The 64,834-nt window shown below is 67.3% G+C and overlaps 2 protein-coding genes and 2 long non-coding RNA genes across 8 annotated transcripts; 3 read left to right on the top strand and 1 right to left on the bottom strand.

Annotated features, from left to right (window-relative positions):
• The first annotated feature begins 19,502 nt into the window (after nt 1-19,502).
• Nucleotides 19,503-21,090, top strand: LOC138845639 (uncharacterized). Its single transcript, XR_011382854.1, has 3 exons — nt 19,503-19,822; nt 20,397-20,564; nt 20,685-21,090. It is a non-coding gene; the product is annotated as an uncharacterized lncRNA (long non-coding RNA).
• A 3,018-nt stretch (nt 21,091-24,108) lies between these two features.
• Nucleotides 24,109-35,465, bottom strand: LOC138847559 (uncharacterized). The gene is made up of 3 exons (XR_011385426.1): nt 35,270-35,465; nt 33,719-34,710; nt 24,109-26,216 (listed from the first exon to the last, which is right to left on the bottom strand). It is a non-coding gene; the product is annotated as an uncharacterized lncRNA (long non-coding RNA).
• A 7,225-nt stretch (nt 35,466-42,690) lies between these two features.
• On the top strand, nt 42,691-49,038 carry LOC138847553 (uncharacterized). Of its 2 annotated transcripts, none has more exons than XM_070066693.1 (3): nt 42,691-43,735; nt 44,416-44,964; nt 45,574-49,038. In XM_070066693.1, the coding sequence occupies exon 3, from the start codon at nt 46,692-46,694 to the stop codon at nt 47,595-47,597; it is 906 nt and encodes a 301-aa protein (XP_069922794.1). In that variant the 5' UTR covers nt 42,691-43,735; nt 44,416-44,964; nt 45,574-46,691; the 3' UTR covers nt 47,598-49,038. The 2 variants fall into 2 exon arrangements, with proteins under 2 accessions (XP_069922794.1, XP_069922791.1); XM_070066690.1 differs by having other exon boundaries at nt 42,692-43,739.
• A 1,156-nt stretch (nt 49,039-50,194) lies between these two features.
• On the top strand, nt 50,195-56,440 carry LOC138847548 (ficolin-2-like). Of its 4 annotated transcripts, XM_070066684.1 has the most exons (9): nt 50,195-50,347; nt 50,628-50,741; nt 51,264-51,317; nt 51,593-51,628; nt 52,167-52,199; nt 52,537-52,664; nt 52,872-53,001; nt 53,411-53,545; nt 56,036-56,440. In XM_070066684.1, the coding sequence occupies exons 1-9, from the start codon at nt 50,263-50,265 to the stop codon at nt 56,281-56,283; spliced, it is 963 nt and encodes a 320-aa protein (XP_069922785.1). In that variant the 5' UTR covers nt 50,195-50,262; the 3' UTR covers nt 56,284-56,440. The 4 variants fall into 4 exon arrangements, with proteins under 4 accessions (XP_069922785.1, XP_069922787.1, XP_069922786.1 ...); XM_070066686.1 differs by lacking the exon at nt 51,593-51,628; XM_070066685.1 differs by lacking the exon at nt 52,167-52,199.
• The last annotated feature ends 8,394 nt before the right edge of the window (nt 56,441-64,834 follow it).

Raw genomic sequence — 64,834 nt, 5'->3', positions numbered from 1 at the left:
GCCGGCGGAGGGGCCGGGGAAGGCGCCCCAGGGCGGCGCTGGGGTCCGAAGGCCGGGGACCCCAGGAGGGCCGGAAGGCGTCCTTGTCCGCACCGGTTAGGGAGGTCAGTGGAGGCGCAGAGCCGGGAAGGGGGAGCAGGGAGTCGCGCCAGGGCGTCTGTCCACAGCCCACGTGCCCTCAGCTAGGGCCGAGAGAGAGCAGGCAGCAGGTGCCCCCCCCAGAACCCCAGGGAGGCGATGGATGAGGGTCTGTGCGTGCACCTGGGCCATATGGCTACCGCTGCTTGTCCGTCTGCTCCTGGCTGTGGCACAGCTGTGCCAGCCCCAGGTGCCCTGCCTGTACCGGGGGTCCTGGGAGAGGACTCCCAGCAGGGCTGTGGGCTTCGGAGGCTGGCCTCCAGGACCACGTGTCCCGCCTGCAGTCTCCATTTTGGGGGTCAGGCTCCTGGCCTGGTCTCTGGGAGGGCCGGTGTGCAGTGGAGGCTTGGGGGCTCTCTGCCTGTTTCCTCTCGCTTTCTCCTTCAGAAAATCAACTCTGTCCCAGCGTCCGACAGCAGGCGGCTGCAGGCCCAGCCACGAGGGCAGAGCGGCCAGCAAGGCCACGGCCGGCTCTCCTGTGTCACCACAAGCGGCACTGGAGGTCGGGCCGTGGAGGACGGGGATGCCTTTCCCAGGCCACCCAGGCCGGTCCAGGGCACGTGCCAACTCCTGCCCCTCCCCCCGGACCTCCCGGGCCCTCGTGCAGGAGCTGGGTGTCGCACCTCCAGAAAAGATGGAGATGGGGTCCTGGCCTTTGTTCTCTGAGACGTCAGAGGGCAGAGCTACGGGCTGGGTCAGGGTGCGCTCCCGCCCTCACCCCCGCGGGCGCTGGGCAGAGAAGGTTCCGGAGTGTCTGAGATGAGGGGGAGATTGAGGGTCTTGTTCGCCCCGCCCCTTCCCCGTGTTCTGTTGACCTGGGAGCTTCCGGCTTGGTCTAAGAATCAACAGCTGACACTGGAGGGCGGCCAGGGCCTGGGGAGACCCCTGCATTTGGAGCGGGGGGCTGAGTCGTGTCCCCACTCCCAGGCAGCGGCCTCCTGGCCTCAGTTTCCGTCCGTGCAGTGGGAGCGAATGGGGCTGCATCACGGAGACCACGCAGGGGTAGGAGGCGGCCCCCGGAGGGCAGCGGCGCCCAGCCCGGATTCCCGTCCAGAAGGGGTCACAGCAGGTGGTCAGGGGCAGGCTGCGCCCCGGACTCGGCGGCTTTGTTTCTGTGGCCCGGGGAAGGCGGCGCTGGGCTCCTCAGTGGACTGGCGTCCGGGATCCACTTTTAGCAAGAATTGTTTTTATTTTTAAGATTATGTAACCACATGACCCAGAAAGTCCCCTTCGGGTGTCTGCTCTGGGCTGTGGCGGACAGCGACAGCACAGCAGCCCGGTTCACAGCATCGCCGGCCGGGGGCGGCGGGGGGCGGCCGGGTGCCTCCGTGCTCTGTGCGGGGGCTGGCAGCCCAGGACAGCCGGGCGCCTGAGACCTCTCTCCGGGGCGGGCCCCAGGGGCCTGGTGCTCAGTGGAACAAGCCAGGCGCAGAAGCACAAAACGCACTTGCCGGGGCCGGGCTGTGCCGTCGCCGGGAAAGCCACCGCCTGCAGTGCCGGCATCCCATATGGGCACCAGTTCGAGTCCCGGCTGCTCCTCTTCTGATCCAGCTCTCTGCTGTGGCCTGGGAAAGCAGTAGAGGATGGCCCAGGTCCTTGGGCCCCTGCACTCATGTGGGAGACCTGGAAGAAGCCCCTGGCTCCTGGCTGTGGATCAGCCCAGCTCCAGCCACTGTGGCCATTTGGGGAGTGAACCAGCGGATGGAAGACCTCTCTCTCTCTCTCTCTCTCTCTCTCTGTCTCCCTCTCTTTCTGTAGCTCTGTTCCTCAAGTGAATAATACATTTTTTAAAAAATGCAGCTACAGGAGAGACCGGAGGAGTCAGACTCACAGAGACGGGGTGGGAGAGGTTATCGGGGTCTCCGAGGCAGGGCCGGGGTTGCGCGTGGGGTGCAGGTTTGTGTCGGAGTCCTGCAAAGCTTTGGAAACAGTGGCGATGGTTGTAGAAGGCAATGAGTGTCGCTAATGCCACGGACTGTGTGCGTCAAGTGGTTGAAATGGCCAAGTTCCTGTGGTTTACGCTGGGTTCCGCCCGCAAGTTAAAGTTGCTGTCCCGACGCCGTTGAATCGTGCCCTCGGAATGGGTGACTTGTGTGCGATGTGAATTGCATCCCAATAAAGCTGCTTTTTAAAGACTTACAGATTCTGGGGTGGGCAGAGCACCTGGGGTCTGACGCCGGCTGTGGCTCCCAGCTCCGGCTTCCTGGGAGGCAGCAGGTGACGGCTCCGGGACTGGGTTCCTGGCTCCTGGCTTCAGCCCAGCCCCAGCCAGGGCGGGCCTCTGCGGAGGTGAGCAGAGGAAAGGAGTGTGTGTCTGTGTCACATAGAAACCGGTTTTAAATGCCAGACTCACTGCTGTGTCTCTTTACAAAAACGAAACCTGGAGATGGCGAAGAGAACAGGAAGAGCGCTCTGGGAGCGGCCGGGTGGACCCTGGTGGTCGGCTCGTGGCCGTTCGTGCCCGAGGTCAGGGGAAGCAGGGTGGCCGAGGCAGGATGGGGGCCCCGAGGAGATGGCTGGGCTGGGTCCGGCGCTGCCTCGGGCAAGTCCCCCTCGCTGCGCCCCACCCAGCTCCGGAAAGGCCCAGGACGGGGCTCAGCGAGGGGGGGGGCCCTTGGAGGCTGAGCCCCCAGCATCTTGCGGGGCGCGGCGCTGGCGGGAAACAAACGGGAAAGCGGAGCGAACACCCGCGGCCAGGCTGAGCTCGCGCCGCCCCGCCGCCCCCGCCGCCCCCAGGACGCCCTGCGGGGTGGGGGGCTGCTGTGCCGTGTGGCTCCGGGAAAGCCGGTCTATGTTCTGCACAGACGCAGGGCCCCGCCCCCTCCCCGTGTTTCCCACCGTGGACGCGTGGGCTCTGCGATGCCAGCTTGTGCGTCCAGGGCCGACTCTCTGAGGGGCTCCGAGCTCTCCTCTGCCCGCCGGGGCTGTGACCGCCGGCTTCACGCTGTCTGCTGGACCTGTTGGCAGCCCAGGTGCCCGGCTCTGACCGCGTGGGCTTCCTCCTCCTCGCGGCCCCTTCCTCTGGGTTCCCGTTGCTGGCGTTAACGTCACCTTCTCCCGAGTCCACCGGGCTGGTGTCCACTCGACCTCTGGCCTCGGCAGAGCGGAGCCCACCTGCGGGCTCCTCCCCGCCCCTCCCTGCGCTGACGGGTGACGGCCCTGGGTGGGCTGAGCCCCCCCCCCCCCGGCACCAGCAGCCTCACTGCCCCCTCCCCACCCCGCCAGCTTCCGCGCCTTCCTGGGGCTCCGCGCAGAGCTGCCCGAGCCAGCAGGTGCCACCGTGTGTGCGGCTGGCACAGCGGGGCCAGACGTGCGCCCCCGCCCCGCGCCCCGCCACGCCGTCTTCCAGGTGGAACCGAGGCCGGCGCACCTGGAGGCAGCCGCTCTCCCGCCGAGGCCTCTCCCCGGGACGCCGGAAATCGATGAGCTCGGCGCTCCTCGCTTCTGCCGCTGGGCCTCACTGGAGTGTGACAGAGCGTTGCCACGGCGACGGCACCACCGCTCCCCATCCTCTGCGAATTTCCCAGCAAATGGGGCCCGAAGCCCACACGTGTGCCGTGCGCAGCGCCTTCAGGAGCCAGCCACGCCCCTCCCCCACCCGGCCCGTCCCCGCTTCCTTCTCAGGGCCCCCCCTCATTCTCCTTCCCCCCACCCGGGCGGGGGTCGTCCCCGCTGACCTGGATGTGGGGCGTGACGGGGGTTGCTGGGAGCAGCAGGGCTGTGCTGGGCCTGGACAGAGCAGGCAGGGCCTTGACAGCTGGGAGACACCTGCTGATTTGGGGGGCCAAGTAGGGAAGTGAGGCTCTGGGGCCTTGGCGGGGGTCACGTGAGTGAGCACACAGCTTGGGCCTGGTGGGCTGGGTGCCTGGAGCCAGGGCACAAATGGAAGGGGCTGTGAGAGAGCAGGAGCCGGATGTGCTGACGGGTGGGGAGGGGCATCGAGGCAGCTCCAGACACACTGGTTTGAGGCTCCAGGGAGGATGGGAGCCTCAGGGGGGGTCCCGGCAGGGGGCCTGCCAGGGCCTGTGCCGGCCAAGGCAGGGCCGCAGGTGGAGGGGGCCCGTGGGCTCCCCTGCAGGGATGCCTTCCTGAGATGCGGGGTGGCCCCGGCCGTGGGCTGCCCACCCTCCCAGGTGAGAAGCAGGACCGCAGATGGGAGCCCGGCCCGAGCCAGGGCCCTGGGGCAGCTCTTAGAAAGGGAGGATCACTGCTGACGTCCCTCGGGGGGGCCAGGAGGGGGCTCTAGGTCCCAGGCAGCGGCCTGGACTTTGTTATCCAGAGCCAGCCTGGACCCCGTGGAGCCTCCCTGGCAGATGGGCTCCCACTCAGCCCCTGAGCCTTGCCCCAAGTCCCCCGAGACCTCCACCAAAGGCTGGGGGATCCTGGGGTGGGATGCCATTGTCAGCCTGCCGGGTTCCAGCCTCCCTCCCGCAGGGGTGGGGAAGGGGCCCTGGGCTGACACTGGGGACACTCACACGCGCGTGCCTGACGTGCACCCCCGTGTGGATGTTTCCCCCGCGCTGTGTCTTGTCTGCCCGGGGTGGGCCCTGCTGGCCCGGGCTTGCCTGGAGGTGGCAGGGGCTGCCTTAAGGCCCGGCACCTCCCCTACCCAGGCTGCCCTGCCTCTGCTCCAAAGCGGGGGTCTCGCTGAGCCCCCCACGGTGCACCTCTGCGGAGAGCGGCTCAGCGGCCTGAAGCGTCCCCAGGGTGCCGCTCAAGACAGAAGCCGAAAGCAAACGGAAGGGCTGCGCGCTCCAGCCACGGTGCTTGCTCTGGGAAGAAAGGGCACAGCAAAATAAGACGTCCCAGCGTCCTCGCCTCTGCCCGGGAGACGTCCCCGGGGGTCCTCTCCGGGCTGCTGCCCTCCCGGTTTGTCTCTAAGTCTCTGTTCTGCTGGATGGGCTCAGCGCCCACCGGAGTGGCAGGAAGTTAGGCGAACGCGGGGCTCGGGGAGCCTGAGCTCATCTCCTGCCCCCTCTGTGGGTGCTTAGAGGGCACAGGGGCCAGACTGGAGTGGGACACCGGCGTCTTGTCACTGGCCGCTTGTTCCCGCCCCCGCCCCCATCCCGAAAAGGCCTCTGGCATTGCTGGGGACCCCAGGGGCTTGGCTCGCCAGAGCCTAACTCACCAGCTGGATGCACGGACGTCTGGAGGCAAAGGCCTGACCCGCCCACCACCTGGTCTCCGTCTCCCATGAGGGGGCTTCCTGGGCCCACCCCGTGGAGCAACAGGGAGGGATGCAGGGAGCCACAGTCCTCCTCCTCGTGAGGGTCTCCTGGGCGGGCTCTCAGCATCATGGGTCACGCAGGTGTCCTGGGGGAGGGGTGGTGCAGGGGTGCTGGCGGGTGTGGGGGGTCTCCCATCTAAGCCCCCAGCCCCTGGCCAGCCTCACCCTGGGCTTGCAGCCTCACTCAGCTGGGGAGCCCCCAGCCACTGGGGTTGGAGTCAGGGTTCATTTCCCCGGGGCCAGGGGAGTCCCTTTCCCTGTAAGCGTGGCCCCGGGGCAGACACAGCCGCAGCCCTGCAGCCTCCATCTGGACGCCCCGTGGCCCCACCCCGCCGGTCTCCCTGGCCCACGCGCCCCACGGCCCCTGCTGCTGACCAGTGCTCTGGCACGCATGGCCACGGCTGCCTGTCCCGAGCGTCCGCCCGTTTTCAAAGCCAGTGCTGTGCGTGCCGGCCGAGTTGCGGAAGCTCTCGGCGTTTACAATGCTTGCTTCTGCCCCGTCTCCTTCTCTGGACCGGGTGCCCCCCGAGCGAGCAGCGTCCGCCCAGTCCTGCTCGCCCAGGCACAGCCTGAGAGCCGGGCCCTTTGCCGCCGGCCCAGGCCGCCTCGGCCGTGTCGCCGGGGCCCAGGCTAGGAGCCGGGCTCTGGGCTGGGGCTGCAGGGTGCTGGCGGGGGGGGGACGCGTGTGTGAGGCTCTGGTGGTGGCTCCTGCAGCGCCCCTGCAAAGTCCCCTCCTTTCCCGTGGAGTTAGCGCTGCGCTCCTGTGAAACCCGTGCTACTGGGCGTGTGTGCACGCAGGCGTGTCTCTGTGTGCATGTCTGTGGGCCCATGTGGACACACGTGTGCCTGTGTGTACACATGTGTGTCCGTGTACACGCACAGTGCCCGTACGCCCATGTGTGCTGGTGTGCACGCGTGTGTGGTGTATGTGCATGTGTGTCCATGCGTGTGCACGTGTGTGGCACCCGTGTGCATGTCGGGGTGTCCCCGGCCTCTCTGGGACCTCTCTGTGTGTCTGCTCCCAGGCCGGCTGACTGGATCCCCGCGCACTCGCAGGAAATGCTGGGGCACCAGGTGTGCCTGTGTGTCCGCGTGCATGCGTGTGCGCATGTGTGTCCATGTGCACACACGTGCAGGAAATGCTGAGGCGCCGTGAGGCTTCTTCAGCCCTGGCTGTGCTGCGGCTTTCACACCCGTCTGAGACCAGCCTGGCCGTGTCTCCTGCCTCGCGTGGGGACGGACCGGTCAGGGTGAGCAGTCTCAGGGGCCCCCGGGGAGGCCCTGGGCCCGGCGACCCCACCCCCACCGCAGCTGCCAGCCGTGCTCCGGGCTTCCCGGGAGGGGGCGTGGCCGTGGCTGTTTCGCTGCGTTTGTTCCTTTCGGGGAGTCTTGCATGCTCGTGGGAAGCGGGCCTGGGAGGCGGCGTTCTAACCGCTCGCTGACACGCAAGCACGCGGCGGCGTCCGTGTCCTCCGGCCGCAGCCACGCAGAGTTCTCTGGGCGTCGTCTTGTGGCGTCCTGGTGTTTTCTTAGTGCGAGCGATCATTCTGTTCACACAGACTGGCCGCCACTTCCCGGACCGGTCAGCCCGGACCCTGAAAGACCGAGAGAGACCGAGAGAGAGAGGGAGAGACCAAGAGAGACTGAGAGAGACCGAGAGAGACCGAGAGAGAGAGGGAGAAGGAGAGAGGAAGAGAGGGAGAGAGGGAGAGGGAGAGAGGAAGAGAGACTGAGAGAGAGAGGGAGAGACCAAGAGAGACCGAGAGAGAGAGGGAGAAGGAGAGAGGAGGAGGAGGAGGAGGAGGAGGAGGAGAGAGATATCTTTGAGATCTTCCACTCAAATAGTTGCAACAGCCGGAGCTGCGCTGATCCAGAGCCAGGAGCCAGGAGCTTCGTCCGGGTCTCCCCCGCGGGTGCAGGGCCCAAGCACTTGGGCATCTTCCACTGCTTTCCCAGGTGCATTAAAAAGGAGCTGGATCGGAAGTGGAGCAGCCAGGACTCCAACCAGCGCCCATGTGGGATGCCCGCGCTGCAGGCGGCGCCGGCCCCTGCCTGTGGTTCTTCATCCATTTATTTCCAAACGTAGTTCATACCTCGGCGCTTCTCCCGCGCAGTGTGTGGTCTCGCTCCGTAACCCTTCATTCCCGAGCCTCGTGCTCTCAGGTGGGGCCTGTGTCCTGTGTCTGGTTAATCTCCGAGCGTATTTCTCATTTTGCTTTTGCCCTTTCCGGCTTGGCTGGGCGTCCCCGTGCCGTTGCGCTCTGGTTAGGGCCGGGGCTGCACGTCCGCTGGTCCCTCATTTCTCAGCCGGCCGAGAGTCCGCGTGGTTCCACCTGCGATTGCGGGGGACTGTTCCCGCCCGCCGTGAGGTCCTGCCGGGCGACGTCCTCAGCGTCTCCTGCACAGGGCGGGGACAGCGCCCCTGCGCCTGGGGAGGCCTCTGTTCTCCGCTGCTGATGCAGTCCTTTTGTTCTTTTAAGATTTATTTATGTATTTGTGAGGCAGAGAGAGGGGGAGAAACAGAGAGAGAGAGGGAGAGAGGGAGAGGGAGAGAGGTAGAGAGGGAGAGAGGTAGAGGGAGAGAGGTAGAGAGAGAGAGAGGTCTTCCACCTGCTGGTTCACTCCCTAAATAGCCACAACGGCTAGAGCTGAGCTGATCCAAAGCCAGGAGCCAGGAGCTTCCTCCGGGTCTCCCACGCGGGTGCAGGGCCCAAGCACTTGGTCATCCTCCACTGCTTTCCCAGGCCACAGCAGAGAGCTGGATCGGAAGTGGAGCAGCCGGGACAAGAACCGGGATGCGGCACCGCAGGTGGAGGTTTTTCCTGCTGCACCGCAGCGCCGGCCCCTCTTGGATATATATATATATATATATTTACAGTTTCTGTTTCCCTGCCGTCGGATTTTTTTTTGTTTTTGCGTTCATCATGCAAACGTTCTCCCCTCTCACTTCTCGCCGGGGTTCCCGACCCTTGGCTCACCCGGGCAAGGGCAAGTTCGCCTTGGTTCTTTCCCTCTCGCGTGATGGAGACACTGCTGCCGCGCTGGGTTCCCGGAGCTGCCCCAGAGAGGGCGGTGTTTCCGCTGTAGCTGCCAGTCATGCCAGGTCTCAGCGGGAAACTCGGTCCTGCTGTCGCTGGTGGGGGCGTCCGGCAGGGCCGGAGAGGCTGAGCCAGGAGGAGGTCGGAGTGAAGAGGCTTGTCCTAAAAACTGGCTCGGGGCCGGCGCTGCGGCGTAGCGGGTAAAGCCACCTCCTGCAGTGCCGGCATCCCATACGGGCGCCAGTTCGAGTCCCGGCTGCTTCTCCTCTGATCCAGCTCTCTGCTATGGCCTGGGAAAGCAGTGGAAGATGGCCCAAGCGTATGGGAGACCCAGATGGAGCTCCAGGCTCCTGGCTACAGCCTGGCCAGCTCGGGGTGTTGCAGGTATTTGGGGTATGAACTGGCAGATGGAAGACTCCTCTCCCCCTCCCCTCCCCTCCCCCTCCCCCTCCCCACCTTTCCCTCCCTCCCTCCGTCCATCCATTTCTATACCTCTGTGTTCTAAATAAACAAACGCATCTTTAATAATAAAAATAGAGAACCGGCTCAGGAGACAGCAGGGCTGAGGGGTCCCACGCCTGCCCCCTGCCGGCTGCAGCGTTGGTGGCGTGAGCTCAGGTTTGCGGGCAAGGGGCGAGATCTGGGGAGCAGAGGAGGCCCAGGCCACGGGCAGGGAGGACCCACGGCCCAGTTCACGCAGGCGAGGACGGCATCCCCCCGCATCCTCCTGTGCGTGGCTCGTGCTGCGGATCCCAATGGCAGTGTCGGCGGGAGTGCGGACCCAGACGTGTCACAGGTCACGCGTGGCTGCCTGCCGGCACCCCCTACCCAGGCCCGTTGACCACGCCCTTCCCCACCCCAATGGGGGCCCAGGTCCGCTGGTTGGCCCCACGTCTGTGTGCTCCAGGGCCCTGCCCAGGGGGTCTCCTACCCTCAGTGGGCCCCCCCCCGGCTTCTCCAGCAGGCCCACGGCCTCCCACGGGGGATTTCCCACCACGGCGCCAGCTCCCGGGCACCGGCCTGTGCGTGGCTGTGGCAGGTGACTTGCCACGGGCCGGCCACGTGAAGCCGGCGTCCACCCCCCCACACCCGCCTGCGGTTTCGTCTTTGGGGCGCGTGGGTTGTGGGGTTTATCTGTCGGCGCTGGGAAACCGTTTCTTATTTTTGGAGCTGCAGGCCATCTGGAGAGACAGCTTCGTGTGCAGCACGGCGAGAGCTGGTCCCTGTGTGCGGGGTCAGCCCGGAGCCCCTCCCCCACCTGCGCGCACAGGGTCAGCCCGGAGCCCCTCCCCCACCTGCACGCACAGGGTCAGCCCGGAGCCCCTCCCCCACCTGCACGCACAGGGTCAGCCCGGAGCCCCTCCCCGACCTGCGCGCACAGGGTCAGCCCGGAGCCCTGACCCCACCTGCGCGCACAGGGTCAGCCCGGAGCCCCTCCCCCACCTGCACGCACAGGGTCAGCCCGGAGCCCCTCCCCCACCTGCACGCACAGGGTCAGCCCGGAGCCCCTCCCCCACCTGCGCGCACAGGGTCAGCCCGGAGCCCCTCCCCCACCTGCACGCACAGGGTCAGCCCGGAGCCCCTCCCCCACCTGCGCGCACAGGGTCAGCCCGGAGCCCCTCCCCCACCTGCGCGCACAGGGTCAGCCTGGAGCCCCTCCCCGACCTGCACGCACAGGGTCAGCCCGGAGCCCCTCCCCGACCTGCACACACAGGGTCAGCCCGGAGCCCCTCCCTCGCCGTTCCCTGTCGACCCCAGGGGGCAGCCGGGGGTACTGGAGCCCTCCGTGGGGCTTCAAGTCTGTTTCTAATTTCCCGTGACACAGAGGTCCCAGTGGCACTGGGCCTCTGCCGTGACATCGCGAGGCTCCCGCGGTGTCCCAGGCTCGCCTTCGCCCCCCCCCCCCCCATCTTCCTTTCTTGCAAGACTACTCATCTGAAAGGCAGTCACACACGCACAGGTCCTGTATCCACAGTCCACTCCCCAGACGGCCCCATCGGCCCGGGCTGCGCCAGGCTGGAGCTAGGAGCCAGGAGCTCCATCCGGGTCTCCCACACGGGTGCAGGGCCCAGGCACTTGGACCATCATTTTTGTTTTAAAGATCTATTTATTTATTTGAGAGGCAGAGTTAGGGCAAGGAGAAGAGAGAGAGAGAGAGAGAGAGAGAGAGAGAGAGAGAGAGGTCTTCCATCCACTGGTTTAGTCTGCAAAGGGCTGCAATGGCCAGAGCTGGGCCGATCTGAAGCCAGGAGCCAGGAGCTTCTTCCTGGTCTCCCACGCGGGTGCAGGGCCCAAGCACTTGGTCATCTTCCACTGCTTTCCCAGGCCACAGCAGAGAGCTGGGTCAGAAGTGGAGCAGCCGGGACTTGAACCAGCGCCCACATGGGATGCCGGCACTGCAGGCGGTGGCTTTACCCGCTATGCCACAGCACCAGCTTCTTGCGCCACCATTTGCTGTGTCCAGGGCACAGCCGCGGGGAGCCTCGGCCCGGCCTCGCAGGCTGCACCGGCAGGCGGCTGGGCGAGGGCCTTGCCTGGTTCCCTCCAGCAGCAGCCGGTCGGGTGGGGGACATTCAGGGGCCGGCTCAGGGCACCTGTCCCATTTCGGGGTGGGGCGTCTCCTGCTCTCCAGCCTCTGGAGAGCCCGGCCCTGGACCTCGGTCCGTGTGTCCGGGGTGCAGAGTGGCCTCTGGGATGGATGCGCCGGGAGAGGGGACACCGTGTCTCCGTGGCTGAGTGCTGGGGCAGGTGTTTGGGAGGACCGTGTTGTAAATCAGCAGTGCCGACTTCTCCAGTTTTATGTAACAAGACGCGGTCGGCTCTGTCCGCCCGCCGTAGCCTGGCTGATGGGGGTAGGAGACAGAATTTTAAACGAGTGCCTGCTCCAATTCCCCTCCTTGATTTTTTTTTAAAATCCTACTTAAAATAAACTCCGTGCCAGCAGCAGGAAGATGAAAGCCCGGCTTCTCTGTGGAGCGGCAGCACCAGGCCGCACGTGCCAGCTGTGCCCGTCCCCCTGCGCCTCCTGGCACGACGCCCGCGGGGAGCAGGTGCCAAGACTCACCCAGAGACCCCGACCTCACACGGCCTGGCAAGCTCCCTGCCTTACTGTGAGGGGATTTTCAAGGGAGACGCAGCCCAGGAGGGAGCAGGGGAGCCGGTGGGGGCATGGGCTCCCCTTTGTGGGTGCTGGCCAGCCCGGGGTCTGATGTAGTGATGCGTGGCCGGGAGCCTTCGGAGCCTGGCACCAGGGGAGGGACTTCAAATGGAGGGCGTCCCCTGCTGCCCTGGCTGCGACCTGGCCCCGGCCCCGGCGGTGACCGCCTCGTGGTGCCCTGCTGTCCGAGGCTTGGTCCAGCGTCTGTGTCCAGTGCCTTCCGGGCATGGGGGGCCAGCAGCGGCCCTCACTGGCATGGAAGCCTTTTGGATTCACCTGGAAGTGGTCAATGTGTGGAAACTGGCTGCCGGCAGTTTGGTTGCCCCCCTGCAGGGTGGGAGCCGTGCCGGGATGGCCGCCTGCCCACCCGCCCGCCGAGTTTGGAGCGCGGGCACCAAGGTGGGCTCTTCTCGTCCCCTCGCCTCTCCAGGATCCCGGCCCCTCAGGGGTCTGTGGCTGTGGCTCCCTTTGTTATCCCGGGACCTGTGGGGCTTGGGATGTGGGCGTGTCCGGCCTTGGAACACCCTCCTCTGCTGCCATTCAGGGTGCTGAGGGCGGGACATCCTTGGGCAGCGGCCAGCGTGGTCCCCTGGAGGCCCCGCCTTGTGCAGTTGGTGGGCAGCTCTGCCTCGGAGCCTCGCCCACCCTCTGCTGGGGCGCAGGAGGCGGCGGGGGTGGGGCAGGGCACGAGCGTCATGGCCGATACTGTGGCTGCTCCTGCGAGGGCCTGGAGTTTCTCCGAGACGAGGAGCAGCCGGGTGGGCGCTGGCTGCCCCGGGGGTGCCCCGAGCTCCCCCAGCCCCCCGAGCTCCCCCAGCCCCAGGAGCCCCTGGAGGCCCCCCCCCGAGACAGCCAGGGCCCCATCCTCACGGGCTCAGCCCTCGGACTGTGCTGCCGACCACGTCACCCACACCCCGAGGCCACGTGTGGAGGAGGAGCAGGCCGCGGACGCCAGCAGGGGCGGGAGCTGTGCGGAGGGCGACGCAGCCGTGGTGACCAGGAGGCTGCTTCATCAGTGAGGGAGCCAGGAGGAGGTTTTTTTTTTTGGAAAACAAAGCAATTTTCCAAGGACACAGCTTGCAGACTCCCACCCGTCAGCGCTGGGGCTCTGGCTGTGAGAGTGACGGCTGCGGCCGATCGGACCCAGGGCGCGGACAGTGCACGCAGGCAGGGGCTGCTCCTGGGTGGGGGACCCCAGCCCGGAGCCACATGGGGGGCCGGCCGTGCTGGGTGGCTGCTGTGCCCCCCATGGGGGCTGGGGGGTTCGAGGTGGAGATGGGAGGCGGGCAGCCCCAGCCTTCGTGGGAGCAGCCGCCCCCACCAGCTCTGCCTGAACCCCCCCGGTCCGCTCCTCAGCGAGCCTCCAGGCCTCGGGGCACCACAGGGGACGCGGTGGGGGGGCAGAGGGCCGGCCGCTGACCACAGCCGGGCGGTCAGCAGCTCCTGCCTGCGGGGCCGAGATCCCTCCCTACTGCAAGGACGGAGGGCGCCCAAGCCGGGGCGGGCAGGCAGGCGGGCGCCCAGGCCCCAGCGCCCAGGGCTGCCCTGAGATGACCGTGGCCTACGCGGCTCAGCCAGCCTCACGATGGCTCCCTCGGGACGGCTGGCCCTTCCCGGCCCCTCCGCGGTGCCCTCGTCTGCGCGGGGCGGCGCTGGTCTCTCCTCCAAAGGACTCGGCTCCCGTGGCCTCATGGGAACGCGGTCGCCGGCCCAGGCTCCTGCCCCTGTCACCCTGGGGTGGGGTCCAGCCTCTGAGCTGCAGGACCCCCGCTGGGCGCAGCCGGGAGCTGGCGCCTCTGTTGGAGTCTCGCTGGCGCTGGCCGTGGCATTGCGAGTTGGGCTTGAGCGCTGTGTGTCAGGGAAACTTCTAGAAACTGCACCCATGGGAGACGTGCGGCTGGGACCTGCTCTCCTGGTCTGGCGTGTCGGTGGGCGGCAGCGTCGGTGTGGTGGGGCTGGTCCTGGGCCGTTGGCTCCCGGTGCCTTCCCAAGTCTTGCCTTCGTTACGTTTGAAAGTTCCAAGGCTTTGTTCATTGACTTTTAAAATGAAGAAATATTGATCTGGACTTAATTGATTCCTTGTGTTTTTTTCCATCTTCTGGTCGGGCGCCTGGACGTGGTCCTGGCCTCCCCTGCGTGTGGCCATGGGTGGGACTCTGGAGGCTGCCCTCCCGGGAGCGAGGGCCACACACGGGGGTCCCCAGAGGCCACTCCCCCGCCCACACGGCCCAGAATGCCCGAGTGTGGGTCCCAGCACTGCTGTCCTGTGGGCTTGGGTGACGACGCCACCCTGAACCTCAACGTCCTTGTTGGCGCAAGGGACAAGGCCGGGACACTTGGAGTCCACGCAGTGAGCACGGATGGCGTGCCCGGAGGAGCCGTGTGCATGACTGTGCCTATGGGCACACACGTGTGTCGTCTGCATGTGTGCAGTACATGTGTGTGGCCTGCGCGTGTACACCTGTATGGTCCGTGCCTGTGTGCATGTAGTCTCCGTGTGCATACACGTGTGTCCGTGTGCACGTGTGTGGTCTGCGTGCATGTGTGCAGTACATGTGTGTGCATGTGTCCCGTGCTCCCTCTCTGACCCACTGGCCACAGCAGGCGCCATCCACGCGGTATCTCGGGTGGGAGGGCACTTGCTGGGTTCCTCCTGGTGCGCCCATGGAGGAAGGTGGATGAGAACCCCGGGCTACGGGACCTGGCCCTGCCCCGCTGTGGAGTTCCCGCCACGGCTTCCAGCGTCCACCGTGGGAGAGCGCCCTGAAGGGGACCCGGCGCTGCTCGGCCCCGAGGCCCCCGGCAGGGACTCACTGGGGAGCGCTGGGTGCGAGGCTTTGATAGGCAGGGCCAGGAGCTTCTCCCGGGTCTCCCACGCGGGTGCAGGGGCCCAGGGACTTGGGCATCTTCCACTGCTTTCCCAGGCCACAGCAGAGAGCTGGACTGGAAGTGGAGCAGCTGGGACTCGAACTGGCACCCGTGTGGGATGCCGGCGCTGCAGGTGGAGGCGTAGCCCACTGCACCACAGCGCCAGCCCCCCCCAGTGGACTATTACTGAGCCTTGTAAGAGAAGGCGTCCTGACACCCACTACAACATGGACGACCGCGAGGCGGCCACAGGGCAGGTCCTGTGTGGGTGCGCTCACAGGAGACGGGAAGTAGAATGGGGGCGACAGGGGCTGGGGTAGGGGCCAGGAGTCAGTGTTGGCTGGGGACGTTCCAGTTCAGGGACATGAGTCAGGAGGGCTGCACACGGTGTGCGTGTGCTCGGCATGCTGGAAGGCAGGCGTGGGGGGTGGCCCGCGCCCCCCCCCCGAAGCTCAGCTCCCACCTCCGGCCCCAGCCCCAGCTCCCTGCCGGTGCAGACCCCGGGGCCCGGTGACGGCGCAGGTGGCTGTATTCCTGCCCCCCTGCAGAGGCCTGGCTGAGTTCCCGGCTCCGGCTCTTGCGGCCCCTCGAGTGCGCCAGCCGAGGTCTGAGTGCGAGGCTGCTGGCCCAGCGGGCGGCTGTCCCCCGGGGCCTCAGGCACGGAGGTCGTGGGGCTGGTGCCCAGAGCGGGCTCCCAGAGACCCCAAGTGAGGCCTCAGATTTAGGTGCAGATGGAAGAGCAGCCCTGTGGGGGAAGGGACGAGTCTGGCCCGTGTCTGGGGAACCTTGGAGGCGGCCCCTTTCCTGGGCCGCAGCTTCCTGTCTGCGTGGACGCCCAGCGTGGCCGCCTGCTGCGTGCGTGTGGCACAGGCCCCGTCTGCTCTTGGCTGCTTTGTCAGCAGTTGCAGGGCAGAGGCCGCGGGCAGGACGGGGATGCACCTGTGCTGGGGGCGGGGCGCTGGCCGTGCTGTCTGTCACACCTCCTGGAGAGGCCACTGCCCACTGCGGCCCTCGTGGCAACGCTGGGCAGCCCCCAGGAGCCCGCCCTTGGCTGCTGGGACCCTAGCCCTTCAGGGAGCCCGTTTCACCCCAGGATACGCCCTCCGCCCTCGCCTTCCTCACTCGTCCCCACAGCCGGCCTGGGAGGGCGTGGCTTAGTGCGTGATCCACCGGCAGCTTCTGGCCTCTGCAGGACACGGGCGAGGGGGCACAGGGCGGCCGCCTTGGGGGCTGGGGCTCCTCCTGAGCACGGGGGGTGGGCACTGACTCTCAAGCCCCGCCCCTGCCGTGTCTGCGCTCCCGGGACTCTCAGAGGTTTGGCGTCTCCAGTCTGCCCCACGCATGGCTGCTGGGCAGGGCGGGAGGCCCTCAGGTCAGAGCCACGCGGCGGGGACCCCTGGCTCTGTGCACCTGCGGGAGAGGAGTTCCTGGTGCGCAGTGATGGGGGTGCAGCCGAGCACTGATCTGATGTCTCTGGGGGGCCCTCGCCTCCCTCATTCTTGAAGCTGCCCTGGACCAACGCCAGCGCCCGCCCAGCTCTGCAGGGACCTGATGGCTGGCGAGGGGGACAGGAGACGAGGAACCTCAACCCACAGGCCATGTGCCTGGATGTGAGTCATGGGGCCCTCGCCCTCCAGAGGCAGGGACGCGCTGGGCCAGGCCAGCCTTGCTCCCCACTGCCCTGCCAAGATGGCCGCTGAGAAGGGTCCCTGGGTGCCCTGGGCAACAAAGCCTGCCCATTTGTGAGGTCCCGGGGCTGGCTCCTGGCTGTAGCATTTCCTTCTCAGCCAGCTGCCCACCCGGCAGGACCCCAGAGATGGGGGCAGTGGCGCCTGGCCGCGGCCTCTGGGGGCTCCTTCTGGCACCCGGGGGTGTCTGGGCCGGGCCGGGGCATCATGGGTGACTGCAGGCTGCAGCTGTGCCTCACATGTTCCAGTATCCCCAGGCCAGCGTGTGAAACGCAGGGCGCAGAGAAGCGACCGTGTCCCGGGCACCCTGCAGCCTGTGCCATCACCAGCTGCCGCCGCCAACACAGAGCAAGATGCCAGGGCCCCCAGGCCTCCCTCCCAGGCATCCCGGGCTCTGGCCTCTCTTAAAACTTTCCTGAGGCACCCAGCCCCCTCCTGCGCTCTCCCTGCCGGCCCAGGCCAAGGCCACCCTGCTGTCAAGAGATGTGCTTGTCCCAAACAGCTCAGAAACGCGCCAGCCCCCGCCTGTCCTACGGCGGGCCCTCAGTTCACGGGGGGCCACTTCCCAGTTGGAGAGACCGAGGCGCAGAGACCTCGAGACACGGAGCTGGGCGGTGGACGGTCTGGCTCAGGACCCAGTGTTCTGTTCAAACCTCTTGAGCCGCATTGCGTGGAGGCGGAGGTGAGGGGACCGGTGTGCTGGGCAGGGGACAGCCACGTCCTCTGGGGCCCTCTCTGCCCACAGAAGCATCCCGAGGAGCACAGGCGAAGCTGGTCAGCCCCCTCCCCCATGGAGGGGCAACCAGAGGCGAGGCACCACAGGCTGGACGCCCGGGAAGCACCATGGACAGCGGCTCAGACAGCAGAGTGGCTCCTGGCACCTGCGGGGGCCACAGGTGCTCACACGGCAGAGAGCTCGGGTCCCTCCTGCCTGTGCCTCGCTCCCGGCTCCTGGTGGCGGCTGGGGCCCTCGGAGCCAGGCCTGCGCCGTTCCACGGCCGCCTCGCTGTGTCGTGGAGGGACAGCAGCCGCTGGATGAGCTGCGTCTGTAGTGGCTTCTCTGGGCTGATCCCACTCCCAGGCGAGGTCTCGGCTGCGGGCACCAGAGCTGAGGGCGTGCGCACACCTGTTGGGGGGACACTGCTGAACCCCAGTATCACGGGGTCATGTCAGAGCCTTGCGCCTGCTGGGAGGTCCCAGCCTCCAGCCAAGAAACCCCGTCTGTTCTCTTCCCTCCTGTCTGGCTGCAGCCCCGGGCTGGCTCCAGAGGTCCTGGCTCACCTGCGGGCTGCAGGAGGGCGGGGTCCTGGCTGGGCGCCCTGACGCCTCTGCCCCCCGTGCACGCAGGGTCACATGGCACAGAAGCCCACCCTGGTCGCCACGCTTCTCCCCTGGTGTTCCAAGGCCCCGTCTCCATGGTACTCTCACAAATCCCTGGGCTTAGGGGAGGCTATTTCCAGTCAAGCTAGACACACCCTCATGAGAAGGGCTTTGGAGGACCCCGAAGGCGGGTAATAATTGCTCGCTGCACCTGCTGTTGCGACTGCTTTCGGGTGTTTCCTGGGGCTGCTGGCCCCACCTCGGCCATCAGCTAGAGGAGCTGACACCTGGCTGTGCCCGCTCAGGTGGAAGCTTGAGGATCGTGGTCTGATTTACCCACTCGGGGCCAGCGGCTCGCCAGCGTCGGGTTCTCCCGCCATCGCCTACAGCTCAGCATTAAGTCTGGGAACAGGGAGGGCAGAGTGAGACCCACGCGGACAGTGACAGCTGCCCTCAGCCTATGAGTGCTGGGGATGGTGGCTGCAGCCAGGGCCTGGGCTGCCCGGAGTGGGGGTCGCCTCGATGGCCCAGGCTTGTGCTGGGCACAGCCAAGGGCAGGCTGGAGGCTTAGCGAGGATGGTGGGTGGGTCTCGGGGGTCCTTACCCTCGTGTCACATTGGAATCCGGGAAGGGGGCCTTGCGTCTGGCCAGCGCCGGGTCCTACTCCAGACCAAGGTGTGCCGGCACAGGACTCTCCCAGAGCTCCCCAGGTGACTTACCCGTGGCCAGGCTGACTGTCAGAGAGGTCCTGTGCTGCCCCAGACCCTCTGTGACCTGTCTGGATGCCTGTTGTCCAGGCCGGGCTCCTAGACACCCAGCCCCACGGGGCAGCCCCTCCTGCTGCTGCCCAGCCCAGCCTCCTGGGTCACCTGCAGGCTGGGGCGTTCTCTCCCAGAGCTCCCTGCAGCCTGCTGTAGCCACGCCCCTCACCCCCCGTTGCCCCGCCTCCTTTAGGTCCTGGCCTAGAAGCACCCTCCTTGGGGGAGCCCCCCGGGGTCTCTAATGCGCAGCCCCGACTCCACACTAGGTGCTTTGCCGTACAACTCCTGGCACAGAGAGGGGCCTCTGTGGCATCACTAAGCAGGGGGGACTCTAACAAGGCTGTGGTCCCCAAAATCCCAGGTCTGCCAGTGGGGACATATGGTGTCAGGTGCCAGCCCGGAGCACTTGCAGAGGGGACACCCAGCTGGGGCCGTCTGCCTCTGTCCCGTTGGTGAGAGCCCTGGGTCCCTGCTGGCCTGCGCCGTGTGTGCGGCAGGCGGCCACCGCCCGGCCAAGCTGAGGCTGTGCCCCGCGTCGCTCAGCCTCCAGCTGGGACTCCCGGCAGGGCCAATGCTGACGACTTCTCCAAAGCTTTCTCTGTTGCTTTCCCGGTGCTGAAAATCCACAGGCAAACGCGGATCGGCAGGGGCTTCTTGCTGTCGTCTCAAACAGCGCTGGGACGCCAGCCACGGCTCTGGAGCAGCCCCGGAAGCCACACACACTGGTCCCCTTGTCCACACAGCGGCCTTGGAACGAGGAGAGACAGGGGTTGGGCTCGGGTGGGACAGGGCAGGCAGGACGTGGGACCTCCCTGCTCGGGCTCTGCCGCCTGGGCCAGTGGCTTCTCCTGCCCGTTCCCCAGACCGCGGGCTGCAACCCGGGACCCCGGGAGCTTGCCCGCCGGCAGCTCCGCCACCGTGGGTGAGAACCTCACACAGCGCCTCCACGAGGGGAACCCGGGCACCTTCCACCCCTCCTCCCTCTCAGAGCTCCGCGTAGGGCTGCCCGACCGCAGCCGAGACGCAGGGAGGCGACGCAGATCCGCAGCACCGAAGCCACACTTACACAAGAAATCACAGGAATTCAGATCCACCTCGGAAGCCTGTGTGTCACCTGCCAACTCTCCTACAGCATCCACAGGTTCCCTAGGGCGGCCACGGAGCCACCTGCACAGGGCAGTCAGGAGCCCCCACGCGGAAACAAGCCCTCGCCCTCCGAGGACCAGGCGCTCAGGCGGGGACGCCGTCTCTGGGAGCCGGGCTGGCCGTGCAAGAGTCGTTCAGCCGCCCACGGTGGACGGAAGCCTGACTCACTCACGCGCTCTGTCCTCGGTTTCTCTGTCAGTGCATCCACCTATGCACCCACCCACCCACTTACCCATCCTTCCACCTCTCCAGCGCTCCACCCACCCATCCGCCCGCTGATGCAGCCATCCGCTCACCCCTCCGCTAGCCAGAGATCAAACATTCACCGAGAAGCAGCCAGGCTCTGCTGGCTGAACCAGAAACAGAAACGCGAACAGGTGGCATCTGCCTCTCTGTGGGCTTCGCGAGCCCCTGGGGGAGCAGACTGTGGCCACCAGTAACGCAACCAGCGAGAGTCCAGGCCCAAACGCAAGGAGACGGTGGGTGGTGGGTGTGGCGCCCTGGGAGCCCAGGAGGGAGCAGGGGTGGGGGTGTGAGGTGGGGGTGGGGAGTGGGAGGTGGGAGGTGCAGACTCGGGGGTGGGGCAGGCTGTCCCTGAGGGTGGGGCTGAGCCTGTGAGGAGGGGGCGAGGGGCACTCGCTGCGCTGAGCGGGAGGGAAGAGGGGAGGTTCCTCCAGGCCCCAGAGCCGCAGGTGTGAGAAGCGGGGACCTGGGAGCTACAGGCCTTGGGTTTGCCGGGTGCCAGACGCTCGCCGGGGCAGGTGTCTTGCCTCGGCACCGGTGATGTTTCCGGAGCAGAGGGTCCTTGCTCTGTGGCATCCGTGGCCTCTGACCCGGGCGCAGGCAGGGGCCCTGAGCCAGCCCCGGCCGCGGACGTTCCCTGGGCGACATCCCGGCAGCTGGGCCCCCACCGGCGCCGCAGAGGCCAGGACCTGGGCCGCCGGGTCAGTGAGAGGCTGTGGCAGTTTCTCCCCGGAAACTCAGGGCTGCCGGGGGTGGGGCTGGAGGAGCGGGAGGAAAACCTCTAAAGAGATTTGTTTGTTTATTTGACAGGCAAAGGGGCACCGAGAGGAACAGAGAAGAGGGAAGGGAGGTCTTCCGTCGCTGGTTCACTCTCCAAACACCTGGGCCAGGCCGAAGCCGGGAGCCGGGAGCTCCATCCGGGACCCCCACAGGGGTGCAGGGATCCAAGCACTTGGGCCATCCCTGCCGCCTCCCAGGGTGAGCACCCGGGAGCTGGGTGGGAAGTGGCGCGGTCAGGGTTCACAGCGGCGCTCTGGTGCGGGAGGTGGGTGACCTGCTGCTGCTCCTGACAGCAATTAAAGTTTTGTCTTTATTTAGAGGAACAGCCAGAGAGATCATCAGGGAGATCTCCCGCTTGCTGGCTCATTCGCCAAATGCCTTGCACAGCCCGGGCTGGGCTGGGCGCTCCTCCAGGTCTCCCACCCCGGGAGCAGGGACCCAAGTGCTTGAGCCGTCACTGCTGCCCCCGGGGATTCCAGGAAGTCGGCGTGCGGAGCAGGGCTGGGACCCAAACCCGGCACTTAGGAACGGGTGCTGGTCCCACGTGGCGTCTCGGGCACCCAGCCACGGGCAGGCACACTGACCACGCAAAACGATTCCACGAAGGGTTAGCAAAGGGACCCAGGGTGCTACCTTTAAATAAATAGCAATAATGTACAGCGCATACTGAATCCGTTACATTGTTCATCCAGCGTCATTTGCGGTTGGCCTGTGTTTGATTAAACACCAGCATATTTCATGTACGAGTTACACAAGTAAACAGAAAAATCACTTACAGTCCACCGCCCCATGAAAAATGTATCTCTGCTCTGTCCTGCACGCTGCCGGGCACCCGTGGCTAATTGTGGGGGGAGGGGAGGGCCGCATCGGAGGGGGGCTGAGAGCCTCATTTTTCCGATTTAATAAGATGGAAGCTGCAGAAGTTTTCTGCAAACGCGCAGATTAAAAACTATCGTCGATGGTTATTTAATCAAATAAATCTCGCACGCGATGCAAAGTAACAAATCAGGCAGACAGGCAGCGTCTCTGGGGAAATCACTCCCACAGCCGGAGCCTTCCCAGCCTCCCAGAGCAGCTCCTGCGCCGACCCGGCCACGGCTGTGCACGGGCTCCGCCCCGCCCTGGGCTCGGGAGTCGGGAGCGAGGGGACGGCCCCTTGCCCCCGAGCCCAGCTCTCAGTCCAGGAGTGTCCTCGGCGCCCAGGTCCCTGTGCCCTGCACGGCGGGAAGCCCTCCGCCTGGCTGGCGCACCCTCAGTCCTGCCCAGAGCCCCGTGGTGGAGGCAGCGGCTCGGGGGCCAGGGCAGGTGGCGCACCCGGATCCCAGGAAAGTCCTGAAGGCGCCGGTGCCGTGCTGTGGCCGGCTTCCGCCTTCTGAGCACGCGGTGTGGGGGTGGAGGTGGGGAGGGGGCTCTCTGTCCCCTGTGAGGCTCCCCGGGGCTGCCGAGACGGCCCTCACACACCGGTGACGTCCTCCTGATGGCCATGCCCAGGCCCAGAGGCCACAGTGCTGAGATCCAAGTGTGGGTGGGTGGGGCTCCCCCTGGAGGGCGGGTCCTCTTTTTTTGTTTATTTGAAAGGCAGAGAGAGAAAGGGAGAGAGAGAGAGAGGGGTCATCCATCCACTGGTTCACTCCCCAAATGGCTGAAACGGCCGGAGCTGCACCCATCCGAAGCCAGGAGCCAGGAGCTTCTTCCAGGTCTCCCACGCAGGTGCAGGGGCCCAGGCACTTGGGCCATCTTCCACTGCTTCTCCAGGCCATAGCAGAGAGCTGGATTGGAAGTGGAGCAGCCGGGATGTGAACCGGCGCCCATGTGGGATGCCGGCACTGCAGGCTGTGGCTTCTCCCGCTGCACCACAGCGCCGGTCCCGGGCACTCCTGGGCGTGAGGCCGCAGGGCTCCTCCTCTCCTCGGTCTGCAGGATGCCGGCTCCTCTCCCTGTCAGTCTCAGCATCTCCCCGGAGGACAGCTGTCACTCAGCCTCAACGTCCCCCAGGAGGACCCCGTCACGGGGCTCAGGCCCCGCCCCTGCATAAGCCAGGGTGCTCAGGCCCCGCCCCTGCATAAGCTAGGGTGCTCAGGCCCCGCCCCTGCATAAGCCAGGGTGCTCAGGCCCCGCCCCTGCATAAGCTAGGGTGCTCAGGCCCCGCCCCTGCATAAGCCAGGGTGCTCAGGCCCCGCCCCTGCATAAGCTAGGGTGCTCAGGCCCCGCCCCTGCATAAGCCAGGGTGCTCAGGCCCCGCCCCTGCATAAGCTAGGGTGCTTTCGTTTTCAGAGCCTCGATGACATTCGCAAAGGACCAAAGAGGCCACAGCGGCAGGTTCCGGGTGGACAGCCCGTGGCGGCCCTGTGGGCACTGCGGCCCCCTGGCCCTCCCTCCGTGTCCCGCGGGGCCGTGCGGCCTGGCTGTGCTCCTGGGTCTCAGAGGACCCTGCACGCTCTCCCGTTCTCCCTTCACTCACACGGGGGGATCAGCAGCCCCCAAGGACCGGCACTGGGCACCTGGCACAGACCCACCCCGCTCCTCCCGGGCTCTGCCGGTGATTGGCGGCCACTCTGCTAATGGGTGTGGCCATGTGGGTCACGTGCTCTGCCCAAGCGGGTCCTTCAGGTCCCTGCAAGGCCAGGGTCTCTGTGCTGGGGGTCCAGGTCTAGGTGGCAGGGGGGGCCCCGCCCACCTGGTGAGAGAGATGCAGGCACGGGCATCATTCACGCTTGTGGGGGTTCTTGGGGGCCAGAAGCCGCCGCGGGGTACCCGTGCCCCCACCGCCCGGGGACCGCCCTCCCGCAGGCCCCTCTGCGCTGCGTGCCCAGCCCACTTGCTCCTGGCTGTTTGTCCTGAGTCTCCCTCTCACCACCAGGGCTGCTCCCTGCTCTCCCTCCCCACCCTGGCCCTGGGTGCCCATGCACACGGGGTCTGCGGGCCAACGCCCCGAGGAGCTGGGGGTGAGCTCAGGTGTTCTCCCCCATAGTACCCTGCTCCTGGACGCCCCCAGGGCCCCAGGTTCCTCACAGCTCTGCCTCCCACTGACTCTTTCCCTCCCCACTGCCCCCATCCAGCTCATGCCGGCCAGGCACCCTAGGCCGTTCCTGACACCCATCCTGCGTCCTGCCAGCACTGCCCACTCCACTGACGCCCACCTGACCCCCCCAGGCTGTGCTCAGAGGGCGTGCCCAGCCCCGCCTCTAGCCACTCCCCCCCCAGTCCCCACCTTGGACAGAAGCAGAATTCTGACAGCACCGCTCGCCCCAGCAGCCCTGCCCGACAGTGCCCCCCCAAGGTGTCGCAGCCTCCATCCTGCCCTGTCCCCCAGCCCAGCCCCCCTCCCTCCTGCCCCCCAACATCCCTCCCTCTTTCCCCCCAACATCCCTCCCTCTTTCCCCCAGCCTCCCTCCCTCCTGCCCCCAGACTCCCTCCCTCCCACCCACCCCCAGCCTCCCTCCCTCCTGCCCACCCCCCAGCCTCCCTCCCTTCTGCCCCCCAACCTCTGTCCCACCACCCCATCCCCCCTCCTTCCTGCCCCCCCAACATCCCTCCCTCTTTCCCCCAGCCTCCCTCCCTCCTGCCCCCCAACATCCCTCCCTCTTTCCCCCAGCCTCTCTCCCTCTGTCCTCCAGCCCCCCTCCCTCTCCCCCAGCCTCCCTCCCTTCTGCCCCCAGCCCGGCCCCCACCCCAGGAGCCCCCAGGCACTCTTCTTCACCTGCCCCTTTGTTCTGACTATCCCCGCCCCCGGCTGCGGTGCTATGGGAGGGTCTCCCGCCTGACGGCAGTAGGGATACAGGGAATGCCTGTCACTGGATGGCACAGATTTTGGGGTCAATTAGGAACAGAAAGTGAGCGCATGAGGAGCTGAGCGCCAGGGTGGGTCCCAGGGCCGGGACGCCCGCTGAGCTGCTTGGCGAGGCGGCCCAGCCCCGACCCACCGGGCCAGCGCACCTGCTCCATCTGTCCCCGCACAAGGAACAGGCTGTAATTCGCTGTAAAAGCTCTGATTTGGCTTTGTTCATTGCAGCATGCATCATTTTAATGAGCTCCGTCCAACAGTGTGGGGCAAATTCTGCACGTGTTAGCCGCTCCGTTTTCTTCTCTCTCCAACGTTATCGCAATAGTTACACGGGGAGGCCCGGTGAGACCCCCAGGCTGCGCCAGCCGGCTGACTCTGGCTGGGCTGGGGGGACGGGACTGCACGGTGACGGGAGCCTCCGTCCCTGACCGCGGCCTCATCACAAGGCCAGACCCCCGCAGGAGGCCTGAGCCCCTCCGCTCCCGCCGGGTAACAGCACAGCAGGGACAGCGGCCCTGGGGTCTGGTGGCCCCTTCTCCCCCTGGGTGCCGGGGCAGGTGGGTGCGTGTTGACAGGCGTGGCCGGGTCAGTGGGCTCGCCTCCGATGCCCGTTCCGTCCTGCAGGCTTGCTTTGGGGCTGGACGCCCTGTGGCCCCTCCCAGCACACACCCAACTCTGCTCGGCCCGGGTGCCACTGTGCAGCCCCACAGGATTCGGCCGGGGAGCAGGGCCGTGGCTCTGTGGCCGACTGGCTGGGGCCCGTGGGGAGATACAGGCCGCCCCGCGCTGCTGCGCTCAGAGCTGGGCCCCCAGGACTCCTCCCTCCCTGTGCCTGCTCCCCGGGTAGCCGGAGGCCTAGGCTCCACTTGGCTGTGCTTACCACGGGGATCGGATCGGGCCACCCGCATCCTTGTCGTCTGTGACGTGGCCAGGCCCCAGCCACTGCTCATAACAAAGGAATCCCCCTCTCTGGTCCAGAGATGCCGGCAGACTCGTGGCAGTGGCGGGGGCTCCCTGGGGCGCGTGCACCTGCCCAGGGTCACACAGCCTGGAGCCCTGTGCTCCCAGAGCCCCGGCCGCACCCTCTCACCCTCCTGACGGGGGGCACAGGCAGGCCACGCCCACCCGGGGGCCTCTCCTGGACGGCTCCCAAGCACTGGGTTCCGCTATGAATAAACAGGGCCACAGCTGCTGTGTGTGACAAGGACGTGGGGATCTGCCCACGAGGGCCGTCACGAGGCTGTTGGAGAGGCCTGCGGCGGCTGTGCACGGATCCCAGAGTGCGAGCTCTCTCTTTAATTATTCATTACGTCACTTTACTTATTAATCACTTGATTATTAGCTTATCTTTTAACCCCGTTTTCCACGAACTTCCAGGCAACCTCGTTCTCTCCTCCCCCGCCTGGCGCGGCTGAAGAGGGTCAGAGCAAAGCGTTTGACCAGCCTCGCCCAGAGCCCGGTGTGGGGCCTCCCCGGCTGCAGAGAACCGGAAATGGCCGGTCTCCGCCTGCACCTGCCGTCGTGTGCTTCAGTCTGCGCCCATGGGGACCCGCAGGTGCAGCCCGGGACTCGAACGCTGGTCTTTCACGGGGGTGGGCCGGGCTCCGGAGCCACCGAGTCGAGTCCACCCAGGGTCCACGCTGCCGAGTGCCCTGCTCAAACGGGGGCCGGGGCCGCGGCCTGGGGCGCAGCCAGCAGTGTGCCCCGGCAGTCCCGGCATCCAACGGGAGTATCGGTGGTGGTGCCCCGCTGTGGGTGCCCCGGAGGCTCAGACCAGACAGACGTCGTGTTGGACACACTGGCTGCGCCCCATGAAATCGGGGCCTGCGGGAGTGGCCGGCCGGCGCGCCGAGCGGGCAGCCTCCGAGGGGCGCTCCTGGGTGGCCGCCAGGGTCAGGGCTCAGAGCCTTCCCGGGGGCACTCACGGCGAGCGGCTGCTCCCTGCGGCAGCACCGTGGGCAGCGCCGTGGGGGACCCCCCGGGCCGCGTGGAGTCCTGGGGCTCGGCAGCCGCCTTCCCTTAAACGTGTGCAAAAACGACGTCCTCCGGTTTCCACGGCAACAGTTCTACGGGCAGAGATGCGGTTCTCACTCAGGGTGTGGAAGCCGCCTCGGAGTGAGTCCACCTCCTCCCCCCCCACTCCTCCCTCTCCACTCTGCCCCTCCCTCTCCCCTCCCCCTCCCCTCCTCCCTCCTCCCCCCACTCCTCCCCTCCCTCTCCCCCTCCCCTGCTCTTCCCTCCTCCCCCCACTCCTCCCTTCCCTCTCCCTCTCTCCCCCTCCCCTATTCTTCCCCCCTACTCTGTCCCCCCCTCCCCTCCCCTGCTCTTCCCTCCTCCCCCCGCTCCTCCCCTCCCTCTCCCCCTCCCCCCATCTTCCCTCCTCCCCCCACTCCTCCCTTCCCTCTCCCTCTCTCCCCCTCCCCTATTCTTCCCCCCTACTCTGTCCCCCCCTCCCCTCCCCTGCTCTTCCTCCCTCCCCCCCCCTTTCCACCCTCCATGCTCCAGGCTTGTGAATGGCTTCTTGCAGGCGCAAATTGTGGCAGTCACAGGGGCTTGGCACTGACTGTGGCCGCTGCCCTGGGAGCCCTCAGGGGCCAGAGGGAAGCCAGATGGGCACAGGCACATCCAAGGTGTCCACAGGCCCCTGCGGTCCTGGGGAGCTGGGGAGGATGGCATCCCCTGAGCCAGGCTCTGCAGGGGACACCCCGGTCCTGCCCCCTGGCCCAGCCACAGCTTCCAGGCCACCTGCTCACCTTGGGCCCTCATGCGTGGGGCGCAGACGTAGGCTGACATCACCGTGGACCCCGTGAGACTGCAGGTTCCCAAAGTCAGGGGCACCCGGGTCCCGCCGTCTCCCTCTGCAGCCCCGGGCCGGCCCCCTACCCTGTGCCACACTCCATGTCCCTGAGTGGCGGGACTGCCCCCTTCTCCAGCTCAGCTGGGTGTCTGGTGTCCCCTTCTGCTCTCTAATGTTTAAAAATGCTCACACATTCCTGCGGGGAGGTGGTAGGCGGACCCCAGCCCCCCGCCCTCCTGGTACCAGCCTGGCACCTCTGGGCAGAAGAGCACAAGGGGCCGAGTCCCTGACCCAGGCCCCAGCCCCGGGGAGGGCGTGGCCCCCTCTTGCAGACGCAGGTGGGAGGGGCCTGCCTGGGGGCTCAGGGGTCCCAGCAGAGCCTGGGAAAAGCAGCTCCAGGGGGCTCTGGGGGCGCAGCGCCCCCTGGTGGAGAACAGGGCCCCCCAGAGGTGCTGGAGGTAGAGAAGGGGCCTGGGGCAGTCAGCCCCGGGCTCTTGCATAGGGGGAAAGAGGACACTGAGCTCATGGTTTGGGAGTTTAAAGTCCGAATGGCACGACCCAGCCTTTGACTGGCCAGGGGCTACTGGCGGGCTGTGGAAGCTGAGAGAGAGGCTGGTCCCAAGCCTCATCAGGGGCCCCGTCAGGGGCTCCTCCTGACACCCCCATGGCCTCCTTTTTTTTTTTTTTTTTTTGGCAGGCAGAGTTAGACAGTGAGAGAGAGACAGAGAGAAAGGGCTTTCTTTTCCATTGGTTCACCCCCCAAAATGGCTGCTACGGCCGGCGCACCGTGCTGATCCGAAGCCAGGAGCCAGGTGCTTCCTCCTGGTCTCCCATGGGGTGCAGGGCCCAAGCACTTGGGCCATCCTCCACTGCACTCCCGGGCCACAGCAGAGAGCTGGCCTGGAAGAGGGGCAACCGGGACTCGAACCTGCGCCCATATGGGATGCCAGTGCTGCAGGGGGTGGCTTCACCCGCCATGTCACCGCTCTGGCCCCTGCCTAGATTTTTAAATTCCCTCTCTCTCTCTCTCTCTCCAGCTGTCTCAGGAGGGCGGGTAGAGGCTGGTTCCTGTTACCGTATCTTTGATGAAAGCCGCATTGATTTTTAAAATTTGCTTCAGCCAGGAGCGGGCTTTGCTAGAAATGCTTATTCAGCAAACGCGTGTTTCCTGAATGACCCGCGCGTGCCCGCCTCTGCCGGGCGCCCCCGGGGAGGGCAGTGGTGTGGCCGAGGCCCTGTCCTCACATCCCAGGACACAGCACCCGCCCGCCGGGGACTCCACGCACACAGTGGGGCCGAGCACATGGCAGTGGCTCCCAGCGGGCTGCGGGATGCGCCGATGGACAGAACCGCGCCCTGGCTTCACTGTGTGGGGCGGGGGACAGCGGGAGAGCCCCTCCTCCACCTGCACGACTGCCCGCAGGGGCCACTGGTCCCCTCGCCATGCTGACCACCACCCTGCCTTCCACCAGCTCAACAGAGGCAGACGTCTGTGCCACGCCCGCCGGCTGCCCAGGTGCTAGAATTCAAGAACCACTGGGCCCGTGAGTTCTTCCACGTGGAAATGAAATGGCAGGGGAGGGAGGGGCAGGGGAGGCAGGGGAGGGAGGGGCAGGGAGGCAGGGGAGGGGCGGGAAGCAGCGCTAGGGGAGGACAGGACAGGACAGGACAGGTGCCAAGCTGGGATAAAGCTGCCGCTGTCGGAGGCGTCTGTGACCCGAGGCAGGGGAGCGGCAGGAGGTGCACACAGCACAGACGGGGCTGGGGGCGGGGACTCGGCTGTCTTCACCGGGGTTGCGCCGGGCATTGGTGGCTGTGGTTGTGTGGGACGGGGGGTGGAAGGGGTAGTCAGGGGCCCCAAGGAGGGGGCAGGGGGTCGGGACTGGACCGCGGCTTCTCCGGCTGGAGCAGTCTCTGCAGGGCTGAGCAGACAGGACACCGGGCCCAGCCCGGAGCGGACAGAGCATGGGTGGACGTGGGGGAGGACCGGGCCCCTGAGCCTGCGCTGGGAACCGCCCCAAACTGAACTCTGCAGATGCACGAAGCAGGGCTCTGGTGTCCCGGCCGCACCCGGCTCAGCCCAACCCCACGCCCCACTCCCCCACTTGTCACTCACTCGGGGCCAGGACCTGCACGAGGAGGAGGGAACTGTTCCCGGGCCACGCTCTGTTTGCCCGGGGCTCGCCGGCACTGGGAATCGGCCACGGGCGCCGGGCGCCCCTAGTTCCTGCCGCTGGACCTTGCCCACATGCCGCACCTGCTCCTAATGGGCAGAAGCCGCCCCGGGGCCTGGTTTGCCCAGCCCCGCCCTGAGGCTCAGAGCTGGGGCGTCTGGCCGTAGGCCCCCCGACCGTGGGCACGCCCGGCCCCTGGGGCAGCAGCAGGTCACCGCGGCCGCTGCACCCGCGGCAGAGCCCATGCTTATTATTCTCGCCCAGGAGGCTTCCGCAGGGGCCGGCGCAGCGGCTGGGAAGCACAATTATTGCTTCATTAAAGATTGATCACGCGTGTGCTCTGCCATCGAAGTAATGGCCCTGCCGAGCCGGTAATTGGATGATAAACGGTCGCGCGCCGGCTCCTGCCAGTCCCTCGCAGCTCTGCCCAGAGCCGGCAGCCCTCCCCTCCCCCAGAGCAGGAGCAGGTGGACCTGGGCTCCCGGGAGGCCAGCGCGGGGGTCGCAGGGGCCGGGCGGGGCTGTGACCACCTGACCCAGGGCCCTCAGGCCACCTGCCAGCTCCGTGGGCTTCAAACGTCTCCGGCCTGAATCCGGTGAGGCGGGAGGTGCATGCCGTTCGGGTCACGCACCGTGAAGAGCAGATTGGCAGGACGGGCGCCTGGGCCGGCGGGGGCCAGGGCAGCCGCTCCCTCACTCGTCCCCTGTCCTCCGTCCGGTGCCACGAGTCTGGGCAGGGGTGACTCACAGGGATGCACCGGGGCCGTGGCTGGGAGGGGTGGGGTGGGGGGTGGCAGGAAGCCATCGGATCGCGTGAGCACCGGCCCCGCTTGTCCACCTCCACCGCCCCCCAGGGCAAGAGAAGCAGGTGTGGCGCAGTCAGTGCAGGTCGAGCAGGGCTCTGGACGGCCGGGGGTGCAGGACCGGGGTGCAGGGGGCAGCTCCCAGCCCCCCGACAGACGCAGAAGTGTCGGGAGCTGGGGATTCCGATGGGGGGCAGTGGTCCAGGGCCACGAGAGGGAAGTTGGCGGAGCTGGGGTGCTCTTCTGCAGGCTTCCTGGAGGAGGTGGCCTTCGTTGGGCCACCAGGGACCCAGGTTCCCAGGGGCTGAAGCACGGCCCGCCCCTCCTCATCCCACACTCGTGGGAATCTGCCGCTGCCCAGTCTCACACCCCCAGCCCCCACACAACCCAGCCCGACACGCCCCTGCTGCTCCCACACACCCCCCACTGCTCCCATGCACCCCAATCCTCACACCCTGCTGCTCCCACGCATCCCAGCCCCCACACCCCTGCCCCCACGCATCACAGTCTCACACCCCCACAGTCTGCCCCCACAGACCCCTGCTGCTCCCACATGCCCAGCCCCCAGCCCCCACGCACCCCCAGCCCACGCACCCCCGCTGCCCCCACACACTCCCACTGCTCCCATGCACCCCAATCCTCACACCCCCACTGCTCCTACATGCCCCCAGCCCCCACGCATCACAGTCTCACACCCCACTGCCCCCACACACCCCCAGACCTCACACGCCCAGCCCCCAGCCCCCACGCACCCCCAGCCCACGCATACCCACTGCTCCCACACGCCCCCGCTGCCCCCACGTGTCCCCAGATCCCACACCCCCGGCCCCACGCACCCCCAGCCCCTACGCTGGGTTCCAGTCTCCTGGGTCCCCCTCGGCCTCTGAGCTGTGGCGCTGGAGCCACACCCGAGCCCCCGCGGGGTCCTCCTGGCCAAGGATCCGTGGGGCCCGCCGGGGCACAGGCGACCCTTGGGAGTCCTTCCTGTTTACTGTGTGTCCTGGGGTCCAGTGAGGACCGGGGCTCCCTCAACCTGGCGGGGGGGCAGCCAGGGTCCCTGCGGGACAGCGTTTCCCTCTGCTGCACCACCTCAGGCAGCTCCTGCACCTTCTCTGGGCCGAATTGGGGGGCAGCAGGGAGACCCTGAGGCCTGGGGTTCCGACACCAGGCAGGGACGGGGCTCCCCACAAGCTCATCTCCCTCTCCCCTCTTGCAGGCAGGTCAAGAACAAGTGATCTGGGCCGGCGCCATGGCACAGTAGGCTAAGCCTCCACCTGTGGCACCGGCATCCCATATGGGTGCTGGTTCGAGTCCCGGCTGCTCCACTTCCGATCCAGCTCTCTGCTGTGGCCTGGGAAAGCAGTGGAGGATAGCCCAAGTGCTTGGGCCCCTGCACCTGCGTGGGAGACCTGGAGAAGCACCTGGCTCCTGGCTTCAGCCTGGCCCAGCCCTGGCCGTTGCGGCCATCTGGGGAGTGAACCAGCAGATGGAAGATTCTCTCTCTCTCTCTCTCTCTCTCTCTCTCTCTCTCTCTCTCTCTGCCTCTCAAATAAAAAAGAACAGGTGGTCTCCGGCTGGTGACCTCCAGGCGCAGTGGGAGCCTGAGGTGGCTGCTGCGTTTCCCACGCCCGAGGCGGCCAGGTGTTTCATGCAGCCCCCGCCGGAGACCCGCGTCCCGGTCCAGGTCCAGCTCCGGCTTCTGCTAATGAGGGAGCCTGGAGGGGCTCGAGGACCTGCTTCCTGCCTCTCCTGCGGGAGACCCCGACTCAGGGTGGGGTGGGGGGCTTCCGGCGCTCGCCTGGTCTCCTGCGCCCTCCCCTCCCGCCACCTGCAGTGTCCGACTCATCAAAGTAGCTGCAGGGCGCAGGGCCATCAGCTCGTTCTGTCGCATCAGCAAAGGCCGCGGCGACTCCAGGGAGCTGGCGTCAGGGGCCCACGTCAGAGGAGGGCGGCTGCTGCGGGGCGGGGGAGGGGCCCGGGGCAAGGGGGCGGGGAGCAGGGTGGGGCCCCCGACACTGCCAGACAGGGCCACGCGCTCTTGCCCGTGGGGAAGCCGACCACGGCCGTTCAGAGGTTACAGGAGGTGGAGTTGGAGAGGAGAGTCGTCCCCATTATGGCTCCCAGGTTTCAGGGATTTCGCAAACGGTGCTGGAAAGACGCCTGCACCTCCCGGGGGGCACCAGAGCTCTGCCAGCGGGGACTCTCCTGCCGAGGCCACAGTCTGGGGCCGCTCGTGGTCCCGCCTCCTCCTGCAGGCCGCCCCCTCCCACCTATGGACACACAGAGAGGGAACCCTCCTTGTCACACTGGGCTTGGGCGAGGCGGGCTGCGACAGCACGGGGGCCCCTGCCCCCGGGAGTTGCGTCTCCCACAGGTGTCCCGTGGAGGGGGGATGAGGGTGCTCGTGCCTGGGGCCGGCTCCATCGGCAGGGTCGACGGTGGCGCCGTGCAGCTGCAGGGTTTGTAACTGGGGTCTGGGGACCGATGACAGCAGGAGAGCTCGCTGGCTGCCAAGAGCGGGTGTGCGGTGGCCAGCGGGAGCCCGTTCCTCCCCCACTCCCGGGCTCGGGACTCTCGGCTGCCCCGCGCTGCACTGGGGAACCTGGGACCCCGGCCGGCCTAGTAGTGGCCTGGTGTCCAGCAGGGTCCTGCCCAGAATCCTCCAGGAAGCTCGGGGCAGGGGAGTGGCAGGGCATCGTCCCGGCTTTCACGGGTAGGTGCGTCCAGCTCCAAAGCTGCTCCCTGGACCAGAGCTGGCCCGGGTGCTGACAGGGCCCAGGGGTCCCCTGGAGCCTCCCAGGGGCAGGGTGGGGCCCAGGTGTTCACAAGAGGGGGCGCAGGGTCACCTGGGTGGTGACCAGCCCAGACCTCTGGTGCCTCTGCCCGCCCAGCCCTGCACAGCCACCGACGCCACCCAGGGCGGACCCCAGAGCTCCCCCTGTGGTTGTGTGTGCCCAGCCTAGCACCATGGCCCTCAGCGCCCCCCCCCCCCGTGTGCTCTGTCACAGGAGGGACAGGGCCTGGGGAGGTGGCTCCTCGCTGGGCGGCAGCCCCCAGCCTGCTCGGCTCCCGGAGCGGCCTCTTCCGGGAAGGCTCATTAGCAGGCCGGGAGCTGGCGACGGTGGACACCCGTCCGGCTCCATTAGCCTCCTCCCACTTCCCAGCCCGTGTGGAGTGGCTCTTCCTTCCCAAGCACCCGGCCCTCTGAGGACTCTGGGAAAAGAGTGCGTGTGCGGGGTCTGTGGGGGGGGGGTGGCGGGTGGCCCCCTGCCCCGGGCAGCTGTGAGTGCTGGTGGTTACCCGTGTTCCTGCCGCAGTGCCCACCTGCTCCCCGGGCTCATGGCCACACGTGATCCTGCTGGGGCCTGGGCAGTGGGGTGGAGCCCGTGCCCTCTCTCTGGTCATTCGAGGTGGGCATGGGGCTCGGAGGGGACGGTGACGATGCCCTCCCAGAGGGACTGCAGGACGCCAGGCAGGTGCGCTGAGGATGAGTTGGGTGACACCTAACGCTGCCTCAGCTTCCGCTCTGAGCAGACACGGCAGGCGGGGTGCAGGCGCCGGGTCTGTGTGTGGACAGGGTCCCCCGCCCTGGGCCAGCGGTGGCTTCCGGGAGGGCGGGGCAGGGCCACGCGTGATGTTTCTAGGACACGGGTGTTGGCGGATACCCGGCGCCACAGCCAAGGCGGCCGCTGGGTCTCCCAGGCACCCTGTGGGTCGTCGCCCCTCAGAGGAACAGGTTCACCCCACTCCCGGGTCAGCCAGGAGCCTCCCCTACGGGAGGGACCTGGCTCTCACCTCCTCTAAGGTCCTTCATGCCTGCCCGGGTTTTGCGTCCGGGCAGCTGCTGAGATCTGTCTTCTGACACAGAATTCCGGAAGCCGGGTGACTGCAAAGGGCAGAGGTTCGTCCTGAGACAGGAGTCCAGCCAGGGGCAGGTGCCCGCTGAGCGCCTGGCACTGCCTCTTCCCAAGAGGGCAGCTCTGACCCAGCCCTGGGCGGCCGCCCTCCGCCTGTGTCCGAGCACGCCCTGCCGACCTGTGTCCTGCTCCCACTGGACGCCGGGCTCCCGGGGGCAGCCGCTTCGGCCTGGGCCCAGCTCAGCACGCCGTCAGTGCCCGGCACCCCGGAGCGACACCGCGTTTGCAGCGAGGCCACCGCGGGCACCGTGGGCAGGTGAGGACTCGAGGACACGGGAAGACCTCCAAGGCCAGCAGCCAGGCCTCAGGAGGAGCCCCCGGCCCCAACCGGCTGCACCCTTGACCTGGAAGTTGTCAGCAGGCCGCCAGCGTGCGGGGTGCCCTTGGGGGCCCCAGGGCTTTGTAGCTGCATCTGGGCTTGGCGGCTTGGATGCCTGAAGACAGCCGAGGCCGACCAGGGCGGCCCCCACCGCAAGGCCCAGCCCCCGCCCTCGGCAGCCCCGTGCCCCTGCTGGCCGCGCCCGGCGCCCGCCTGCTGGGCCTGCCCTTGTTCACGCTCGTCAGCTGCTCCAGATTCCAGGGCCGGCCGCGCTGCTCCCGCACTCTGAGACGCGGGCGCGTTTCATCTCCGCGAGCGAGCTCCCAGCCCGGCAAGGCCAATTATCCGGCGGGCGCGTGGAGCCAGCGCCGCCGGCGGCCGAGAACCTCGCTCAGAAAGCTGCGGGTTTCATTTCAGGCCACTCGGAGGAAGCCGGGCCCAGGCGGGGCTGCGGGGTCACGGAGGACGAGCGGGCGTGTGACTGTGCACGTGTGGCTGCTGTGTGCAGCTTCGTCCGCGCTGGGCGTCCACACCGGCAGCTCAGCCCCTTCCTGCAAAGTCAGGGCACTGGGCCTCAGTTTCCCCAAGGGTGCATCGGTGCCCGCCGAGGGCTGACTGACAGCCGTGCCGTCTGCTTCCCCTTCCGGGTTACTCCTCCCAAGCAGCCCAGGCGTTGGGTGGAGTCGATCCTGCCAACGCGCCCATCCCGCAGAGCCAGCAGCCCGGCCCTGCACGGGGGGGGGCGGGGGGGCGGTGATGCGGGGGCGGGGGTGCTGCCGTGAGAGCTCCCGGGAGGCAGGTGCACTAAGGAGGGAGGGGCTCCTTCCGGGCGTTTCCGCCCAGCACCGGCTAATCACCACCTTTATGTTCTGAGCAAGTTACCCCAGAGGATTTTAAGGGCGATGCCTTCGGCTCCGGCAGCCTTTAAAAGCCCAATTAAAGTTTATGGTGCCGGACGGGAGCTGGACCTCCCGGGCGACTGCAGGCTGGAGTCCTCCTGGGAGCCAGGGAGGGCTGGCGCACGCGGGCAGCAGGCCCCCGGGCAGCAGGCCCCCGGCACCGCTGTGCGCGATGGGACGCGGAGCTGTGGGGAGCGCGCTGGGCACTTACCACGGCACAGCCGGGATCGCTCCGTGCAGGGCTCCCCCGGCTGGCAAAGGGGCCGGATCTCAGGGTGCTGGAACGTGGCCTTGCCGGCCTCTGGGGGCCGGGGCTGCGGGGACAGCGGTGCGTGAGGCGCTCCGGGGGCGCCTGGCGGAGAGCGAGAGTGGCCGAGCAGCCGGGGACTCCGCCGCCCCCTCGTCCCAGCTTCTCTCCTGCCTGGCGTCCAGGCTGCGCGTGGTCCTCCCCGCCCCCACAACACCTGCTCTTCCACCTGCCTGGAGCAGGACCGGCTCCCGCTCCCCGCACCCCTCGCCGACAGCCCCGCAGCCTCCCCCACAAGGGCTTCGCTGCTGTCTGAGGGTCCTGCACCCTGCTTGAGGGTGGGCTGACCTGCCCCACCTGCCCCCGTGCACCTGCCCCACCTGCCCCCGTGCACCTGCCTCACCTGCCCCCCCGTCTACCTGCCCCACCTGCCTCCCGTGTACCTGCCCCACCTGCCCCCCGTGCACCTGCCCCACCTGCCCCCCATGTACCTGCCCCATGTGCCCCCCCGTCCACCTGCCCCATGTGCCCCACCTGTGCACCTGCCCCACCTGCCCCCCCGTGCACCTGCCCCCCGTGCACCTGCCCCACCTGCCCCACTTGCCCCACCTGTGCACCTGCCCCCTGTGCACCTGCCCCATGTGCCCCCCGTCCACCTGCCCCACCTGCCTCCCGTGTACCTGCCCCACCTGCCCCACCCAGCCGTGCGCAGTCAGCACTCCTCATCTGCATTTGCACCATGGGTGGATGAAGGAGGGGACAGATGGGCCCCCTGATGGACCCCTGCCATCAGAGCCGTGTGGAAGCCAGAGAGGGTGGCTGCGGCTGCCCGGGGCTCAGGCTGTGGCCAAGGTGGTATGGGGCTCTCCACCAGGAGCCAGGGCAGCCCCAGGATGCCACCCTGCACCCCAGCAGGAGAGAAGCCTCCTAGGGGGCCTGCAGGGCTGGGAAGGGGGAGGCTGTGGCCCCAAGGTCCCCGGGGCAGCCCTGGTTTGGGGACTGCGCTCTGCCTGGAAGGTCCTGGGCAGCCATGCCCATCCCCCAGGCCCTGGGCAGCTGCGCTGTGCAAGGCCCATCCCCCAGGCCCTGGGCAGCGGCTTCCCTCCGCACGCCACCAGCAGCACAGCGGGAGGAGACCAGCTCCAAGGGCCCCCAGCCTCAGGCCCAGTGACGAGGTGACCTGGCAGGGAGGACACCGGGGACGTGCACTGGTTACTGCCCCCGTGACAGCCCTGCGGCTGGGGCTGGGCAGGTGCGTGGGGGGGGCCTTCCTCATTGCAGGGGGGTGTCAACAGGAGCCACCGTTTGTGTTCTCACTCCTCGACCCCGGCCCTCGCCGTCTTCCGTGGGGTGTGGGTGCAGTGAGAGACGCGCCCCGGGGACCCCTCCCCTCGAGTGTCCTGGACCCAGCGGCTTCCGTGGGGGCAAACTCAGGGAACACAGGCAAAGCCCCAGGGGGGCCGGCTGGGCTGCCTCCGTGCCTCCCCCGGCTCCCTCCGTCCTCTCTCATGTGATGGCGCGGGGAGTGCCCTTCGGGGAGGCCCATGAGAGAGGAGCCGGCGCCCAGGGCCCCAGCCAGGTGCCCGAGGGCGGACCAGGAGTGTCCCCAGATGCCACGGGTCCCCGCTGAGCCACACCCATGCCCTGTGCTTGGAGTCCCTCGTGACACAGCCAGAGAGGCCCCGGGTTCCACACTGCCCAGGTCAGTGTGGCTCCAAGTGGTGCCGCCCACGGGGCTGGGAAGGCTGACCTGCACTCACGGGTGGTGGCCAGGCAGCCGCAAGGAGACCCGGACAGCAGGTCTCCCAGTGTAGACACCGGGGCACGGCCCGGACTGAGTCCCCACACCTGCAGGGCCTTGTGTCCGCAGCACACGCACAGACACACACAGATGTGCAGACCTACACACACAGAGACGCACACTTATGCAGACGCACATGCATGCAGACACATATGCACATGCACACACGTGTGCACACAGGGACGTGCACTTATGCACACACAGCACAGACACACATGCAGAGACAGGCACACACAGGCACACACATGCAGAGACACAGGCACACACATGTACACACATGCACGGGCACACACATGTAGAGGCACACACACATGTACACACATGCACAGTCACATACACAGACACACACATGTACACACATGTACACACATGCACAGACACACATGTGTGCACACAGGGACGTGCACTTATGCACACACAGACACAGACACACATGAAGAGACACAGACACACACATGCACAGACACAGGCACACACATGTACACACATGCACAGGCACACACATGCACACTGACATGCACACTGACACGCACACTAGGACGGAAAGCCTTCTGCAGCCACCGTCTCCCCTTGACCCCCGCCAGGAGAAAGGACGCCTGGAGGGAGGCTCCTGGACTCAGGTGTCTCCCGTGGACACTCGGAAACCGGGCAGGGGACGGGGTCTCGGGAGAGGTTGCTGCGCCCGACGCCCGCCCGGCGGGGGTGAGGGAGGCCCGTGCAGTGCGCAAGCTCCCGGCAGGCGCGGCCCGGCTGCGGGGACGCCTCCGCCCCAGACCAGAGCATGGGGCAAGCCCCAGGGCACTCCCGCCGAGGGCTCCAGGCTCTGGGTTCCCGCTCCTGCTTTGGTCCACGCTTGCCGTGTGAGCATCTGGGAGTGAACCAGCGGATGGGAGGGCTCCGCCCCCCTCTCTCCCTCTCTCTTCTCTTCTCTCCCTCCTCCCCCTCTCGCCTTCCCTCCCCCTCCCCCTCCCGCTCTCTCTCTACCCTACCCCCCTCCCTCTCTCCCTCCCTCCCTCTCTCTTCTCTCTCACTCCCACTCTCCCCCCCTCTCCTCTCTCCCTCCTCCCCCTCTCCCTCCCTCTCCCTCCCTCTCTACCCTACCCCCCTCTCTCCCTCCCTCCCTCTCTCTTCTCTCTCACTCCCACTCTCACTTCCACTCTCCCTCTCTCTTCTCTTCTTCTCTCCCTCTCCCTCCCCCTCCCTCTCCCTCCCCCTCCCTCCCTCTCTCCCTCCCTCTCTCACACGCACACACGCACACACACACACGTGGCGGCAAGGCGGCCTGAGCGTGTGGTAGCAATGGAGCCGTGTGGGCGGCCCCTCGCTGCTTCCTCACTTCCTGCCCAGGAGGTGACCGCACCACAAAGGCACAGACGGCCCGGCTCAGGCCGTGGCCCCCTCCCGGGAGCTCCTTCCCCAGCTAAGGCCACATGGACAAGCCATGGCAGCCCCGTGGGTGGCCGTCCTGGGGAGCGCGCAGCCAGCTCTGGCAGCCCCGGGCGGGGCGGGGTCTCCTGCGTGGGCAGGAGGCACACAGAGAGCCTGCTCACCACGGTGTCCAGAGCTGTGGCCGACCGGGGGTGGCCCTGTGCTGTGGCCGCTCCCCGTGAGTGCAGAAGCCGCGTGGGCACGGAAGTCCCACCGGGGTGTGAGCGGGGCCATCCTGAGGCGGAGGCTGTGGTTCGGAGCTGCGGCCCACGCTCGGGCCACACGGAGCTTGCCCGCCTTTGCGGTCCAGCCGCCTCGCCTCTCTGTCCAGACGCGTCCCCCCCAGATCCCGCGGTACCCCCAGCCATGACAACACCGGCTCCCAAGTCTGCTCCCTGAGCCCGGGGAAACCCTGCCGTGACCCGGCCCGGTGTCGAGTGCGGGGTTGGCTACCTCAGACCCGTCGGGGCCCCGTGGGACCCCCGGACGCGGCCCTCGGAACCCCGGGGCCAGAGTGCAGAGGGCAAGGCCGCCGCTGGCTCCTGCAGGCCGGGTGTGCGGTGGGAGTGCAGTGAATCCTCGCTGGCTAAGGGAGCTTGGCACGCGCGTTCGTGGAAACCGCCGGAATCCGGCTGCTCCCAGGCCTCGTGCTCCCTCCTGGCACCGGAGCGTGGCTGAGTCACAGGGGAGCTATCTTTATCCCTCGCCCGTCCGCCCAGCGGTGACGGCTCCGGGGACGGGAGGCGCTGGCGTCGCCTGCACGAGGCTCCCTGCTCGTTCCAGGTCCCCCTGCCTTGGGGACGTGGGCACCGAGCCCGCGATGCCAATATTAGCACCAGGAATGAGGGCAGTGTGGGAGGCAGCGGGTGGGCTGTGTTCCAATTCCTGGCAGGGGAAGGAGAGCGGAGGGGGCTGCTGGCCGTGCAGGAGGCGGAGAGCGAGGCCAGGCCACGGGCAGCGGAGCGAGAGCCGGAGGCCGCCCCGGCTCCGCGTGGAGGGGCTCAGCGGGCGTTCACCCGCACCGCTGGCTCGGGCCCGGCGCGCAGGCAGGATCACGCCGCGGGGGCACCGAGGCACGCCGGAGAGGCTCCCCAGAAATCAGCCGCTTGCAGGCGCGGCTCACTTTGGAATGAGTGCTGTGAAAGTGAAATTGAGAAATAATTTGGGGCCGGCGCTGTAGCTCACTAGGCTAATCCTCTGCCTGCGGCGCCGGCACACCGGGTTCTAGTCCCAGTCGGGGCGCCGGATTCTGTCCTGGTTGTCCCTCTTCCAGGCCAGCTCTCTGCTGTGGCCCGGGAGTGCAGTGGAGGATGGCCCAAGTGCTCGGGCCCTGCACCCCGTGGGAGACCAGGAGAAGCACCTGGCTCCTGGTTTTGGATCAGTGCGGTGCGCCGGCCGCAGCGGCCATTGCGGGGTGAACCAATGGAAGGAAGACCTTTCTCTCTCTCTCTCTCTCACTGTCCACTCTGCCTGTCAAATAAAAAAAAAAAAAAAAGGAAATAATTCTGGGGCTGGCGCTGTGGTGGAGCGCCGGTTAAGCCGCTGCCTGGGAGGCCGGCCTCCTGGGCCAAGTCTCAGCTGCTCTGCTTCCAATCCAGCTCCCTGCTGTGGCCTGGGAGAGCAGTGGGAGATGCCCAAGCGCTTGGGCCCTGCCCCCGCGTGGGGGCCCTGGATGGAGCGCCTGGCTCCTGGCTCCAGCCTGGCCCGGCCCCGGCTTCTGCTCGCACTTTGAAGCGAACCAGCAGATGGAAGACCTCTTTCCCTCCCGGCCTCTTGAATGAAGTGGGACAAAGGTCACACACACACGAATGTTAGCACCTCCGTGCCCTTGGCTCAGGCCCCGGCTTCTGCGATGTGACACCAAAAGCAAAAAGCACAGAAGGCAGGAGCGCGACTCACACTGGATCAAACCGGAAACGCCCGTGCTCCAGACCTGCGGCGCCAAGCCGATGGCGGAGAGCGGAGGAGTGGCCACGGCGATGCGGCTGGCCGGGGCTGTACCGGGACTGAACCGGCCACCAGACAGATGACCCCATGGCCCCGGGAGGGCAGCGGCAGCCTTGGCCTTTCTCCCAAACTCTCCATCAGGGAGATGCGGAGTGGACACGGCAGGATGTGGCCTGGGACCCACGAGGGCAGGCAGGAGCCAGTGAGGACCGGGAGGCAGGGCCCCGCTGGTGCGGCCGGTTTGGGAACAGCCTGGCAGGTCGCACCCCCGTGTGTCCCTCAGCTGCCCGCAGGGTCAGACCGGGCGTCAGAACTCACACTGGGAGGCCCACGGCCGCACCGTCCTGGGAGCAGCTGGCCACGGCCATGCTTGGGCTCCGGGGGACCCGTCAGGCCACGGGCCTGCACCCGAGACGGTGAGTGGCCACAGCCGTGGGCAGAGGTGCAGGGACAGCAGACAGGGAGGGGCACCGCGCCCCCCCGGGGAGTCCTCTGTGGGTGGCGTTGCCCAATCCTGCAGGCGCGTGCTGTCGGGGGGGCGGGGGGAGAGGGCGCTGGCTGGCCCAGCTCCGACCCAAGCAGAAGGAAGCCCTGTGCCTGCCCAGCTGGGGCCAGGGGACTTCCTGACTCCTGGACGGGGCCTGACTCGAGCCCCTCCCCTCCCCTCCCCTCCTTTCCTTTCCCCTCTCCTTCTCTGTCCTCCCCTCCCCTCCCCTCCTCTCCTCTTCCCACCCCTCCCTTCTTCTCACCTCCCCTCCTCTCCCCTGCTCTCCCCTCCCTTCCTCTCCCCTGCTCTCCCCTCCCTTCCTCTCCCCTCCCCTCCCCTCCCCTCCTCTTCCCTCCCCTCCCTTCTTCTCACCTCCCCTCCTCTCTTCTTCCCTCTCCTCCCTTCCCCTCCCTTTCTCTGTCCTCCCCTCCCCTCCCCTCCCCTCCCCTCCTCCACCTCGAGAGGTTGGGCTTTACAACTGCCAGCTGCCCAGGGCATCCTTGACCCCAGCTGACCCCGACCCCATGGGGATCTCCGCTGCTCCCTGTCTGGTCCCTGCTCTGATGGCCTCCATCACCTCCATCCTCCGTCACCTCTATCCTCCATCACTTCCATCGCTGTCACAGCAGGGAGGGGCTGGGCGGCCCCTGCTCCCGCCTTCGCCTTCTGGGGGTGGGGGTGGGGTGGGCAGTCAGGGCCGCAGCCGCCCTGAGTCTCCCACACGGCCTTCGGGTTCTTGCTTTGCTAACATTGGGCCTGAGCCCAGATCTAAGCCCCACCCAGCTCCCAACCAGCTCGCTCTGGAAGATGGGGCGTGGAGCCTTCCAGAATCCCAAATGCATCCGGCAGGCTGCCCTCTGGCCTCGGGGGTGTGGGAGGGGAGGGGAGGGGCGGGGCCCGCTGGCGTCCCTGTCCCCTCGCTGCCTGGGAGGGGAGCTGAGTGCTGCACTGTTCTGGGCCGTGTGTGACGCGTGTGTGACGCCCTGCACGGACGTGGAGGGCCTGCCGTGGCCGTGGCTGACGCTGCAGTGCTGTGGGCCCGCGGCCACCAGGCAGCCCCTGTGAAGCTGTGGGTGGGCGGGGCTGTGTCTGCGCTGGGACGGTGGGTGGGTTAGGCTGCAGGAGGGCGGGGCTCCGTCTGCGCCGGGGACGGTGGGTGGGTGGGTTAGGCTGCAGGAGGGCGGGCTCCGTCTGCGCCGGGATGGGTGGGTGGGTTAGGCTGCAGGAGGGCGGGCTCCGTCTGCGCCGGGATGGGTGGGTGGGTTAGGCTGCAGGAGGGCGGGCTCCGTCTGCGCCGGGATGGGTGGGTGGGTTAGGCTGCAGGAGGGCGGGCTCCGTCTGAGCCGGGATGGGTGGGTGGGTTAGGCTGCAGGAGGGCGGGGCTCCGTCTGAGCCGGGGACGGTGGGTGGGTTAGGCTGCAGGAGGGCGGGCTCCGTCTGCGCCGGGGACGGTGGGTGGGTGGGTTAGGCTGCAGGAGGGCGGGGCTCCGTCTGAGCCGGGGACGGTGGGTGGGTTAGGCTGCAGGAGGGCGGGCTCCGTCTGAGCCGGGATGGGTGGGTGGGTTAGGCTGCAGGAGGGCGGGCTCCGTCTGAGCCGGGATGGGTGGGTGGGCTAGGCTGCAGGAGGGCGGGGCTCCGTCTGCGCCGGGGACGGTGGGTGGGTTAGGCTGCAGGAGGGCGGGGCTCCGTCTGCACCGGGGACGGTGGCTGCGTTAGGCGCCCCCTCCCTCGTCTCTGTTCTCATTTGCTGCCGCTCTGGAAATGCGTGCTGGTGGGGAACTCACACAACCCCTGTGCCTGCGAAACAGGTCTGCACCGGCTTGCCCAACTCACTGAGCGGGTTTGGAAACTTCCGGAAGGCTCCTTCAAGCCAACCATCCGGCATGCGTGGGTCTGGAGGCTTTCCTGCGATGGACTTTCGCTGCTGACCGTGTGCCTGTCCCAGGAAAACCACGCACGTTGGGCTGCCCACGGGAGAGCACACTGTGGGCTCTGCCAGAAGCTCCACCCCCTGCCTCCACTAGGCACCAGCCAATCAGAGCCTTCCTTGGGATTCTTCGCTTGGGGGCGGGATTCACTCCCCTTCTTCCTCCGGTCAGAGTAGGGTGGGCATGGGCGTGGCCCGGTTCTCTGCCTCCCAGAAAGTGCTTTGACAGAGAAGCATGGACTTTGTGTGCACGCGTGTGCCCTGTGTGTGCATGGGTGTGCACATGTGTGCACGTGTGAGCCTGCAGATCCACCCACACACCCTGGGCTGCCTCTCGCTGCCCAGGGACAGGTCAGGGATGGCGGGGGAACGGCAGGAGGAGACGTGGGGTCAGACCCGGCCCTGAGCCTGCAGCAGGGAGGGTCTGCGCGGGCAGCTGGGAGGCGAGGCGAGGCATCTGTGTGCAGTGCTGAGTTCCAGCAGCCCTGGAGTGAGCTTACGCATTCCAGCCACACCGCCGTACCCTTCAGCAAGGTTAATCCCGTCCTAATGCGAGTTTAAAAATTAAATCTACTTCCCTGAACAAATGTTCTGGGCAGCCGCATCCCATTCTGTTACACAGAACAAATGTGTTTGCACAGCGGCTCGGAGCACACAGCTCCGGAGCGGGCACGCCGGCGTCCGCCCGGCTCCCGCCCAGCTCCCGCCCCGGGCACTGCAGACGGCTGTGCCCCGCCGCACGCGCCCGGCGCGGCGAAATCCACAGCAAAGCCGCTTGTGTGCTGATCCCAGGGAACAGAGAGCAGGAGGAGCTGGGATTTTAAGAAGCACCAAGCCCATGTAGGTAAGAGCAGGCACTTGGATCTTTCCTTTTAGATTTATTTTTACTTTATTTGAAAGGCAGAGACACAAAGACCACCCATCTTCCAGTTCACTCCCCGAATGCCCCCCACAGCCAGGGCTGGGCCAGGCTGAAGCCAGGAGCCAGGAGCTCCATCCGGGTCTCCCAAGGATGAGGCAGGGGCCCAGGCCCCGGAGCCGTCACCACGGCCTCCCAGGGTGCACGGCGCAGGAAGCTGGCTCAGCACTGCAGGAGCTGGCCCTGGGCTGCAGCCGGGTCCTGGGCTTCCTGGCTGCTCTGCCACGTGCCCACCTCCGCGTTTTCCTCGTGTGTTCAGACGCCTTAAAACTGCTCCCAGCACTGGGCCACAAAAGCCACCACCGACACAAAGCAAAGCAGAAGCCACAGCCTGGCTTCCCGCGTCTCCAGACGCTGACAGCGACCTCCGCCCCGCAACATCAGAGTGGGACGCGGTGACGGTCGCTTTGTCCTCCGTGTCCTCGGCGTGCAGGCTCCAGGACCGGGGGCGGGGCTCTCCCGTGGCGCCACTCTTGTTTGTGTCTGGCGCCTGCCCACCCCCACCCCCGGGACCCGGGGACCCTGCGCCCGGTCCGAGAGGATTATCTGCTTCCCGAGGCATAAATTCCAATTTGCTGTGACACAAACGATTACCCTGCAGGCGCTGGGCGGCGTCTCCAGGTGCTGCAGGCGCGCTGTGCCCTGCGCTGTCATCGCAGAGATGAACAGGACTCGGAGACAGGGAAGGCGTCTGCCGCGGGGCCCCCTCCTGCCCAGGAAACACCACCCCCGCCTCCCCTCCCGCCCACGGACCCCCCACCTCCTTCCCCTCCTGCCTGGGGACCCCCCCACCTTCCACTCCTGCCTGGGGACCCCCCCGCCTTCCCCTCCCGTTGTCCCCCGCCCTGCGTCCATGGCTGCAGCTGGAAGGGGACTTTGTCGGGGCCAGGGGCTGTCAGCATTGGGGGGCAGGGGGACAGCTGGGAGCAGGCCTGGAAGGGAGGGAGTCTCCGGAGATGGCAGGCCCGGGACACCCCTGTGCTGGAAGACCCCTGGCCCCGTCCCCCCGTGTCCCCTCCCCCTTCCCAACACTGCTTTTGCCTTCAACAGTTTTACTGAGCGTTAATCCACATAGCATGAAATCCACCCGGCGCACGTGGACGCCTTTTAGTGCAGCCAGCCCGATGTCTCCACCCTCCAGCGCAGCCGGGTGAGGCTGGATCCCGGTCCCCGTCCCTTCCACAGGAGGGGCCTACCCACAAACCAGCCAGTCTGTGGCTCGGCCTCTGCCCAGGGCAGCGCACCCTGCGGGCAGGGAGAACTGTGTCGGTGGAGGCAACGCGTTAGGGTGCTTCCGGCTGTCGGCTGTGCACACCGTGCCCAGCATCCGTGTGGCCGTGGTTCGCCCCTCACTCGGTCTGTCCCTGGGTTGCTGGGAGACCCTGGCTGGAGGAGCTGCCCCTCCCCACCCCCACTCCGAGTCTCCGCGCTTCCTCCACTTTGTCTCTCGTGCTGGGCTGGACACCTGCGGGCCCGTGCGAGGCTCAGGACTGCCGGTGTCAAATGCCATCCTGGAGCAAGAGCTGGGGACACCCCGGGCAGCGGCAGCTGCGGCTTTGCGTGAAGGCTCTGGGGGCCTCCCGTGCCAGCGCCCCTCTGAGCCTGGAGGGTCCCGGAAGTGCGCGGTCAGCATGGCCGCCGGGTGGGGTCTCTGCTTTCCCCGGGACCCTGGCCGGCCTCGGCTGCCTCCAGACACCCCACAAGGGGGCACCTGGGGCTGGGGAGGTTCCCTGGCCGAGAGACGCCTGTTCTCACACAGGTGCTGTGTTTCCCTCTCAAACGAGGCGGGACCGCAGTCCAGCCCCCGCGGGAAGAGGAGAAACGCGGCCGCTGGCCCCTCGGCTGCCAGGACTCTGCCGGCGTCCCACCTCCCCGCCACGTCCGTGTTCCTCGAGGCGGGGGCCGCACACCTGTCCTCGGCGAGCAGCGGCTGGGCCTAGCGGGGGAGAAGACGGGACGGGCACGGGCGTGTGCACACGCGTGTAGAACGGGTTGTCCCTCTCTGGAAAAAACTGGGTGCTGGTCTGAGTCCCGGCTGCTTCACTTCCGATCCAGCTCTCTGCTGTGGCCTGGGAAAGCAGTAGATGATGGCCCAAGTGCTTGGACCCCTGCCCCCGCGTGGGAGACCCGGAGGAAGCTCCTGGCTCCTGGCTTCGGATCAGTGCAGCTCCGGCCGATGCAGCCATCAGGGAGTGAACCTGAGGATGAAGACCTCTCTCTCTCTCTCTCTCTGTCTCTCTCTCTCTCTCTGCCTCTGCCTCTCCCTCTCTGTAACTCTGCTTTCTAACTAAATAAATAAATCTTTTAAAAAATAACAAAAGAAACTTTAAGGGCAAAGGGATTAGCTCGGACGCAGCAGGGCAAGGTCAACGGAGGGGGGCGGGGTGGGGGAGGGGAACATTCCAGGGCCTCAAACCAGCGAAGCAGCAGCCGCTCTGGCACCAACAGCCAGAGCCGCGCAGCTAAAGTCGCCCTGTCCACCTCCAGGGGACGGCAGGACCCCGCCCACAGCTGGCGGGGAGGAGGCCAGCGCTGCCCGCTCCACCCGGCTCACGGGGCCAGGAACCCCGGGGCCTGCGTGGGCTCAGGAAGACGCTCACCCGCACTGCTGCTGATGGACGAATCCGGCCTTAGCCGGCTGACTCCTCCCAACCAGAAAGCAGGCGCGGTGGGGAGGGCCTGGGGCCGGGCTGGGCTGGGCTCTGGGCTTCACTTGGCAGCTCCAGTGTGGACGGGCCTCACAGCCAAGAACAGGTTTTGTTTTGTTTTGTTTTTTAAATAAGATTTATTTATTTATTTATTTATTTATTTATTTATTTATTTATTTGAAAGGCAGAGTGACAGAGAGGGAGAGGCATCAATTGGTTTGCTCCTCAAATGGCTGCAAGAGCCAGCGCTGGGCCAGGCTGGAGCCAGGAGCTCCATCGGGGGCTCCCCTGGGGGTGCAGGAATCTAAGTGTGTGGGCATCAGCAGGGAGCTGGACGGGAAGTGGAGCAGCCGGGACTCAAAGCGGCGCTGGTACGGGACGCCGGCGCCCCAGGCGGAGGCTTAGCCCGCTGTGCCACAGCGCCGGCCGGGCAGCCAAGCACCTTAAGGAAGCCTGGGGGCAGGCAGGACCCCAGCCAGGGCCACGGGGAGCAGCCGGGGCGGGGGCGATCAGTGCAGGAGGAGGCAGGGCGGCCCCACCTGCCCTGCCTGGTGACAACAGGGACAGGAAGGGGCCCAGCGGGACCGCCCACTTGGGGCCACAGGGCAGCTCTTTCCTGTTCTTCCTGGCGCCTGCAGCAGCCAAGCCCCGCCTTCCCTCTGCTCCCACTCCCACGCGCGTACCGCTGCACCCCCTCCTCACGGCCGCAGCCGCTGCCCGTCCACCTGGACTCCTGAGCGTCCCTCGGAGCCGGGCGCCCCCATCCCTCGTGCATACTTTGCGTGAGCTGTGCGGGGTCGCGCCCCGTCTCTGCGGTCTGCTGCGCTGGCCCCAGGGTCTCTCGGCCCCCGCACCAGCTCTTTGCCGTCCCGGGGTTCAGACACCCCCACGCCTCACGCCCAGCGACTCCTCTCTGTTCTGCCACCTCCCTTTAGACTGGAGATTTTCCGTCCTGTGTAGGACTCCCTGGGGGCGTCTGGCACCTTACAGGGGGAGGGGCTACGCCGGTCCTTGCTTTTCATGGCGAAACTCCACCGTGTCTTCTCCCGTTCCCCCCGCCGATGGCCGGCGGTCGGCCCTGCGGCTGCAGGCTCTTTCCTCCTCCCATCGCTCATCGGAACTCGGAGCCCAGTAACTTGTTCCGGATTCTTCCCTGAGCGCCGTTATTTTACCGCACGTCCCACTGTATACCCCACTTGTACACTCTGGGGCCTCACTGGCTCACTGCAGAGCCCACTGGTTGAGCAGGTGCCCGTCGGCTTTCTGTGCGTCCCAGAGCCAGCACTGGCCCCCTCAGGGCTCGCAGCAGGGCCTCTCTTGGGGACGTCCAGTGGAGCAACTTCTCTGTCCTGGATCTCACTCAGGAGTGGGCTACAGGGCACGGTGGGTAAAGCTGCCACCTGTGACGCCCGCATCCCATGTGGGTGTTGGTTGGCGACCCGGCTGCTCCACCTCCGATCCAGCTCCTTGCTAATGCGCCCGAGGAAGCAGCGGAAGACGGTCCAGTGCGGGGCCCCTGCGCCCATTGTACTCCTGGAGGAAGCAGCTCCTGGCTCCCGGCTTCAAGTCGGCCTAGGCCCGGCCTTTGTGGCCATCTGGGGAGTGAACCAGCGGATGGAAGACCTCTCTTTGCCTCTGCCCCTCTCTCTCTCTCTAACTCTGCCTTTCAAATAAATAAAAATCTTTTTTAAACAGAGTATGTTGACTTTGATATAAATTTGCAATCCGCCTTGCCAGCTATCAGCAACACTGGGAGTTTAATTGGCAGCGCCATGAGCCCGGATCCCTTGGGGGAAACCAAGCATCCCTGTGACGCCGAGAGCCCCGGTCGTGGACACAGAGCCGCGTCTGCCGGTCTCATTTCTTCTCGGCCTCGCCCTCCCCACCCGGTTGTCACCTGTGCGGAAGCCGAGCCTAGCGTGCGTCGGGTTGACGCAGAGCCTGACATTGCTGCTGCTGTTGCAAAGTCTAAAAATTTTGTTTTGGGGTTCTGTGCGGCTGCTTTAAACTTTTTTTATTTCTTATTTAAGAAGAAAGAGTCCCCAGCCACTGATTTCCTTCCCCATCCCCGAAGTGTCCAGGGCTGAACTGGGACGAAGGCAGGGGGCGGGGAGGAGGAGGCGGGGCCCGGTTATGGGGCTCAGCCCGCCCTCGGGGTTCAGCAGCAGGAAGGTGGGGTTAGGGAGCCGAGCTGGGCCTGGGGAAGTCGGGGTCCTGCCCACCAAGCCCACCTCCACATGAGGGTTTTCCCTGACATTCACTCATCTGAAAGGTGGAGAAGGAGCCACCTGCTGCCTCCCTCCCCAGACACCCACAACAGCCAGGCCTGGAGCAGGCTGGAGCCGGGAGCCCAGGACCCCCACGCGCGTGGCAGGGCCCAGGCACGGAGCCGTGGCTGCTGCTTCCAGGGGGTGCATCAGCAGGGACCTGGAGCCAACACGCGGCGGGACTGGGACCCACCCTGACGCGTGGCGTCCCACCTCACAGCGCCTGCATCCACGCGGTTCCTAGAGCCAAGACTCGCTCTCCCTGTTCTTTTCACATTTTAAAGATGCAGTTATTTACCTGAAAGGCAGAGTTACGGAGGGGGGGGGGGCAGAGAGAGAGATTAATCTTTCTTTTTTCTTTTTTTAAAAAATATTTATTTATTTTACTTGAAAGTCAGAGTTACACAGAGAGAGGAAAGGCAGAGAGAGAGAGAGAGAAAGAGAGAGAGAGAGAGAGAGAGAGAGAGAGAGAGAGAGATGTCTTCCATCCGCTGGTTCACTCCCCAGATGGCCACAACGGCCGGAGCTGAGCCGATCTGAAGCCGGGAGCCAGGAGCTTCTTCCAGGTCTTCCATGTGGGTGCAGGGGCCCAAGCACTTGGGCCATCTTCTTCTGCTTTCCCAGGCCACAGCAGAGAGCTGGACAGGAAGTGGAGCAGCCGGGACTCGAAACGGCGCCCAAATGGGATGCCGGTGCTTCAGGCCAGGGCGTTAACCCGCTGTGCCACAGCATTGGCCCCGAGAGATTAATCTTTCATCCCTTGGTTTGCTCCCCAAATGGCCACAACAGACTGGGCAGGGCCAGACCAAAGCCAGGAGCCAGGAGCTCCATCCGGGTCTCCCATGTGGGTGCAGGAGCCCAAGCACTTGGGCCATCACTGCTGCTCTCCTATGTCCATTAGCAGGGAGCTGGACCGGAAGTGGAGCAGCCGGGACTTGAACCAGCGCCTCTGCTCTCCCCGCTCTGCCCCCTCACTGAGCGCCATTTCCACGACGTGGCCAGCACACGTCCAGGCCAAGTGTGGCCCACAAGATGTGGCCGCCAGGATCTGGGGGTTCCACCAGCAGGTGCGGAGCGGCCCCAGCTGCCTCCTGGTGCCTGGCTGTCCGCCTGAGTCCGGGGCGAGTCCCCCTGGCGGGCCTGCGGGGGGCGGGGCGGCGACCAAGCCGCTCTCTCCACGGCGGCGCCCGCTGTCCACTCCAGCGCTGCCCATTCGGACACTCAGAGGCGATGGAGCAACTCCAGCCAGGAAGTGAGACGAGGCTGGGGCCGGGCTCAACTTAGACCCCAGAGGGGCAGACCTCGGCGCGGGGCCGGGGGTGCCTGCAGTGGGAAGAGGGTGTCTCCACAGGGAGGGGCGTGGCTAGGCGGGCAGCGTGGGCCCTGGAGGGAGGACGCCCCCCCAGAGGGCCCCCGGCTTCCTGTGGAGGTGACCACACAGCCGGCGGAAGTGGGTGTGTCCCCTCAGGGCCGAAGACCTGCAGCCCAGCCGAGCCCCACTTCCCCTGCTGTGCCAGCGGCAGCACCAGGGCCATGCAGCTGAGTGGAGCCGCCGTCCTGCTCGCCTTGTTCCTGGGCGTGGAGGACCTGGCCTCCCAGGCCATGGACACCTGTCCGGGTGCGGCGCCCCGAGTCCTGACCGAGTGGGGGCGGAGCAAGGGCCTGCGAGGCTTCCCGGGGCAGCTGGCCGGGAGCTGCCCCACCCACTCCCTACCCCGGTCCTCCTCGCAGCCCGAGTTCCACCCCACCCGGCCGCCGAGGCGCAGAGAGGCTGGGTGACCTGCCTGGGGATGCGCTGCGCTGAGGCGCTGGGTCCCCTCGGGCCCGACGGCTATTGGTGGCTCCGTGGGGCCTCGGGCCCGGGGCCCCCACCCTGACGGGTGCTTGTGTCTCTGCAGAGGTGAAGTTGGTGGGCCTGGGGGGCTCTGACAAGCTGACCGTTCTCCGAGGCTGCCCGGGAGTGCCAGGAGCGCCAGGGCCCAAGGGAGAGGCAGGCGCCCGTGGAGAGAGAGGTGGGTGCTCGCAGGGGTGGGGGGCTCAGTGGTGGGGAGGGCCGGGCGCGGCCCTTGCTCCTGGGAGATCAGATGCCAGGCTGCACCTGCATGGGGGCCCGGCCTGGGCCCTGCATCTGCGGCCGGTTGCGTGGTCCCCGGGGGCTCTGGCCAGGCTTGGGCAGACACCACGGTGTCCTCTCACTGCCCACCACACGTGGACGCCGCGAGACCCACGCCACGTCCTCCGCATCGCATCTGCGCTCTGCGGCCAGAGGCCTCCCAGGTGCCAACGGCAGGGAGGGAACCTGCCGCCAGGGAAAGTTCGGAACACCCCTGGAGGGGGAGCGAGGCCCCAGCCCGGCTCTGGGGGGCTCCCTGTTTCCAGACCTGGCCCCTAACTGAGGGCCTGGGGCCCCAGCTCCAAAATCTTCTGTGGCAGGCGGCGCCAGCTCAGAGGGGCGGGGCCTCCAGCAGCGGCAGGAGTGACCGTCGGTCCCAGACCCGGGCGTCTCCCTCAGGCCGTGTGTTTGCCATTGGCAGGAGAACGAGGCCCCCCTGGACCCCCGGGGAAGGCAGGACCGCCCGGCCCCAGAGGTACCTGGGTGGGAAGGCATGGGGAGGGGGAGAGGCAGGGGCGGGACCCTGGGGCTGTCCATCTGCTTCTTGCCATAGGCAGGGCCCCGGCTAAACCCCGGGACCCAGAGCAGGATGCCTGCCCGCTGGGTCTGGCCCTGCAAACTCTCGGCCAATGCCCGTTCAACCCCGGCCTCCCTGAGTCCAGGAGGGATTGGGGACATGATGCGTCCAGCACTGGTGATCCGGGGTGACCCGTGTCCCGGGCGTGGCGGCTCACTCTCCTCTCTCTCCAGGAGCCGCCGGGGAGAAGGGGCCGCGTGGAGAGCAAGGTGAGCCATCTTGCCGGGCGGGGAGTCTGGGGTCTCAGGGGGAAGCGGCCTCACCAGGGATGGGGGCCTCATCCAGGTGTGGCCTGGGACCCAGTCCCCCCTCTGGGGTGTGTGGTCAGGGCGTCCACTCTCCTGTAGGGGCCAACTGCAGCCCGTCCATCCCCTGGGCAGGGGCCTTGTCCAGTGGCCACGTGGCCTCTGCCCCTGCAGCTGTGGGATTTCAGGCCGTGGCAGAGAGCTCCGGGCACAAGCAGGTGTTGCGTGGTGACCCAGGTCACGGCTGCGTGTCAGTGCCACGTACTCACCGATCACACGTGTCTCTGGGGGACCCATCGGTCCTGACGCAGTGCGGCCTGGGCAGGAGCCACAGGAGGAAGTGGGCACCATGTGCACTCCGTGGCTCGGCTCTCTCAGGGGCAGAGGCAGGCCTGGCTTCTCTGGAGGCTGGCAGCCACGTTGGTGCCACGTGGCTGCTCGCGTGGGGACAGCTTGGTCCCTCCCTCCCGTGCTGAGTGTCTGCTGCGGGTCTCGCCTGCAGGACAGTCCTGGGAGCCCCCGCAATGCAGCACAGGTGGGTGCCTGGCCCACCCCGCCCCAGCCGGTCCCCGTCTGCCGGAAGCATCAGCCGGGAGCCCTGGGCCTTGCCACCAGCCAGCTGCACAGGACCGGGCACCTGGGCCCCGCCAGGGACCTGAGGCAGTACCAGGGCTGGCACTGGGTCCCTAGAGTGTGTCCCCAAGGCCACGTGCCCTGGGGCTGGGCCAGCACAGCTGGGCTCTGGGGGGCTGTGTCCCCCTCCCGGGACTGAGTCCTCCTCTGTCCATGCAGCCTCCTGGGCCTCCCCATGCTGCCCCGCCTGCCCCGCCCAGAGTGCCCATCCCCCGTCCACGCCCCCCCTGCACCCCCAGGGCCCCGGAGCTGCCGGCAGCTGCTCAGCCAGGGGCACGTCCTGAGCGGCTGGCACACCATCTTCCTGCCCGACTGCCGGCCCCTGCCCGTGCTATGCGACATGGACACGGATGGGGGCGGCTGGACCATGAGTGGGCGGCGGGGTCCTTGGGCGGAGGGAGGCCCCTGGGGGCCACGTCTGCTCCTGGCAGGAGAGCTCTGCCCCTCCCCCTCCCTCCCCCTCTCTCCCTCCCCCCCAGTCTGCCTGGAATCCTCGGTCTGTCTCTGCATCACTGGGGCCTGGCACTGCGGTGTCCGCCTGGGCCCCGGCTCCCGAGCCCCCTGCTGCCCGCAGGTTTTCCAGCGCAGGGTGGACGGCTCTGTGGACTTCTACCGGGACTGGGCCGCCTACAAGCGGGGCTTTGGCAGTCAGCTGGGGGAGTTCTGGCTGGGGAATGACCACATCCACGCCCTGACCGCCGAGGGTAGGGTGTGGGCAGGGCTGGGGTGGGCGGGGGCCCGGGGGCCATGCCCTCCTGGATCAGGCGACCTATGCTCTCCACCCCTGGGGGTTCAGACGCTGGTGCTGGGGTCACATCTTGTCCGCTATGCGGTAGTCGGTCAGACTGCCGAGTGTGGAGAGCACAGGCGGTCTCTAGCCAGCACCCCTCGGCCTGGAAGGGCACCTGGGCCCCGGGAGGGCAGGCCGGCCCAGGCCTCCGGGAGGCCCTGGTGTCCAGGCATGGGGTCAGACCTGGGGACGCCGCCTGGAGGTAGAAGCTGCTGAGGAGGCCCTCAGCCAACAAGGGCTCCCGTCCACCTCAAGTTGGAGGCCACGTCCGGCACACAACGGCCCGCCCCCACCTGCTGTGTCACCCCGCCCCGCCCCGGCAGGGACCAGCGAGCTCCGCGTGGACCTGGTGGACTTCGAGGGCAACTACTACACTGCCAAGTACAGCTCATTCAAGATGGCGAGCGAGGCCGAAAAGTACAAGCTGGTCCTGGGGGCCTTTGCTGGGGGCAGTGCTGGTGAGTGGGGGTCATGGGGCCGGAGAAGCCGGGGACCTCGGGCTGGGGACCCCCGTCCGAGCCTGCTTCCGTCCACGTGCTGTAGGGGGTCACGGTTGTCGTTGGTGACACCCTGGGGCTGCACTGGCAGTGTGGACGACGGGTGTGTGACGACTGATTGGCGTCACTGCCCGCACCTGGGACAGAGCCCAGCGTCCCTGCGTGGCCCTCGGAGCCCCTGCCCCGAGGGACACGCCCCATCAGTGCACCTGTGAGCATTCCAGGCTCTGAGCAGGCTGTGCCGTCTGGCTGCCCCGGCTGAGCCAGGCGCACCTGCCACCTTGGGGACAGAGCCTTGAGCTCGTCTGTGTCTCCTCCTTGGGGACCTGGAAGGAAGGCAGCAGGGCTGGGGCGTCTCCCCACGCTGCGGGTGCAGGGCCGGGGCGTCTCCCCACGCTGCGGGTGCAGGGCCGAGGTGTGCTCCCCACACTGCGGGTGCAGGGCCGAGGTGTGCTCCCCACGCTGCAGGTGCAGGGCCGGGGCGTCTCCCCACGCTGCGGGTGCAGGGCCGGGGGCGTGCTCCCCACGCTGCGGGTGCAGGGCAGGGGCGTGCTCCCCACGCTGCGGGTGCAGGGCCGGGGCGTCTCCCCATGCTGCGGGTGCAGGGCCGAGGTGTGCTCCCCACACTGCGGGTGCAGGGCCAGGGCGTCTCCCCACGCTGCAGGTGCAGGGCCGAGGTGTGCTCCCCACGCTGCGGGTGCAGGGCCGGGCCAGGGCGTCTCCCCACGCTGCGGGTGCAGGGCCAGGGCGTCTCCCCACGCTGCGGGTGCAGGGCCGGGCCAGGGCGTCTCCCCACGCTGCGGGTGCAGGGCCGGGGCGTCTCCCCACGCTGCAGGTGCAGGGCCGGGCCAGGGCGTCTCCCCACGCTGCGGGTGCAGGGCCGAGGTGTGCTCCCCACGCTGCGGGTGCAGGGCCGGGCCAGGGCGTCTCCCCACGCTGCGGGTGCAGGGCCGGGGTGTCTCCCCACGCTGCAGGTGCAGGGCCGGGCCGGGGCGTCTCCCCACGCTGCGGGTGCAGGGCCGAGGTGTGCTCCCCACGCTGCGGGTGCAGGGCCAGGGCATCTCCCCACGCTGTGGGTGCAGGGCCGGGGCGTCTCCCCACGCTGCAGGTGCAGGGCCGGGGCGTCTCCCCACGCTGCGGGTGCAGGGCCGGGCCAGGGCGTCTCCCCACGCTGCGGGTGCAGGGCCGGGGCGTGCTCCCCACGCTGCGGGTGCAGGGCCGGGGGCGTCTCCCCACGCTGCGGGTGCAGGGCCGGGGCGTCTCCCCACGCTGCGGGTGCAGGGCCGAGGTGTGCTCCCCACGCTGCGGGTGCAGGGCCGGGGCGTCTCCCCACGCTGCGGGTGCAGGGCCGGGGCGTCTCCCCACGCTGCGGGTGCAGGGCCGGGCCGGGGTGTCTCCCCACGCTGCGGGTGCAGGGCCGGGCCGGGGCGTCTCCCCACGCTGCGGGTGCAGGGCCGAGGTGTGCTCCCCACGCTGCGGGTGCAGGGCCAGGGCGTGCTCCCCACGCTGCGGGTGCAGGGCCGGGGCGTCTCCCCACGCTGCGGGTGCAGGGCCGGGGCGTCTCCCCACGCTGCGGGTGCAGGGCCGAGGTGTGCTCCCCACGCTGCGGGTGCAGGGCCGGGGTGTGCTCCCCACGCTGCGGGTGCAGGGCCGGGGCGTCTCCCCACGCTGCGGGTGCAGGGCCGGGGCGTCTCCCCACGCTGCGGGTGCAGGGCCGGGGCGTCTCCCCACGCTGCGGGTGCAGGGCCGGGGCGTCTCCCCACGCTGCGGGTGCAGGGCCGGGGCGTGCTCCCCTCGCTGCGGGTGCAGGGCCGGGGGCGTGCTCCCCACGCTGCGGGTGCAGGGCTGGGGGTGTCTCCCCACGCTGCGGGTGCAGAGCTGGGGGCGTGCTCCCCACGCTGCGGGTGCAGGGCAGGGGCGTGCTCCCCACGCTGCGGGTGCAGGGCTGGGCCAGGGCGTCTCCCCACGCTGCGGGTGCAGGGCCGGGGCGTCTCCCCACGCTGCGGGTGCAGGGCCGAGGTGTGCTCCCCACGCTGCAGGTGCAGGGCCGGGAGCGTCTCCCCACGCTGCAGGTGCAAAGCTGAAGCTAAGGGGAGTGGGTGACCCCGCTCGTCTGCGAGAGCCAGAGGGGAGCTCCATGGCCAGGGTTCTGGTGGAGCAGAGGCTGCCGGGTGAGGGTGAGGGGCTTCCAGGCAAGCCGGGAGACGAGGAAGGAGCTGGAGGAGGCGTACGGGCTGGGGGGAGGGTGGCTCCAGGGGAGTGAGTGGGGCTGACAGTTTGGGGGGGCCCTGGAGGAAACGGGGTGGCTGGAGGAGGGGACCCTGGCTTTGGGGGAGGTTGCGACAAGTACGCCCAGCCCCCACTGGCAGTCTGCCAAGGCAGGACGTGGCGGGGGGCTCCTGGGGGCGGGGCTTTGCCTAGCACCCGCAGACCCACGTGTCTTCCGGGCAGGCGACTCGCTGACGTCCCACAATGACCAGCCCTTCTCCACCAAAGACCAGGACAATGACCAGAGTTCTTCCAACTGTGCCAAGCAGTACCAGGGGGCCTGGTGGTACAAGGAGTGCCACGTGTCCAACCTGAATGGCCGCTACCTCGGCGGCTCCCACGACAGCTTTGCCAACGGCATCAACTGGCGCTCGGGGAAGGGCTACAACTACAGCTACAGGGTGTCTGAGATGAAGGTGCGGCCCGCCTAGCCTGGGGCCGTCCTCGCTCCTGCCGCCAGCCGGGCCACGTCCGGAGCCTTCATCCCCAGCCACGCCCGGCGCCCACGCAGCCTCCCGCATGCCGCTCTGCCCCCAGCCCTGCCGATCCCTCCCCCCGCTGCTTCCCTAAGAACCGTTTGCTTTCCGAGCCCGGGCTGCTCTGGTTTCTGTCCTGTGCTTCTCGCCGGCGCCGGGACGTGGAGCGGTTCCGCCCTCCGCCCTCGGCAGGTGTCTCTCCAGGCGCTGGGAAGAGACAGGGCCCACTGCGCAGAGGGGAGCGCTGGTGTGCGACAGGGCTGGGGGCCTCTCGTGGACTCTCGGCCCACAGGCTCAGGCCCCCTCCTGCACCCTGGGTCTCCCCTGTGCCCCCATAACGCCCGGCATTTCACACATCACTAAAGGGGCCACCTTGGGGTTCTCTGTAAATTTTTTAAAACTTCTGAGAGAGATACAAAGCCGGCGCCACGGCTCACTAGGCTAATCCTCCGGTTGTGGCACCGGCACACCGGGTTCTAGTCTCGGTTGGGGCGCCGGATTCTGTCCCGGTTGCCCCTCTTCCAGGCCAGCCCCCTGCTGTGGCCAGGGAGTGCAGTGGAGGTGCTTGGGCCCTGCACCCCATGGGAGACCAGGAAAAGCACCTGGCTCCTGGCTCCTGCCATCGGATCAGCGCGGTGCGCCGGCCGCGGCGGCCATTGGAGGGTGAACCAACGGCAAAGGAAGACCTTTCTCTCTATCTCTCTCTCTCACTCACTGTCCACTCTGCCTGTCAAAAAAAAAAAAAAACAAAAAAAAAAAAAAACAAAAACAAAAACAACAAAACTTCTGAGCGAGATACAAAGAGGCAAGGGAACTGCCACCCGGGCTCCCTCTCCAGACACCTGCACCCCGGGGCTGGGCCAGGCACCGTGCACAGACAGGGAGCCGTAGTCGGGGCCAGGGACTCACATGTAGGGTGCGCACAGGCGGGAAGGGAGGGCACGTGCTGGGCACAGGGCCTTCTACGAGGGTCACAGGCGTTTTAATCCCCTGGGCCAAACACCCGCACCTAAAACGGCCACTTTGGACCCTGAAAATGCTCAGGAAAGGGGTGGGGAGTGGGGGAACCACTCTGCTGTCCCACAGAGCACCGCGAAGCCCTGGACCGCCTGCCCCGAGGCGCTGTCCACACAGCGCACACCCCCGGCTCGCGGGCGGCCCCCCTGGCCTGGGAGCTCATCCCTCTGCAAAGCTCAGAACAAGGCAGTCAGGGGTGGGCGGGGCCTCCGGGCTGGGGCCTGAGTGCCTGGGGAGACCACAGGGCAGCCCAGAGGAGTGGGCGTGGCCACAAGAGGGGTCGGAACATGGGGGCGGAGCTTCGCGCAGGGAGGCCAGTGAGCCAACAGCTTGGCCAGACCGTGACAGCCAAGCGCCCCGGTGTGGCGGCTTAGAGCAGAGAAGGTCCGGTCCCAGGGCTCCGTGTGCGGGACGCAGCGAGAGGCAGGGCCGGCCCCGGGGACAGGAGCCCGCTGTGGCCACCTCCAGAGCCGGCCGCACGGGCACTTCCGCACCTGCCCGCTGTCCTGCCCTGACTGCGACCAGGTCCGTGTGTCCGGTTTCCAAATTCTGGGTTCCGACAGCTCGGGGTCAGCCCCGCCCAGGAGTGCACCCGGGGGGAGAGGTCCCGCACCTGGGCCCTGCGACAGGACCCGGATCCCAGTACCGTCCCGCCGGCACAGCCTCAGCATGTGAAAGCCCAAACCCCAAATCCCAGCGCAGCTCCCGTGGGGGAGAGCTGCAAACGAGGTAAGCCGGATCCAGCAGGCGCCCCCGCAGCCTGATCCGCGCTCCAGGTTTGTTTATTGTATGAGCTTGCTTCTCTAATTTTCAAACATTTCTTATTTTTTTCAATGAAAATTGAATTTAAATTTTACCTTTTTTTAAAAAAGATTTATTTATTTATTTGAAAGGCAGAATTACACACAGAGAAGGAGAGGCAGAGAGACAGAGAAAGAGAGAGAGAGAGAGAGAGAGAGAGAGAGAGAGAGGTCTTCCATCCGCTGGTTCACTCCCCAGATGGCCGGAGCTGCGCTGATCTGAAGCCAGGAGCCAGGAGCTTCTTCCAGGTCTCCCACGCGGGTGCAGGGGCCCAAGGACTTGGGCATCCTCCACTGCTTTCCCAGGCCACAGCAGAGAGCTGGATCGGAAGTGGAGCAGCTGGGACTCGAACTAGTGCCCATATGGGATGCCAGCTCTGCAGGGGGCAGCTTTACCAGCTACGCCACAGCACCAGCCCTCCTGTCATTGTTGGGCCCCCACATCTGGTTCCGGGCCTCCCCATTCTGGAGTGCGTGCGGCACTGCCCGCTCATGGGGCTGGTTTCTAGGTCGCCTCACCGGTGGCTGATTCCACGCGTGCCAGCTTCCCTTTAAATCCCAGCACAACAAAGGTGAGGACGACTGGCACCAGCACAGCACGTGGCCGCGACGCCGTTCATCCTGGACGTGGGCACTGTCCTGGCCGCGGCCCGGGTTCGAGCGTCTGCATTTGCTCCCATGTGGCTCTCGTGCTCTGAGGAATGGGGCCAGGACAGGGCGGACGGGCGGCAGCGGGATTCTCACCTCCACCTGTGGCTGTGCCGGCGGCCCCCACCCTGGCTCCTCCTCTAGTCCACGGGAAGCTGTGTGTGTGAAAGATTCATTCATTCATTTAAAAGGCAGAGAGAGAGAGAGAGAGAGAGAGAGAGAGGGAGGGAGGGAGGGAGCACACTTCCATTCCTTGTGCACTCCTCAGATGGCCGCTGCAGCCGGCTCCGGGCCGGGGGAGCTCCCTCCGGGTCTCCCACAGCGGGGGCAGGGCCGGAGCACCTGGGCGTCTTCTGTTGGTTTCCCAGGTGCATCAGCTGGGGACTGGGTTGGCAGTGGAGCAGCCGGGACTGGATCCGCCACGCCAGCCGCAGCGTGCCGTGGTGGCCGCAGAGCTAGCAGCTGAGCGCCCGCGGCCTCTGCCCATCACATGGGCGGGGCATCGACCACGGCTCAGGTCCGTGGTGTTGGGAGGGAGGCGGGGCTGAGCAGATCAGCACAGATGGGCCTCTGTTCAAGAATCGGTGCCTGCAGCGCGCGGGGAAGCCAGCCAGGAGCCAGCCAGGGTACCGGCAGCCTGCGTGCCCGCGCGACACCCAGAGCCACGCGTGCCCGTGCTGTGGCGGAGGCTCTGGGGTTCACCTTCTGACCTCGATGGCCGCCACCCCACAGAGGCTCTCCGGAGGCTCCTGGGTCAGCAGCCCTGGACTGGAGGCCGTGTGGCTCCCTCGGCCCCTGCTGCGTCAGCCCCACCTTCTGCGGCGGTCGGGGCGGCGGGGAGCCCCTCGTGCCCGCGGTCTGTGCACCTCCACTGGGAGCCACCAACTCCCCCACTCACCTTTCAGCCCCAGCCCCACCCCTGCCTTTTGCAGGTTGGCCCAGCTCCTGCGCTGGGACTCTGCCACGTGTCGGGGTGGGCGGGATGGGCCAGCCTCCTGCTGTGCTGGGAGCTCACTGCTGGCCCCCACCCACACGGCCTCAGGCTGTCGTCACGGTGACAGAGGATTAGTCACGGTGGGTGGCAGAGACTGGCTGCGGAGCTGGCACGGAGCCCGGAGGAGCCTCAGGCCCAGGTGGACCTGGGGTTCTTCCCGCCTCCCCGCCTGCGCCTGCGCCGGCCCCGGGGAGCAAGGTCTGGGCAGCCGTCCCTGGGCTCCACCCACGGCATTTGCGTCTGCAGGAGAGACACCCCCGGGCCGCAGCAGCTTCGGGGAAGCGATGCCCACTCCCGAGGGACCCAGCGCCTGGGCAGCGAGGGAGCGGAAGCCCAGGGGGAGGGGTCTGTGTGTTGCCACAGGCAGCCCCCCCAAAGGCACCCATGGGTGCAGTGGGCGAAGCCGTTGCCTGTGACGCCAGCCTCCCATGTGAGCAGCGGCTCAAGGCCCGGCTGCTCCTCTTCCGATCCGGCTCCCTGCGGATGCGCCTGGGGAAGCAGCGGAAGACGACCTGAGTGCGCGGGCCCCTGCACCCCCGGGGAGACGCGGATGGAGTTCGAGGCGCCCGCTTCCATCTGGCCCAGCCCCAGCCGTTGCAGGCGTTGGTGAAAATAGACCTGCAGGTAGACAGTCGCGGTCTCCCTCTCTCCCTCTTGCTCTGTAACTCTGACTTTCAAAGAGGTAAATAAACCTTATGGGGGGAGTGCAGGGGCCCGCGGGCCGGTCACGCCTTCCAGACCCGGCGTGTGTGCGCGACAGGCATGCGAATGTTCCTGCAACACAGACCCGTTTATGTGCACGTCTGGTTGACCACACACGCTCCTTTGCCCGCCCAGTGCCTCTGCCTGGTCCGTATAAGTACAAGAAGATGCCCACGTCCTTGGGCCCCTGCACCCACGTGGGAGACCTGGAAGAAGCTCCTGGCTCCGGGCTTCGGATCGGCCCACTCCAGCCGTTGTGGCATCTGGGGAGTGAACCAGCGGATGGAAGACCTCTCTCTCTCTCCCTCTCTCTCTCTCTCTCCCCCCTTGTGTCTCTCTGTAATTCTACCTCTCAAATAAATAAATAAAATCTTTTAAAAAATCAAATCCCCAAAGCAAGAGTATCAATAAATTGTAGCAAAGTTCCAGTTTTTCCTGAGAAAGTATCTTTGAAGTGCACCTCTGGGTTCCGCCAGCTGTGAAAGTGAGATTCGGCACACGGCCGTGTGGCTCCTCGGGCTGCAGCCGTCTCTGGTGCCAGCCCCCCGACCGCCTCTCATGGCAGCCACGGGCGGCGTCCCGGCCACCTCCACTCAGACCCCGAGCACAGCCCAGCCCTCTGTAGGCAAGGGGTCCTGGGGACAGCCCCGTTCCTGGGATGGGGTGACATTCCCAGCGCAGCCCTGGACAGCTGGGTGAGGTGGGTGCTGGGTGCACCTGCTGGAGGCTCCCTGCCTGGAGCCCGGAGATGGAGATGTGTGGTCCTGGGAGGGGTGGACTTGTGTGGTCCCGGGAGAGATGGACGTGTGTGGTCCCGGGAGGGGTGGACGTGTGTGGTCCTGGGAGGGGTGGACGTGTGTGGTGTGGAAGGGGTGGACGTGTGTGGTCCCGGGAGGGGTGGACGTGTGTGGTCCCGGGAGAGGTGGACGTGTGTGGTCCCGGGAGGGGTGTATGTGTGTGGTCCCGGGAGGGGTGTACGTGTGTGGTCCCGGGAGGGGTGTACGTGTGTGGTCCTGGGAGGGGTGGACGTGTGTGGTCCTGGGAGGGGTGGACGTGTGTGGTCCCGGGAGGGGTGGACGTGTGTGGTGTGGGAGGGGTGGACGTGTGTGGTGTGGGAGGGGTGGACGTGTGTGGTCCCGGGAGAGGTGGACGTGTGTGGTCCCGGGAGGGGTGTATGTGTGTGGTCCCGGGAGGGGTGTACGTGTGTGGTCCCGGGAGGGGTGTACGTGTGTGGTCCTGGGAGGGGTGGACGTGTGTGGTCCCGGGAGGGGTGGACGTGTGTGGTCCCGGGAGGGGTGGACGTGTGTGGTGTGGGAGGGGTGGACGTGTGTGGTGTGGGAGGGGTGGACGTGTGTGGTCCTGGGAGGGGTGGACGTGTGTGGTCCCGGGAGGGGTGGACGTGTGTGGTCCCGGGAGGGGTGGACGTGTGTGGTCCCGGGAGAGGTGGACGTGTGTGATCCCGGGAGAGATGGACGTGTGTGGTCCCGGGAGGGGTGGACGTGTGTGGTCCCGGGAGAGGTGGACGTGTGTGGTGTGGGAGGGGTGGACGTGTGTGGTCCCGGGAGGGGTGGACGTGTGTGGTCCCAGGAGAGGTGGACATTTGTGGTCCCGGGAGGGGTGGACGTGTGTGGTCCCGGGAGGGGTGGACGTGTGTGGTCCCGGGAGGGGTGGACGTGTGTGGTGTGGGAGGGGTGGACGTGTGTGGTCCCGGGAGGGGTGGACGTGTGTGGTCTCGGGAGGGGTGGACGTGTGTGGTCCCGGGAGAGGTGGACGTGAGTGGTCCCGGAAGGGGTGGACGTGTGTGGTCCCGGGAGGGGTGGATGTGTGTGGTCCCGGGAGAGGTGGACGTGTGTGGTGTGGAAGGGGTGGACGTGTGTGGTCCCGGGTGGACGTGTGTGGTCCCGGGAGGGGTGGACGTGTGTGGTCCCGGGAGAGTGGACGTGTGTGGTCCCGGGAGGGGTGGACGTGTGTGGTCCGGGAGGGGTGGATGTGTGTGGTCCGGGAGGGGTGGACGTGTGTGGTCCGGGAGGGGCGGATGTGTGTGCTCCGGGAGGGGTGGACATGTGTGGTCCCGGGAGGGGTGGACGTGTGTGGTCCCGGGAGGGGTGGACGTGTGTGGTCCTGGGAGGGGTGGACGTGTGTGGTCCGGGAGGGGCGGATGTGTGTGCTCCGGGAGGGGCGGATGTGTGTGCTCCGGGAGGGGTGGACATGTGTGGTCCCGGGAGGGGTGGACGTGTGTGGTCCGGGAGGGGCGGATGTGTGTGCTCCGGGAGGGGTGGACATGTGTGGTCCCGGGAGGGGTGGACGTGTGTGGTCCCGGGAGGGGTGGACGTGTGTGGTCCTGGGAGGGGTGTACGTGCGTGGTGTGGGAGGGGTGGACGTGTGTGGTCCTGGGAGGGATGGACATGTGTGGTCCTGGGAGGGGTGGACGAGTGTGGTGAGGGAGGGGTGGACGTGTGTGGTGAGGGAGGGGTGGACGTGTGTGGTCCCGGGAGGGGTGGACGTGTGTGGTGAGGGAGGGGTGGACGAGTGTGGTCCCGGGAGGGGTGGACGTGTGTGGTGAGGGAGGGGTGGACGTGTGTGGTCCCGGGAGGGGTGGACGTGTGTGGTGAGGGAGGGGTGGACGTGTGTGGTGTGGGAGGGATGGACGTGTGTGGTCCTGGGAGGGGTGGACGTGTGTGGTCCTGGGAGGGGTGGACGTGTGTGGTCCCGGGAGGGGTGGACGTGTGTGGTGTGGGAGGGGTGGACGTGTGTGGTGTGGGAGGGGTGGACGTGTGTGGTCCCGGGAGGGGTGGATGTGTGTGGTCCCGGGAGGGGTGGACGTGTGTGGTCCCAGGAGGGGTGGACGAGTGTGGTGTGGGAGGGGTGGACGTGTGTGGTGTGGGAGGGGTGGACGTGTGTGGTCCCGGGAGGGGTGGATGTGTGTGGTCCCGGGAGGGGTGGACGTGTGTGGTCCCGGGAGGGATGGACGTGTGTGGTGTGGGAGGGATGGACGTGTGTGGTGTGGGAGGGGTGGACGTGTGTGGTCCCGGGAGGGGTGGACGTGTGTGGTCCCGGGAGGGGTGGACGTGTGTGGTGTGGGAGGGGTGGACGTGTGTGGTGAGGGAGGGGTGGACGTGTGTGGTGTGGGAGGGGTGGACGTGTGTGGTCCCGGGAGAGGTGGACGTGTGTGGTCCCGGAGGGGTGGACGTGTGTGGTGAGGGAGGGGTGGACGTGTGTGGTCCCGGGAGGGTGGACGTGTGTGGTCCCGGGAGGGGTGGACGTGTGTGGTGAGGGAGGGGTGGACGTGTGTGGTCCCGGGAGGGGTGGACGTGTGTGGTGAGGGAGGGGTGGACGTTTGTGGTGTGGGAGGGGTGGACGTGTGGTCCGGGGAGGGGCCAGGGGAGGTCCTGAGAACCAGGACCCCTCGGGTCCTGCCGCAGTGTGCACTGTGGACACCGTGCACTCCCAGCCGATGGCCGCTCCCCCCACCCGGTCCTTGCTGACCCTGCAGGGGGCTGAGGAGCTGAGGAGCTGAGGAGCTGGTCTGTGAGGAGGGGCGAGCCCTCGCCTTTAACCGTCGGTGGGAGCGGTCCCTGCCCTGCCCGGCCCCCGCAGCCCCACGCCCAGCGTGAGCCCCATGGAGTGGCTCTCCAGGGACTAGGCAGAGCTGCAGGGTCTTCCCCGGAGGCGCCCCCACGGCAACAGCCCTGTGTTCCACGGGGTCTCGGGCAGCATCCGAGGGTCCTCTGCGGGGGAGGGGCGGCCTGGGCCTGGGGTGCGGCCCCCGTGGAGTCCTCTGGAGGCTCCCTGAGAAGTGGACGCAGCTAGAGCTGTCGGAGGGGGCCCGGAGCTCGCGAGCTGTGCCCCCGCCTCCTCTTCCTCCGGCCCCCCTGCATCCGGGCTCAGCCTCATCCCGCTCCTCCGGTGCCCCCCACCCCGCTGCCCACTCTGGGCACCCGCACCCGGGCCAAAGGCTCTGTGTGGCCGAGGTGGTGCCCAGAACCTCCTGTCTCACCACGGCTGCTCAGGCTCCTGATGGGCGGGGCCTGCCCGGTCGCTTGCTGGGGGCCTGGGTGCGGTGGGCTGGGCAGAGGGGCGGGCAGAGCCCAGCACTGAAGGAGGGGAAGCTTCATGCCCAGGGCCCTGTGGAGACCCCAGCCCCACATTCCCTTGATGGGGCCCTGCGGGGACCCCAGCCCCATATTCCCCTGATGGCCAAGGGCCCCCGGCCACCCAGCAGAAGCCACTTCTGTGTTCCCTCCCTCCTGCCCGGGTGACCCCGAGGCGGGGCACGAGCCCAGCTTGGGGGCCGTGGGCTGGGGAGGTCCAGGGAGAATGAGCAGGGTCCCCCTGCCAGGCCCAC

This window comes from Oryctolagus cuniculus, chromosome 1 (genome assembly GCF_964237555.1).
Source record: "Oryctolagus cuniculus chromosome 1, mOryCun1.1, whole genome shotgun sequence".
Taxonomy (NCBI): Eukaryota; Metazoa; Chordata; class Mammalia; order Lagomorpha; family Leporidae; genus Oryctolagus; species Oryctolagus cuniculus.
The sequence above is the reverse complement of the archived record's forward strand: the minus strand, read 5'-3'. Positions and strand labels throughout refer to the sequence as shown.

Bases quoted from the DNA above. Each gene is read 5' to 3' on its own strand.
- LOC138847553 (XM_070066693.1), top strand. From the start codon at position 46,692: ATGGCTGCAAGAGCCAGCGCTGGGCCAGGCTGGAGCCAGGAGCTCCAT.
- LOC138847548 (XM_070066684.1), top strand. From the start codon at position 50,263: ATGCAGCTGAGTGGAGCCGCCGTCCTGCTCGCCTTGTTCCTGGGCGTG. The intron at 51,629-52,166 runs GTGAGCCATCTT...TCTCGCCTGCAG, and splicing joins GGGGCCGCGTGGAGAGCAAG to GACAGTCCTGGGAGCCCCCG. The intron at 52,665-52,871 runs ATGAGTGGGCGG...TGCTGCCCGCAG, and splicing joins CGGATGGGGGCGGCTGGACC to GTTTTCCAGCGCAGGGTGGA.